The sequence below is a fragment of the Triticum aestivum genome, chromosome 3A (genome assembly GCF_018294505.1).
Source record: "Triticum aestivum cultivar Chinese Spring chromosome 3A, IWGSC CS RefSeq v2.1, whole genome shotgun sequence".
NCBI classification, from domain to species: Eukaryota; Viridiplantae; Streptophyta; class Magnoliopsida; order Poales; family Poaceae; genus Triticum; species Triticum aestivum.
In genome coordinates, this window is record NC_057800.1 from 546,253,824 (window position 1) to 546,325,912 (window position 72,089).

Sequence of the window (72,089 nt, forward strand, 5' to 3'; positions counted from 1 at the left end):
TTTCTGAAAGAAAAAAATTCTTACTTTAGATAGATACTTGTCTAATTTTCTTACTATTTTATTGCTTGTTATTATATAAGTGCGATGGTTTTGGTATCCGCCCCCGTCGGTCCTCGTCCTGTCTATGATTCGGATGTGGTATATATTATCTTTTTATAACTATTTGGTTCGTTTATTGTTTATGACAATTACGCCGACCAACGTGACATAGATTTTATTTATGTAGGAGGTAGTTGAACCGGAAATTCCAACCGACCCTATTGTCGAGAGGTTAAATTTAGTTGAAGAAGAAAACAATTACTTGAAGGAAAAAATAAAAAAATTGAGGAGGAGAAGATGATATTGGAGTTGCATGTTGCGGATGTCGTCGATGATCACAAGATCAAGATGGATGCAATGCGGTTGAAGATGAGAAAGATTAGAAAATATGCCATTCATACCGAGGCTTGGTATCATTATGCCGTTGGATCAATTGTTACCTTGGTTGCGATTATGATCGCATTTGTTTTCGCATTGAAATGTTTTACATAGTTTCAATGTATGGTTTAATTAATTAGATGCTCTGGAGAGCTATATGTTGTTAGATGAGAACTATGTATGTACTTTGGTTTTAATGTGATGATGAACTTCTATTAATTTGGTCACTTAATTATCTATTCATGATGTTCTGTAATGGTTTTTGACACACTTAATTATATATAATGCACGCAGATGAACCGGCAATGGATGTACGGTGACAGACACACCTCCGAGTACATTAAGGGCGTGCATGATTTTCTCGAAGTGGCTGAGGCAAACAAGCAGAATGGTTTTATGTGTTGTCCATGCCCTAAATGTGGGAATACAAAGTCTTACTCTGACCGGAAAATCCTTCACACCCACCTGCTTTACAATGGTTTCATGCCACACTATAATGTTTGGACGAGGCACGGAGAAATAGGGGTTATGATGGAAGACGGTGAAGAAGAAGAGGACGATGACAACTATGTGCCCCCTGAATACGGTGATGCTGCAACGGGGGAAGCTGCTGAAGATCAAGAGGAACCAGACGATGTGCCCAATGATGCTGCAACGGGGGAAGCTGCTGAAGATCAAGAGGAACCAGACGATGTGCCCGATGATGATGATCTCCGCCGGGTCATTGTCGATGCAAGGACGCAATGCGAAAGTCAAAAGGAGAAGCTGAAGTTCGATCGCATGTTAGAGGATCACAAAAAAGGGTTGTACCCCAATTGCGAAGATGGCAACACAAAGCTCGGTACCGTACTGGAATTGCTGCAGTGGAAGGCAGAGAATGCTGTGCCTGACAAAGGATTTGAGAAGCTACTGAAAATATTGAAGAAGAAGCTTCCAAAGGATAACGAATTGCCCGACAGTACATACGCAGCAAAGAAGGTCGTATGCCCTCTAGGATTGGAGGTGCAGAAGATACATGCATGCCCTAATGACTGCATCCTCTACCGCGGTGCGTACAAGGATCTGAACGCATGCCCGGTATGCGGTGCATTGCGGTATAAGATCAGACGAGATGACCCTGGTGATGTTGACGGCGAGCCCCCCAGGAAGAGGGTTCCTGCGAAGGTGATGTGGTATGCTCCTATAATACCACGGTTGAAACATCTGTTCAGAAACGAAGAGCATGCCAAGTTGATGCGATGGCACAGTGAGGACCGTAAGAAAGACGGGAAGTTGAGAGCACCCGCTGACGGGTCGCAGTGGAGAAAAATCGAGAGAAAGTACTGGCCTGAGTTTGCAAGTGACCCAAGGAACGTATGGTTTGGTTTAAGCGCGGATGGCATTAATCCTTTCGGGGAGCAGAGCAGCAATCACAGCACCTGGCCCGTGACTCTATGTATGTATAACCTTCCTCCTTGGATGTGCATGAAGCGGAAGTTCATTATGATGCCAGTTCTCATCCAAGGCCCTAAGCAACCCGGCAACGACATTGATGTGTTCCTAAGGCCATTAGTTGAAGAACTTTTACAGCTGTGGAATGGAAACGGTGTACGTACGTGGGATGAGCACAAACAGGAGGAATTTAACCTGCACGCGTTGCTGTTTGTAACCATCAACGATTGGCCCGCTCTCAGTAACCTTTCAGGACAGACAAACAAGGGATACCACGCATGCACGCACTGTTTAGATGAAACTGAAAGTATATACCTGGACAAATGCAGGAAGAATGTGTACCTGGGCCATCGTCGATTTCTTCCGACCAACCATCAATGTCGAAAGAAAGGCAAGCATTTCAAAGGCGAGGCAGATCACCGGAAGAAGCCCGCCATGCGTACCGGTGATCACGTACTTGCTATGGTCAATGATTTACACGTAATCTTTGGAAAGGGTCCCGGCGGACTAGCTGTTCCGAATGACGCTGAGGGACACGCACCCATGTGGAAGAAGAAATCTATATTTTGGGACCTACCCTACTGGAAAGACCTAGAGGTCCGCTCTTCAATCGACGTGATGCACGTGACGAAGAACCTTTGCGTGAACCTGCTAGGCTTCTTGGGCGTGTATGGGAAGACAAAAGATACACCTGAGGCACGGGAGGACCTGCAACGTTTGCACGAAAAAGACGGCATGCCTCCGAAGCAGTATGAAGGTCCTGCCAGCTACGCTCTTACGAAAGAAGAGAAAGAAATCTTCTTTGAATGCCTGCTCAGTATGAAGGTCACGACTGGCTTCTCGTCGAATATAAAGGGAATAATAAATATGCCAGAGAAAAAGTTCCAGAACCTAAAGTCTCATGACTGCCACGTGATTATGACGCAACTGCTTCCGGTTGCATTGAGGGGGCTTCTACCGGAAAACGTCCGATTAGCCATTGTGAAGCTATGTGCATTCCTCAATGCAATCTCTCAGAAGGTGATCGATCCAGAAATCGTACCAAGGCTAAGGAGTGATGTGGCGCAATGTCTTGTCAGTTTCGAGCTGGTGTTCCCACCATCCTTCTTCAATATCATGACGCACGTCCTAGTTCATCTAGTCGACGAGATTGTCATTCTGGGGCCCGTATTTCTACACAATATGTTCCCCTTTGAGAGGTTCATGGGAGTCCTAAAGAAATATGTCCGTAACCGCGCTAGGCCAGAAGGAAGCATCTCCATGGGCCATCAAACAGAGGATGTCATTGGGTTTTGTGTTGACTTCATTCCTGGCCTTAAGAAGATAGGTCTCCCTAAATCGCGGTATGAGGGGAGACTGACTGGAAAAGGCACGCTGGGAGGGGACTCAATAATATGCAGGGACGGATATTCTTGGTCTCAAGCACACTACACAGTTCTACAGAACTCTACCTTGGTGACCCCGTATGTCGATGAACACAAGAACAGTCTGCGCTCCAAACACCCGGAGCAGTGCGACGACTGGATTACATGTGAACACATCAGGACTTTCAGCAGTTGGTTGGAAACACGTCTCAGAGGTGACAACACTGTTTGTGATGAGCTGTACTTGTTGTCCAGGGGACCATCTTTGACTGTATTGACTTACAAAGGATACGAGATAAATGGGAATACATTTTACACGATCGCCCAAGATCAAAAGAGCACCAACCAAAACAGCGGTGTCCGCTTTGATGCAGCAACCGAGAGGGGAAAGGACACATATTATGGTTACATAGTGGACATATGGGAACTTGACTACGGACATGATTTTAAGGTCCCTTTGTTTAAATGCAAATGGGTCAATCTGTCAGGAGGCGGGGTACAGGTAGACCCACAGTACGGAATGACAACAGTGGATCTGAAAAATCTTGGGTACACTGACGAACCGTTCGTCCTAGCCAATGATGTGGCACATGTTATCTATGTGAAGGACATGTCTACCAAACCGAGAAAAAGAAAAGATAAGGAAGCGAATACATCATATGATGAGCCAAAGCGCCACATAGTTCTTTCAAGAAAAAGGGACATCGTGGGAGTGGAGGGCAAGACAGACATGTCTGAAGATTATGAAAAGTTTCAGAAATTCCTCCCTTCAAAGTCAAGGCTGACCCAAGCATCCTGATAAACGATGAAGATTATCCATGGTTACGGCGCAATAAGCAAATGACACAAGCGAAGAAAAAGTGAAGACTTTCTCCCGCGACTATTATGATGATACCATGCCAACTTTGTAACAGATGGGTATGATACCATTGTTCGTTTTGTACATGCACATGCTATGTGGGTGAAATTATGATACCATGCCAACTTTCAACTTTTTCAGAGTTCATTTGAAATGCTTTAATGTCTTATGGTTCGGCCCTCGTAATACCATTATTCAAATTTTAACTATTCAAATTTGAAAACTAATGGCACTAACAGAAAGTTTATAAGTTTTCTAAAACTAATGGCACTAACAGAAAGTTTATAAGTTTTCTAAAACTAATGGAACTAACAGAAAGTTAATAATTTTTTGACCTAAAAGCAAAAGGAAATAAAAAATAAAGCAAAAAACAAAAGAAAATAAATAATGCAAAAAACAAAACAAAAAACTGGAAAAAACTATTTTTATAGTAAAGTTAATCACAAACTTGTGATTCACACAAACTTCAAAGAATTCAAATTTTAACTACTCAAATTTGAAAACTAATGCCACTACCAAAAATTTTATAATTTTTCTAAAACTAATGGCAACAGAAAGTTTATAATTTTTCTGACCTAAAAGCAAAAAGAATTAAAAAAATAAAGCAAAAAATAAAAGAAAATAAATAATGCAAAAAAACAAAACAAAAAACTGGAAAAAAAACTATTTTTATAGTAAAGTTAATCACAAACTTGTGATTCACACAAATATCAAAGAATTCAAATTTTAACTATTCAAATTTGAAAACTAATGGCACTAACAGAAAGTTTATAATTTTTGTGACCTAAAAGAAAAATAATTAAAAATAAACTTTAACAAAATAAATAAAAATAGCAACAATAAGTATTTTGTTGTAAGTAGAAACAAAATAAAATAAATAAAGCAACAAAGAAAACAAAAAAAGTCCACCTACTGGGGCCCCACGGCCTGAATACAACTAGAAACCCTACCATGGGCCAGGATTCAGGCCCGCAGGTGGCCCAGTAGGCCCACAGGCACACAGCGTATGGTTAGGCCCGAAAGCCTACAATTGAGAGGAGCTCGAGAGGGTGGGCGCAGCAGCGCTTATAAACCACTCTCGAGCTCTCTCAGCTAGCGAGGTGGTACTAAACTTTTGACGCGGGGCAGCACAAGGCCTTTGGTCCCGGTTGGTACCACCAACCGGGACTAAAGGGGGCATTGGTCCCGGTTCGTGGCACCAACCGGGACCAATGCGCCTCGCCCCTGGCCCATGACCATTAGTCCCGGTTTGTGCCACAAACCGGGACTAAAGGGTTGGTCCTCGTTGCGGTCAGAGTTTAGTCCCACCTCGCCAACCGAAGGGCGCTCACACCGGTTTATAAGCCCTTCCCTCTCTGCCTTGTTGAGCTCCTCTCAAAGTGAAAATAGATGCCCTTATACAGGAAATTTGACCTAAATTCAGAGTGAATTTCTCTGAAATTCATAGAAATTTACTATGAATTTAGGTTGAATTTTCTCTATAAGCGCATCTATGCTCATTTTTTTAGTAAAGTTAATCACAAACTTGTGATTCACACAAATTTCAAATAATTCAAATTTTAACTATTCAAATTTTAAAACTAATGGCATTAACAGAAAGTTTATAATTTTTCTAAAACTAATGGCACTAACAGAAAGTTTATAATTTTCTGACCTAAAAGCAAAAAGAATTAAGAAATAAAGCAAAAAATAAAAGAAAATAAATAATGCACAAAACAAAACAAAAAATGGGAAAAAAACTATTTTTATAGTAAAGTTAATCACAAACTTGTGATTCACACAAATTTCAAAGAATTCAAATTTTAACTATTCAAATTTGAAAACTAATGGCACTAACAGAAAGTTTATAATTTTTCTGACCTAAAAGCAAAAAGAATTAAAAATAAACTTTAATAAAATAAATAAAAATAGCAACAATAAGTATTTTGTTGTAAGTAGAAACAAAATAAAATAAATAAAGCAACAAAGAAAACAAAAAACAAATTTGAAAACTAATGGCACTAACAGAAAGTTTATAATTTTTGTGACCTAAAAGAAAAATAATTAAAAATAAACTTTAATAAAATAAATAAAAATAGCAACAATAAGTATTTTGTTGTAAGTAGAAACAAAATAAAATAAATAAAGCAACAAAGAAAACAAAAAAACAAATTTGAAAACTAATGGCACTAACAGAAAGTTTATAATTTTTGTGACCTAAAAGAAAAATAATTAAAAATAAACTTTAATAAAATAAATAAAAATAGCAACAATAAGTATTTTGTTGTAAGTAGAAACAAAATAAAATAAATAAAGAAACAAATAAAACAAAAAAAGTGCCACCTACTGGGCCCCCACGACCTGAATACGACTAGAAACCCCACCATGGGCCAGGATTCAGGCCCGCTGGAGGCCCAGTAGGCCCACAGGCACACAGCATACGGTTAGGCCCGAAAGCCTACAATTGAGAGGAGCTCGAGAGGGTGGGCGCAGCAGCGCTTATAAACCACTCTTGAGCTTTCTCAGCTAGCGAGGTGGTACTAAACTTTTGACGCGGGGCAGCACAAGGCCTTTGGTCCCGGTTGGTGCCACCAACCGGGACTAAAGGGGGGCATTGGTCACGATTCATGGGGACCAAAGGCCTCTGCTTCCCGCCCTTTGGGCTGCTGAAAAGAGACCTTTCGTCCCGGTTGGTGGCACCAACCGGGACTAAATGGGGCATTGGTACCGGTTGGTGCCACGAACCGGTACCAATGCCCTTGGTATATAAGAAAACACTTTGTGTTTTTCACACTCATCTCTGCATCAGTTGCCCCGCCCCGACGCCTCCCGCTGCCCAGACGCCGTCCACGCGCCGCCCAGGCGCCCCCGTCGTCGGCCCTGCCCCGTCGCCGCCAGGCTGCCCCGACACCGCCCGCCGCCCCCGCCGACGCCGTCGTCATCGCCCGCGCCCGTCGTCGCCGTCGCTGAGGGGAAGCACCACGCCGGCTCCCGTGACCCGTTCATCCCCGAGGCCGTTCATCCGCCGCCGCACCGATTCTGGCCGGCGACCTCGACCCCTCCCCGCGCTGTGAGCCCCTGCCTCCTCCCCTTTCCTTCTCATTGCCGTCCCCGTACGCCATCCGTAAGCGCACGCCACCGCTAACCATCATCGTTGTCGCCGTATAATGCTCTCTGTATATGCTCACTTTATGTATGTATGTATGTATGTATGTATGTTCACTATATAATGCTCTGTATATGTTGTATAATGCTCGTTTTTGCATTTTTTGTTACTAAGGAAAAGGTCTATTTTTGGTGATATGTATGTTCATATGCTCATTAATATTTAAGAAAATGTTCATATGCTCATTTAAGAAAATGTTCATATGTAACATTTAAGAAAAAAAGTAAATGTATGTATGTTCATATGCAAAGAATTATTTTTGGATGAAATGAGATGAGATGTGTTTTGTGTTGGAGAAGAAAAGAGGAAGAAGGAAGAAGGAATAAGAAGGAAAAGAGGGTCGAGGGGGGTCGATATATCCCCTCCCCGATAACATTTTTTTTCATGTATATATGCAAAAGTTACATTTCTAGAAAAGTTTTATATATCTAGCTAGGGAAGGAAGAAGAAGAAAAAGAATGAGAGGGAAAAGGGAAATAAGAAGAGGAAGAAAGGAGAAGAAGAGGAGAGGAAGAAGAGGAGAAATAAATAAGAAGAAGAAAAAAGAAGAAAAAGAAGAGGAGAAGAAGAGAAAATAGAATATTCTATTTTCTCTTCTTCTTCTCCTCTTTTTTTTCTTCTTTTTTTCTTCAATCTTCTCCTCTATTAATATATTCTTCTCCTCTTTTTATTTCTTCTTCGTCTTCTTATTTTTTATCGGATATGTCGTTGTCGATATACCCCGTGTCCCGATAACTTCAACACGAGGGGGGGTCGACCTACCCCCTCCCCGATAACATTATTTTCCCATGTATGTATGCAAAAGTTACATTTTTAGAAAAGTTTTATATATCTAGCTAGGAAAGGAAGAAGAAGAAAAAGAATGAGAGGAAAAAGGAAAATAAGAAGAGGAAGAAAGGAGAAGAAGGGGAGAGGAAGAAGAGGAGAAATAAATAAGAAGAAGAAAAAAGAAGAAAAAGAAGAGGAGAAGAAGAAAGGAATAGAGGAGAAGAAGAGAAAATAGAATATTCTATTTTCTCTTCTTCTCCTCTATTCCTTTCTTCTTCTCCTCTTTTTTTCTTCTTTTTTTCTTCAATCTTCTCCTCTATTAATATCTTCTTCTCCTCTTTTTATTTCTTCTTCATCTTCTTATTTTTTTATTGGATATGTCATTGTCGATATAGCCCGTGTCCCGATAACTTCAACACGAGGGGGGATTCGACCTACCCCCTCCCCAATAGCATTATTTTCCCATGTATGTATGTCGTCATTGTCGATATAACCCCCTCCCGGATAACTTCGAATGTGATAACTCATACCACGGGATCACCCCCCGGCCCTCTCGCTCGACCAAAACTCTCGAGGACACCCAAACCCTAGAAAAAAACGATGTCAGTCTCCTACCCCCTCCTGTCGTGCCCCTACCCTTGAAGCATTGTCGAGGCCACCCCAAACCCGAAATAAGCTAGGTCTACGTTTGCCACTAATATATCCACCTGCTATCATGTTTGTGTAATAATTGCCATGTTGTAATATTTGTAGAAACAATGGAGCACGGACGAGATGAGGAAGCAGAAGAGGTGTTGGGGGACATAATCTTAGCCGGAGGTGATGTCTTGTCTTATCTTAACGACAATGATGGTCTGGAAGAACAGGGTGAAGAAGAAGAAGGCTACAGTGATCGAAGAATGGAGGAGGAAAGACATGATTATGATGGCTCCGGTGACCCAATGCTGGTGCAAGAAGGAGCCCGTGGTGACGGCTTCGGTGACCGAACAGAGTCCGGTCATGTAAATATATTAGTTAAGTCTATGATGACTAGCTAAATGATGCATTCATTGTTTTGGTATGTACACATATTAATTAACTCTTGTCTTTCTTCTTTTTTCTAGCCCTCCAAATCGAGCACAACTACGGTAAAGAGACGAGGCCTGAAGAAAAAGTTGCGCTCGGGTGAAAGGTTTGAGATCACAGCAATCGCGCGTGATGGCATGCTGATTGAACCCATCCGAACAAAGGAATCATTTGCTGCTCAGTGCGGGGTTCTTGTTCGGGACAAGATCCCGATCAGCATCCACCAATGGTATAAGCCTAAGAACGAAGACCCTGAGGTGTCTTATGTCAATGATATGCAGAAAGATGATCTTTGGACTGAGCTGAAGGCAAATTTCACCCTGCCGCCAGAGGAGGATCCGGAGAAGCTAGTTAAAGAGCAATTAATCAAGTCTCATGCTCTTAAGAAGATGGCAGACCTATTCAGGAGGTGGAAGAATGAGCTGAAAATGTTTGTCGACAAAGAAGAGACACCAGAATTCATCGACAAATATGAGAAGATCAGAGATCACTGGCCCGCATTTGTGGCCCACAAGACATCGGAAAAGAGTAAGAAGATATCGACGACAAACAAGAAAAATGCTGCGAAGAAGAAGCTTCATCATCGCACGGGGTCAGGTGGCTACCTCAAAGCCCGGCCTAAGTGGGCCAAGGCTGAGAATGGTCTGCTTGATAAAGGGATCGAACCAGATACAATGAACTGGCCAGACCGTTGCCGGACTTGGTTCTTCGAGGCTGGCGGAACCTTGGACCCTGTATCAGGGAAGTGCATTTGGACGGACGAGCAAATGAGCATACCAGTCAAGAGGCTTAAGCACTATATCGATCCAGCGCAGCAAGGTACGTTCGTTCCAGACAAAGAGAACGACGAGCTCACAATGGCCCTCGGGAATCCTGAGCACCCTGGACGGACACGAGGCACGCCAGGCTCTGTTCCGTGGAAGGCTGGTTTTCCGGACGCAGGCGGTTACAAATGCCAGGAGAGGAGGGAAAAAGTGGAGCATGCCCAAATTCAGACACTCCACGAAAGGGTTCAAGCGCTAGAGGAACGAGAAGTAGCTCGCAGCAAGCGACCTGCCGAAACTACCCCCGAAGCTACCCTGCCATCTCAGGGGAGAAGCAACATGGCTTCCACCAAGCTGCTTCAGCCGGAGCATGTCTTGATGGCTCCTGCTAGCTATCCCGTGTATGCTATCACGGAGTCTCAACATTGCCACCTTATGACGCAATGGCAGAACTTCAAAGTCAAGGCGGGTGTCGGCTCTGTTCGACCTCTTGAACCCGGCACAACTTTTCACTGTCGTCCGATTCTAGAAGGATATTCCAGGGTGACGGTGGACAAAATAACGGAGGGATTTGAGGACCTCCAGCTTGACTACCCTACCGGTGAAGGGGAGACTCGGCTGGGTTCTTGTCTATTGACTCCATGCCTATGGCAGAAGGAGCTCATCAACCTTCTGAACTGGACGCATCCGCCTCCTCCTCCTCCTCCGGCGAGTCAGGGCACTCCGCCTCCTCCTCCGCCTCCTCCTCTGGTGAGTGATCAGGGCACTCAACCTCCTTCTCCGGCGCGTGGTGGCACTCCGCCTCCTTCTCCGCCTACGCCGGCGCGCCCGAGCAGCCAGCCTCCTCCTTCTCCGCCTCGCCAGCAAGGGCAGAAGAGACCCGCCGCCGCTCCGGCTGCTCCGGTGCGTCATAGTCCTTCTCCTCCGCCTCGTAAGCAAGGAAAGAAGACAGCCGCAGCCGCTCCATCTGCTTTGCCAGCATCTAGCAGTACAGCCAGAGGCGGGAGGCAATACAGATCCGGTCCTTCTCTGAAGACTCCACAGAAGTTACCATATGAGAGGACCCTGGAGGATAACACGAAGATCGCGCGAGCCGAAGTGACGAACTTCTTTGAAGGGGTGAAAGCAAAGAAACATCCACCTCCAGAGGAGAAGGTAGATCCGGTGAAAGCGAAGCGCACTCTGGCTGCCCTGAAAAAACCAACAAAGTCTCCGTCGAAAGGCAACTATGAGCGCATTATTGCAAAGACATTTGTTGAAGCGGAGTGGTCGGGAAGTACTGTCGGTGATCAAAGGATAAAAGAACGACGAGCTGGGAAAAAAATTGCCCAGCTCGGCGAACAAGCGAACCAATCGTGCCCCCCGCTCAAGGTGTCTAGCGACATCATCGCTAATGATCCGAGGATGGTGCCAGGTTATAGCAATCTTGGAGATTACCTGCCCGACGATGTACATTATGATTTCTTGGAGGTGGAGGAACACAAATACGAGTACGGGAAGCCTCTCATCAAAGATGAAAGATCTCTAAAAATGATGATGCGAAGATTCCATGATTGGTACATGAAAACCTGTAGAGAGTCTGGGGGGAGGAATACTTTGACGCTGAGAGTTAGAGAGGAGCATGACCTCGTTGGAATTGAACTGTTGAATGTTCCATTTGAGGAGTTCTTCCAGTTTTTCAATCAAAAGGCCCTCAATAAAGCAACGGTCACTTGCTACTGTCTATAAGTAGTACTACTTCTGTCATTAAGTCTCTCTATATGGGCCATCTCTTTCATTGCATGTATTTATAATTATCCTCGCTATATTATGCAGATTGAAGATCGCCGAATTGAAGAAAATACAAATCGGTGATATTGGGCTCATTAACATAAATCTCATAGATGCAACTGAGGTTAAATATCGTGCCGAAGATACCGAGGCCAACTTGCTACGATCGTTGGTAATAAATAAAAACAAGATATAATACTCTTTCCTTACAACTTCAAGTGAGTGTTACTATCTTGTGCATATTCAGTTTCCCTTATTAGTCCAGGTTATAGTAATGTAATTGATGAGTTATGCATGCGTGCGCAGCTTCCACTATATTCTCCTAGAGATTAAGCTTGAGCAGGGACTAGTAACCGTCTTAGACTCGAGACGAAATGATCCCCAGGACTATGCGGACATGACTCAAATTCTCGTGAAGTAAGTTAAATCGATCGTTATCCACCATGTCAGCAACTTTGTTCATTTCCTGATATCAAGTAATTGTTTTCTTTGTCTGGCAGGGTTTGGAGAAAATTCACCAAAAAAGCTCCGGGACTGCCGAAGAAGCTGCAATTTAGACACCTGAAAGTAAGTACTATACTAACATGTGTTGGCGAACGCAGTAATTTCAAAAAAAAAATCCTACGCACACGCAAGATCATGGTGATGCATAGCAACGAGAGGGGAGAGTGTTGTCCATGTACCCTCATAGACCGAAAGAGGAAGCATTAGCACAATGCGGTTGATGTAGTCGTACGTCTTCACGATCCAACCGATCAAGTACCGAATGCATGACACCTCCGAGTTCAGCACACGTTCAGCCCGATGACGTCCCTCGAACTCCGATCTAGCCGAGTGTTGAGGGAGAGTTTTGTCAGCACGACGGCGTGGTGACGATGATGATGTTCTACCGATGCAGGGCTTCGCCTAAGCACCGCTATAGTATTATCGAGGTGGACTATGGTGGAGGGGGGCACCGCACACGGCTAAAAGATCAACTGATTAATTGTTGTGTCTCTAGGGTGCCTCCTGCCCCTGTATATAAAGGAGTAAGGGGGGTGCGGCTAGCCAGGAGAGAGGGCACGCCAGGAGGAGTCCTACTCCCACCGAGAGTAGGACTCCCCCCTTTCCTAGTTGGATTAGGACTTGGGAGGGGGAAAGAGGAGGGAGAGAGGAAGGAAGGGGGCTCCGCCCCCCTCTCCTTGTCCTATTCGTACTAGGGGGAGGGGGCGCGGCCCAGCCCTGGCTGCTTCTCCTCTTCTCCGTAAAGGCCCACTAAGGCCCATTAGCCTCCCGGGGGGTTCCGGTAACCTCCCGGTACTCCGGTAAAATCCTGATTTCACCCGGAACACTTCCGATATCCAAACATAGGCTTCCAATATATCAATCTTCATGTCTCGACTATTTCGAGACTCCTCATCATGTCCGTGATCATATCCGGGACTCCGAACAACCTTCGGTACATCAAAACATATAAACTCATAATATAACTGTCATCGAAACGTTAAGCGTGCGGACCCTACGGGTTCAAGAATTATGTAGACATGACCGAGACACGTCTCTGGTCAATAACCAATAGCGGAACCTGGATGCTCATATTGGTTCCCACATATTATATGAAGATCTTTATCGATCAGACCGCATAACAACATGCATTGTTCCCTTTGTCATCGGTATGTTACTTGCCCGAGATTCGATCGCCGGTATCTCAATACCTAGTTTCATTCTAGTTACCGACAAGTCTCTTTACTCGTTCTGTAATACATCATCCCGCAACTAACTCATTAGTTGCAATGCTTGCAAGGCTTATAGTGATGTGCATTACCGAGTGGGCCCAGAGATACCTCTCTAACAATCGGAATGACAAATCCTAATCTTGAAATACGCCAACCCAACAAGTACCTTCGGAGACACCTGTAGAGCACCTTTATAATCACCCAGTTACGTTGTGACGTTTGGTAGCACACAAAGTGTTCCTCCGGTAAACGGGAGTTGCATAATCTCATAGTCATAGGAACATGTATAAGTCATGAAGAAAGCAATAGCAACAAACTAAATGATCAAGTGCTAAGATAATGGAATGGGTCAAGTCAATCACATCATTCTCTTAATGATGTGATCCCGTTAATCAAATGACAACTCATGTCTATGGTTAGGAAACATAACCATCTTTGATCAACGAGCTAGTCAAGTAGAGGCATACTAGTGACACTCTGTTTGTCTATGTATTCACACATGTATTATGTTTCCGGTTAATACAATTCTAGCATGAATAATAAACATTTATCATGATATAAGGAAATAAATAATAACTTTATTATTGCCTCTAGGGCATATTTCCTTCAGTCTCCCACTTGCACCAGAGCCAATAGTCTAGTTCACGTCGCCATGTGATTTCATACCAATAGTTCACATCACCATGTGATTAACACCCATAGTTCACATCGATATGTGACCAACACCCAAAAGGTTTTACTAGAGACAATAATCTAGTTCACATCGCTATGTGATTAACACCCAAAGAGTACTAGGGTGTGATCATGTTTTGCTTGTGAGAGAAGTTTAGTCAACGGGTCTGCCACATTCAGATCCGTAAGTATTTTGCAAATTTCTATGTCAACAATGCTCTGCACGGAGCTACTCTAGCTAATTGCTCCCACTTTCAATATGTATCCAGATTGAGATTTAGAGTCATCTGGATCAGTGTCAAGATTTGCATCGACGTAACCCTTTACGACGAACATTTTTGTCACCTCCATACTCGAGAAACATATCCTTATTCCACTAAGGATAATTTTGACCGATGTCCAGCGATCTACTCCTAGATCACTATTGTACTCCCTTGCCAAAAAACAGTGTAGGGTATAGAATAGATCTGGTACACAGCATGGCATATTTTATAGAACCTATGGCCAAGGCATAGGGAATGACTTTCACTCTCTTTCTATCTTCTGCCGTGGTCGGGATTTGAGTCTTACTCAGTTTCACACCTTGTAACACAGGCAAGCACTCTTTCTTTGACTGTTCCATTTTGAACTACAAAATCTTGTCAAGGTATGTACTCATTGAAAAACTTATCAAGCGTCTTGATCTATCTCTATAGATCTTGATGCTCAATATGTAAGCAGCTTCACTGAGGTCTTTCTTTGAAAAACTCCTTTCAAACACTCCTTTATGCTTTGCAGAATAATTCTACATTATCTCCAATCAACAATATGTCATTCACATGTACTTATCAGAAATGTTGTAGTGCTCCCACTCACTTTCTTGTAAATACAGGCTTCACCGCAAGTCTGTATAAAACTATATGCTTTGATCAACTTATCAAAGTGTATATTCCAACTCCGAGATGCTTGCACCGATCCATAGATGGATCGCTGGAGCTTGCATATTTTGTTAGCACCTTTAGGATTGACAAAACTTTCTTGTTGCATCATATACAACTCTTCTTTAATAAATCCATTAAGGAATGTAGTTTTGTTTATCCATTTGCCAGATTTAATAAAATGTGGCAATTGCTAACATGATTCGGACAGACTTAAGCATAGATACGAGTGAGAAACTGTCATCGTAGTCAACACCTTGTACTTGTTGAAAACCTTTTGCGACAATTCTAGCTTTGTAGATAGTAACACTACTATTAGCGTCTGTCTTCCTCTTGAAGATCCATTTAATCACAATGGCTCGCCGATCTTTGGGCAAGTCAATCAAAGTCCATACTTTGTTCTTATATATGGATCTCATCTCAGATTTCATGGCCTCAAGCCATTTCGCGGAATCTGGGCTCATCATCACTTCCCCATAGTTCGTACGTTTGTCATGGTCAAGTAACATGACCTCCAGAACAGGATTACCGTACCACTCTGGTGCGGATCTCACTCTGGTTTACCTACGAGGTTCGATAGTAACTTAATCTGAAGTTACATGATCATCATCATTAGCCTCCCCACTAATTGGTGTAGTAGTCACAGGAACAGATTTCTATGATGAACTACTTTCCAATAAGGGAGCAGGTACAGTTACCTCATCAAGTTCTACTTTCCTCCCACTCACTTCTTTCGAGAGAAATTCCTTCTCTAGAAAGGATCCATTCTCAGCAATGAATATCTTGCCTTCCGATCTGTGATAGAAGGTGTACCCAACATTTTCTTTTGGGTATCCTATGAAGACGCACTTCTCCGATTTGGGTTTGAGCTTATCAGGTTGAAACTTTTTCACATAAGCATTGCAACCTCAAACTTTAAGAAACGACAGCTTAGGTTTCTCGCCAAACCATAGTTCATACGGTGTCATCTCAACGGATTTAAATGGTGCCCTATTTAACGTGAATGTAGCTGTCTCTAATGCATAACCCCAAAACGATAGTGGTAAATTGGTAAGAGACATCATAGTTGCACCATATCTAATAAAGTACGGTTACGACGTTCGGACACACCATTACACCGTGGTGTTCCAGGTGGCGTGAGTAGTGAAACTATTTCACATTGTTTTAACTGAAGGCCAAACTCATAACTGAAATATTTTACTTCTTCGATCATATCGTAGAAACTTTTATTTTTGTTACGATGATTCTCCACTTCACTCTGAAATTCTTTGAATTTTTCAAATGTTTCAGACTTGTGTTTCATTAAGTAGATATACTCATATCTGCTCAAATCATCTGTGAAGATCAGAAAATAATAATACCTTCCGCGAGCCTCAATATTCATCGGACCACATACATCAGTATGTATGATTTCCAACAAATCTGTTGCTCGCTCCATTGTTCCGGAGAACGAAGTCTTAGTCATCTTGCCCATGAGGCATGCTTCGCAAGCATCAACTGATTCATAATCAAGTGATTCCAAAAGCCCATCAGCATGGATTTTCTTCATGCGCTTTACACAAATCTGACCTAAACGGCAGTGCCACAAATAAGTTGCACTATCATTTTTAACTTTGCATCTTTTGGCTTCAATATTATGAAAATGTGTATCACCACGATCGAGATCCAACAAACCATTTTCATTGGGTGTATGACCATAGAAGGTTTTATTCATGTAAACAGAACAACGATTATTCTCTAACATACATGAATAACCGTATCGAAATAAACATGATCCAATCATATTCATGCTTAACGCAAACACTAAATAATATTTATTTTAGGTTTAACACTAATCCCGAAAGTATAGGGAGTGTGCGATGATGATCCTATCAATTTTGGAACCATTTCCAATACACATCGTCACTTCACCCTTAACTAGTCTTTGTTCATTCTGCAACTCCCGTTTCGAGTTACTCTTCTTAGCAACTGAATTAGTATCAAATACTGAGGGGTTGCTATAAACACTAGTAAAGTACACATAACATGTATATCAAATATACATATGTTCACTTTGCCATCCTTCTTATCCGCCAATTACTTGGGGTAGTTCCGCTTCCAGTGACCAGTCCCTTTGCAGTAGAAGCACTCAGTTTTAGTCTTAGGTCCAAACTTAGGTTTTTTCACTTGAGAAGCAACTTGTTTGCCATTCTTCTTGAAGTTCCCCTATCTTCCCTTTACTTGAAACTAGTGGTTTTGTTTACCATCAACACTTGATGCTTTTCTTGATTTCTACCTTCATCGATTTCAGCATCACGAAGAGCTTGGGAATCGTTTCCATTATCCCTTGCATATTGTAGTTCATCACGAAGTTCTACTAACTTGGTGATGGTGACTAGAGAATTCTGTCAATCACTATTTTATCTGGAAGATTAATTCCCACTTGATTCAAGCGATTGTAGTACCCAGACAATCTGAGCACATGCTCACTGCTTGAGCTATTCTCCTCCATCTTTTAGCTATAGAACTTGTTGGAGACTTCATATCTCTCAACTTGGGTATTTACTTGAAATATTAACTACAACTCCTGGAACATCTCATATGGTCCATGATGTTCAAAGCGTCTTTGAAGTCCCGATTCTAAGCCGTTTAAGCATGGTGCACTAAACTATCAAGTAGTCATCATATTGAGCTAGCCAAACGTTCATAACATCTGCATCTGCTCCTGCAATAGGTTTGTCACCTAGTGGTGCATCAAGGACATAATTCTTCTGTGCAGCAATGAGGATAAACCTCATATCACGGATCCAATACGCATCATTGCTACTAACATCTTTCAACTTAGTTTTCTCTAGGAACATATCAAAAATAAAACAGGGGAACTAAACGCGAGCTTTTGATCTACAACATAGATATGCTAATACTACCAGGACTAAGTTCATGATAAATTTAAGTTCAATTAATCATATTACTTAAGAACTCCCACTTAGATAGACATCCCTCTAATCCTCTAAGTGATCACGTGATCCATATCAACTAAACCATGTCCGATCATCACGTGAGATGGAGTAGTTTCAATGGTGAACATCACTATGTTGATCATATCTACTATATGATTCACGCTCGACCTTTCGGTCTCCGTGTTCCGAGGCCATATCTGTTATATGCTAGGCTCGTCAACTTTAACCTGAGTATTCCGCGTGTGCAACTGTTTTGCACCCGTTGTATTTGAATGTAGAGCCTATCACACCCGATCATCACGTGGTGTCTCAGCACGAAGAACTTTCACAATGGTGCATACTCAGGGAGAACACTTATACTTTGATAATTTAGTGAGGGATCATCTTATAATGCTATTGTCAATCAAAGCAATATAAGATGCATAAAAGATAAACATCACATGCAATCAATATAAGTGATATGATATGGCCATCATCATCATGTGCTTGTGATCTCCATCTCCGAAGCACCATCATGATCACCATCGTCACTGGCGCGACACCTTGATCTCCATCGTAGCATCGTTGTCATTTTGCCAATATTATGCTTCTACGACTATCGCTACTGCTTAGTGATAAAGTAAAGCATTATAGGGCGATTGCATTGCATACAATAAAGCGACAACCATATGGCTCCTGCCAGTTGCCGATAACTCGGTTACAAAACATGATCATCTCATACAATAAAATTTAGCATCGTGTCTTGACCATATCACATCACAACATGCCCTGTAAAAACAAGTTAGATGTCCTCTACTTTGTTGTTGCAAATTTTACGTGGTTGCTACGGGCTTAGCAAGAACCGTTCTTACCTACGCATCAAAACCACAACGATAGTTCGTCAAGTTGGTGTTTTTTTAATCTTCACAAGGACCGGGCGTAGCCACACTCGGTTCAACTAAAGTTGGAGAAACTTACACCCGCCAGCCACCTGTGTGCAAAGCACGTCGGTAGAACCAGTCTTGCGTAAGCGTACGCGTAATGTCGGTCCGGGCTGCTTCATCCAACAATACCGCCGAACCAAAGTATGACATGCTGGTAAGCAGTATGACTTATATCACCCACAACTCACTTGTGTTCTACTCATGCTTATGACATCTACGCATAAAACCTGGCTCAGATGCCACTGTTGGGGAACGTAGTAATTTCAAAAAAAATCCTACGCACACGCAAGATCATAGTGATGCATAGTAACGAGAGGGGAGAGTGTTGTCCACGTACCCTCGTAGACCGAAAGCGGAAGCGTTAGCACAACGCGGTTGATGTAGTCGTATGTCTCCACGATCCGACCGATCAAGTACCGAATGCACGGCACCTCCGAGTTCAGCACACGTTCAGCCCGATGACGTCCCTCGAACTCTGATCCAGCCGAGTGTTGAGGGAGACTTTCTTCAGCATGATGGCGTGGTGATGATGATGATGTTCTACCGACGCAGGGCTTCACCTAAGCACAGCTAGAGTATTATCGAGGTGGACTATGGTGGAGGGGGGCACCGCACACGGCTAAAAGATCAACTGATCAATTGTTGTGTCTCTAGAGTGCCCCCCTGCCCCTGTATATAAAGGAGCAAGGGGGTGCGGCCGGTCAAGAGAGAGGGCACGCCAGGAGGAGTCCTACTCCCACCGAGAGTAGGAGTCCCTCCCTTTCCTAGTTGGATTAGGACTTGGGAGGGGGAAAGAGGAGGGAGAGAGGAAGGAAGGGGGGGCGCCACCCCCCTCTCCTTGTCCTATTCGGACTAGGGGGAGGGGCGCGCGGCCCAGCCCTGGCTGCCTCTCCTCTTCTCCGTAAAGGCCCACTAAGGCCCATTTACCTCCCGGGGGGTTCACGTAACCTCCCGGTACTCCGGTAAAATCCTGATTTCACCCGGAACACTTCCGATATCCAAACATAGGCTTCCAATATATCAATCTTCATGTCTCGACTATTTCGAGACTCCTCGTCATGTCCGTGATCATATCCGGGACTCCAAACAACGTTCGGTACATCAAAACATATAATCTCATAATATAACTATAATCGAAACGTTAAGCGTGCGGACCCTACGGGTTCGAGAACTATGTAGACATGACCGAGACACGTCTTCGGTCAATAACCAATAGCGGAACCTAGATGCTCATATTGGTTCCCACATATTCTATGAAGATCTTTATCGGTCAGACCGCATAACAACATACGTTGTTCCCTTTGTCATCGGTATGTTACTTGCCCGAGATTCGATCGTCGGTATCTCAATACCTAGTTTTAATCTCATTACCGGCAAGTCTCTTTACTCGTTTCGTACTACATCATCCTGCAACTAACTCATTAGTTGCAATGCTTGCAAGGCTTATAGTGATGTGCATTACCGAGTGCGCCCAGAGATATCTCTCCGACAATCGGAGTGACAAATCCTAATCTCGAAATACGCCAACCCAACAAGTACCTTCGGAGACACCTATAGAGCACCTTTATAATCACCCAGTTATGTTGTGACATTTGGTAGCACACAAAGTGTTCCTCCGGTAAACGGGAGTTGCATAATCTCATAGTCATAGGAACATGTATAAGTCATGAAGAAAGCAATAGCAACAAACTAAACGATCAAGTGCTAAGCTAACGGAATGGGTCAAGTCAATCACATCATTCTCCTAATGATGTGATCCCGTTAATCAAATGACAACTCATGTCTATGGTTAGGAAACATAACCATCTTTGATCAACGAGCTAGTCAAGTAGAGGCATACTAGTGACACTCTATTTGTCTATGTATTTGCACATGTATTATGTTTCCGGTTAATACAATTCTAGCATGAATAATAAACATTTATCATGATATAAGGAAATAAATAATAGCTTTATTATTTCCTCTAGGGCATATTTCCTTCAACATGTTCCGCGCATCTCCTAGTGATTCAAGCGCTAGTTTCATCAATACCATTTGGCATGCTTGCTTATCAGTTTGATTGACCTCTATTTCTTGTAAAGTGGTTGTGGCAGGAACAAGGGAATGATTTCTGTGGATACTATGTTTGCGATGTTGGGTAACGTAGTAATATCAAAATTTTCCTACGCACACACAAGATCATGGTGATGCATAGCAACGAGAGGGGAGAGTGTTATCTATGTACCCTCGTAGACCAAAAGCGGAAGCGTTAGCACAACGCGGTTGATGTAGTTGTACGTCTTCACGGTCCGACCGACCAAGTACCGAATGTACGGCAACTCCGAGTTCAGCACACGTTCAGCCCGATGACGTCCCTCGAACTTTGATCCAGCCGAGTGTTGAGGGAGAGTTTCGTCAGCACGACGGTGTGGTGACGATGTTGATGTTCTACCGACACAGGGCTTCGCCTAAGCACCGCTATAGTAATATCGAGGTGGACTATGGTGGAGGGGGGCACCGCACACGGCTAAAGGATCAAACGATAAATTGTTGTGTCTATGGGGTGCCCCCTGCCCCTGTATATAAAGGAGCAAGGGGTGGTGCGGCTGGCCAGGGAGAGGGCGCGCCAGGAGGAGTCCTACTCCCATCGGGAGTAGGACTTCCCCCTTTCCTAGTTGGAATAGGATTCGGGAGAAGGAAAGAGAGAGGGGAAGAAGGAAAGAGGGGGCCGGCCCCCCTTACCCTAAACCAATTCGGTTTGGGCCTTGGGGGGCGCGCCCCACACTCCCCTTGCTTTCCTCTGTTTCCACTAAGGCCCATATAGGCCCATTAAGCTCCCGGGGGGTTCCAGTAACCTCCCGGTACTCCGGTAAAATCCCTATTTCACCCGGAACACTTCCGACATCCAAACATAGGCTTCCAATATATCAATTTCATGTCTCGACCATTTCGAGACTCCTCGTCATGTCCTTGATCACATCTGGGACTCCGAATAACCTTCGGAACATCAAAACATATAAACTCATAATATAACCGTCATCGTAACGTTAAGCGTGCGAACCCTACGGGTTCGGGAACTATGTAGACATGACCGAGACACGTCTCCGGTCAATAACCAATAGTGGAACCTGGATGCTCATATTGGCTCCCACATATTCTACGAAGATCTTTATCGGTCAAACCGCACAACAACGTATGTTGTTCCCTTTGTCATCGGTATGTTACTTGCCCGAGATTCGATCATCGGTATCTCAATACCTAGTTCAATCTCGTTACCGGCATGTCTCTTTACTCGTTCCGTAATACACTATCCCGCAACTAACTCATTAGTTGCAATGCTTGCAAGGCTTAAGTGATGTGCATTACCGAGAGGGCCCAGAGATACCTCTCCGACAATCGGAGTGACAAATCCTAATCTCGAAATACGCCAACCCAACAAGTACCTTCGGAGACACCTGTAGAGCACCTTTATAATCACCCAATTACGTTATGACATTTGGTAGCACACAAAGTGTTCCTCCGGTAAACGGGAGTTGCATAATCTCATAGTCATAGGAACATGTATAAGTCATGAAGAGAGCAATAGCAACATACTAAACGATCGGGTGCTAAGCTAACGGAATGGGTCATGTCAATCACATCATTCTCCTAATGATGTGACCTCGTTAATCAAATGACAACTCATGTCTATGGTCAGGAAACATAACCATCTTTGATCAGCGGGCTAGTCAAGTAGAGGCATACTAGTGACAATCTGTTTGTCTATGTATTCACACATGTATTATGTTTCCGGTTAATACAATTCTAGCATGAATAATAAACATTTATCATGATATAAGGAAATAAATAATAACTTTATTATTGCCTCTAGGGCATATTTCCTTCAAGTCTCCCACTTGCACTAGAGTCAATAATCTAGATTACATAGTAATGATTCTAACACCCATGGAGCCTTGGTGCTGATCATGTTTTGCTCGTGGAAGAGGCTTAGTCAACAAGTCTGCAACATTTAGATCCGTATGTATCTTGCAAATTTCTATGTCTACAATGCTCTGCATGAAGCTACTCTAGCTAATTGCTCCCATTTTGAATATGTATCCAGATTGAGACTTAGAGTCATCTAGATCGATGTAAAAAGCTTGCATCGACGTAACTCTTTACGACGAACTCTTTTATCACCTCCATAACCGAGAAATATTTCTTTAGTCCTCTAAGGATAATTTTGACCGTTGTCCAGTGATCTACTCCTAGATCACTATTGTACTCCCTTGCCAGAAAGATGCTAAGGTATACAATAGGACTGGTAAACAGCATAGCATACTTTATAGAACCTATGACTGAGGAATACGGAATGACTTATCATTCTCTTTCTATTTTCTGCTGTGGTCGGGTTTTGAGTCTTTACTCAACTTCACACCTTGCAACACAGGCAAGAACTCCTTCTTTGACTATTCCTTTTTGAACAACTTCGAAATCTTGTCAAGGTATGTACTCATTGAAAAACTTATCAAGCGTCTTGATCTATCTCTATAGATCTTGATGCTCAATATGTAAGCAGCTTCACTGAGGTCTTTCGTTGAAAAAATCCTTTCAAACACTCCTTTATGCTTTGTAGAATAATTCTACATTATCTCCGATCAACAATATGTCATTCACATATATTTATCAGAAATGCTATAGTGCTCCCACTCACTTTCTTGTAAATACAGGCTTCACCGCAAGTCTATATAAAACTATATGCTTTGATCAACTTATCAAAGCGTATATTCCAACTCCGAGATGCTTGCACCAGTCCATACATGGATCGTTGGAGCTTGCATATTTTGTTAGCACCTTTAGGATTGACAAAACTTTCTTGTTGCATCATATACAACTTTTCTTTAATAAATCCATTAAGGAATGTAGTTTTGTTTATCCATTTGCCAGATTTCATAAAATGTGGCAATTGCTAACATGATTCGGACAGACTTAATCATAGATACGAGTGAGAAACTCTCATCATAGTCAACACCTTGAACTTGTCGAAAACCTTTTTGCGACAATTCTAGCTTTGTAGATAGTAACACAACTATCAGCGTCTGTCTTCCTCTTGAAGATCCATTTTAATCTCAATGGCTCGCCGATCATTGGGCAAGTCAATCAAAGTCCATACTTTGTTCTCATACATGGATCTCATCTCAGATTTCATGGCCTTAAGCCATTTCGCGGAATCTGGGCTCATCATCGCTTCCTCATAGTTCGTAGGTTCATCATGGTCAAGTAACATGACCTCCAGAACAGGATTACCGTACCACTCTGGTGCGGATCTCACTCTGGTTTACCTATGAGGTTCGGAAGTAACTTGATCTGAAGTTACATGATCATCATCATTAGCTTCCTCACTAATTGGTGTAGTAGTCACAGGAACAGATTTCTATGATCAACTACTTTCCAATAAGGGAGCAGGTACAGTTACCTCATCAAGTTCTACTTTCCTCCCACTCACTTCTTTCGAGAGAAACTCCTTCTCTAGAAAGGATCCATTCTCAGCAATGAATATCTTGCCTTCGGATCTGTGATAGAAGGTGTGCCCAACATTTTCTTTTGGGTATCCTATGAAGACGCACTTCTCCGATTTGGGTTTGAGCTTATCAGGTTGAAACTTTTTCACATAAGCATTGCAACCTCAAACTTTAAGAAACGACAACTTAGGTTTCTTGCCAAACCATTGTTCATATGGTGTCATCTCAACGGATTTAGATGGTGCCCTATTTAACGTGAATGTAGCTGTCTCTAATGCATAACCCCAAAATGATAGCGGTAAATCAGTAAGAGATGTCATAGATCGCACCATATCTAATAAAGTACGGTTACGACGTTCAGACACACCATTACAGTGTGGTGTTCCAGGTGGCCTGAGTAGTGAAACTATTTCACATTGTTTTAACTGAAGGCCAAACTCGTAACTCAAATATTTTACTTCTGTGATCATATCGTAGAAACTTTTATTTTTGTTACGATGATTCTCCACTTCACTCTGAAATTCTTTGAACTTTTCAAATGTTTCAGACTTGTGTTTCATCAAGTAGATATACTCATATCTGCTCAAATTATCTATGAAGATCAGAAAATAATGATACCTGCCGCGAGCCTCAATATTCATCGGACCACATATATCAGTATGTATGATTTCCAACAAATCTTTTGCTCGCTCCATTGTTCCAGAGAACGGAGTCGTAGTCATCTTGCCCATGAGGCATGCTTCGCAAGCATCAACTGATTCATAATCAAGTGATTGCAAAAGCCCATCAGCATGGATTTTCTTCATGCGCTTTACACAAATATGACCTAAATGGCAGTGCCACAAATAAGTTGCACTATCATTATTAACTTTGCATCTTTTGGCTTCAATATTATGAAAATGTGTATCACCACGATCGAGATCCAACAAACCATTTTCATTGGGTGTATGACCATAGAAGGTTTTATTCATGTAAACAGAACAACAATTATTCTCTAACTTACATGAATAACAGTATTGCAATAAACATGATCCAACCATATTCATGCTCAACGCAAACACTAAATAACATTTATTTTAGGTTTAACACTAATCCCGAAAGTATAGGGAGTGTGCGATGATGATCATATCAATCTTGGAACCATTTCCAATACACATCGTCACTTCACCCTTAACTAGTCTATATTCATTCTGCAACTCCCGTTTTGAGTTACTATTCTTAGCAACTGAACTAGTATCAAATACTGAGGGGTTGCTATAAACACTAGTAAAGTACACATAACATGTATATCAAATATACCTATGTTCACTTTGCCATCCTTCTTATCCGCCAATTACTTGGGGTAGTTCCACTTCCAGTGACCAGTCCCTTTGCAGTAGAAGCACTCAGTTTCAGGCTTAGGTCCAGACTTGGGTTTTTTTCACTTGAGCAGCAACTTGCTTGTCGTTCTTCTTGAAGTTCCCCTTTCTTCCCTTTGTCCTTTTACTTTAAACTAGTGGTTTTGTTTACCATCAACACTTGATGCGTTTCTTGATTTCTACCTTCGTCGATTTCAGCATCACGAAGAGCTTGGGAATCGTTTCTGTTATCCCTTGCATATTATAGTTCATCATGAAGTTCAACTAACTTGGTGATGGTGACTAGAGAATTCTATCAATCATTATTTTATCGAGAAGATTAACTCCCACTTGATTCAAGCGATTGTAGTACCCAGACAATCTGAGCACATGCTCACTGCTTGAGCTATTCTCCTCCATCTTTTAGCTATAGAACTTGTTGGACACTTCATATCTCTCAACTCGGATATTTGCTTGAAATATTAACTTCAACTCCTGGAACATCTCATATGGTCCATGACGTTCAAAACGTCTTTGAAGTCCCGATTCTAAGCCGTAAAGCATGGTGCACTAAACTGTCAAGTAGTCATCATATCGAGCTCGCCAAACGTTCATAACGTCTGCATCTGCTCCTACAATCGGTCTGTCAACTAGTGGTGCATCAAGGACATAATTCTTCCATGCAGCAATGAGGATAATCCTCAGATCACGGATCCAATCCGCATCATTGCTACTAACATCTTTCAACTTAGTTTTCTGTAGGAACATATCAAAAATAAAACAGGGGAGCTAAACGCGAGCTATTGATCTACAACATAGATATGCTAATACTACCAGGACTAAGTTCATGATAAATTAAAGTTCAATTAATCATATTACTTAAGAACTCCCACTTAGATAGACATCCCTCTAATCCTCTAAGTGATCACGTGATCCAAATCAACTAAACCATAACCGATCATCACGTGAAATGGAGTAGCTTTCAATGGTGAACAACACTATGTTGATCATATCTACTATATGATTCACGCTCGACCTTTTGGTCTCAGTGTTTCGAGACCATATATGCATATGCTAGGCTCGTAAAGTTTAACCTGAGTATTCTGCGTGTGCAAAACTGGCTTGCACCCGTTGTAGATGGACGTAGAGCTTATCACACCCGATCATCACGTGGTGTCTGGGCATGACGAACTTTGGAAACGGTGCATACTCATGGAGAACATTTTTTATCTTGAAATTTAGTGAGAGATCATCTTATAATGCTATCATCAATCAAAGCAAGATAAGATGCATAAAATATAAACATCACATACAATCAATATAAGTGATATGATATGGCCATCATCATCTTGTGCTTGTGATCTCCATCTCCGAAGCACCGTCATGATCACCATCGTCACCGGCGCGACACCTTGATCTCCATCATATCATCGTTGTCGTCTCGCCAATCTTATGCTTCTACGACTATCGCTATCGCTTAGTGATAAAGTAAAGCATTACAGGGCGATTGCATTGCATACAATAAAGCGACAACCATATGGCTCCTGCCAGTTGTCGATAACTCGGTTACAAAACATGATCATCTCATACAATAAAATTTAGCAACATGTCTTGACCATATCACATCACAACATGCCCTGCAAAAACAAGTTAGACGTCCTCTACTTTGTTGTTGCAAGTTTTACGTGGCTGCTACAGGCTTAGCAAGAACCGTTCTTACCTACGCATCAAAACCACAACGATAGTTTGTCAAGTTGGTGTTGTTTTAACCTTCGCAAGGATCGGGCGTAGCCACACTCGGTTCAACTAAAGTTGGAGAAACTGACACCCGTCAGCCACTTGTGTGCAAAGCACGTCGGTAGAACCAGTCTCGCGTAAGCGTACGCGTAATGTCGCTCCAGGCCGCTTCATCCAACAATTTCGCCGAACCAAAGTATGACATGCTGGTAAGCAGTATGACTTATATCACCCACAACTCACTTGTGTTCTACTCGTGCATATGACATCTACGCATAAAACCAGGCTTGGATGCCACTGTTGGGTAACATAGTAATTTCAAAATTTTCCTACGCACACGCAAGATCATGGTGATGCATAGCAACAAGAGGGGAGAGTGTTGTCTACGTACCCTCGTAGACCGAAAGCGGAAGCATTAGCACAACGCGGTTGATGTAGTCATACGTCTTCACGATCTGACCGATCAAGTACCGAACGTACGGCACCTCCGAGTTCAGCAAACGTTCAGCCCGATGACATCCCTCGAACTCCGATCCAGCCAAGTGTTGAGGGAGAGTTTCGTCAGCACGATGGTGTGGTGACGATGTTGATGTTCTACCGACGCAGGGCTTCGCCTAAGCACCGCTAGAGTAATATCGAGGTGGACTATGGTGGAGGGGGGCACCGCACACGGCTAGAGGATCAAACGATCAATTGTTGTGTCTATGGGGTGCCTCCCTGCCCCCGTATATAAAGGAGAAATGGGGGTGCGGCTAGCCAGGGAGAGGGCGCGCCAGGAGGAGTCCTACTCCCACCGGGAGTAGGACTCCCCCCCCCCTTTCCTAGTTGGAATAGGATTCGGGAGAAGGAAAGAGAGAGGGGAAGAAGGAAAGAGGGGGACGGCCCCACTTGCCCTAAACCAATTCGGTTTGGGCCTTGGGGGGCACACCCCACACTCCCCTTGCTTTCCTCTATTTCCACTAAGGCCCATATAGGCCCATTAAGCTCCCGGGGGGTTCCGGAACCTCCGGGTACTCCGGTAAAATCCCGATTTCACCCGGAACACTTCCGACATCCAAACGTAGGCTTCCAATATATCAATCTTCATGTCTCGACTATTTCGAGACTCATCGTCATGTCCTTGATCACATCCGGGACTCTGAACAACCTTCGGTACATAAAAACATATAAACTCATAATATAACTGTCATCGTAACGTTAAGCGTGCGGACCCTACGGGTTCGAGAACTATGTAGAAATGACCGAGACACGTCTCTGGTCAATAACCAATAGTGGAACATGGATGCTCATATTGGCTCCCACATATTCTACGAAGATCTTTATCGGTCAAATCGCACAACAACATACGTTGTTCCCTTTGTCATTGGTATGTTACTTGCCCGAGATTCGATCGTAGGTATCTCAATACCTAGTTCAATCTCGTTACCGGCAAGTCTCTTTACTCGTTCCGTAATACACTATCCCGCAACTAACTCATTAGTTGCAATGCTTGCAAGGCTTAAGTGATGTGCATTACCGAGAGGGCCCAGAGATACCTCTCCGACAATCGGAGTGACAAACCCTAATCTCGAAATACGCCAACCCAACAAGTACCTTCGGAGACACCTGTAGAGCACCTTTATAATCACCTAGTTATGTTGGACGTTTGGTAGCACACAAAGTGTTCCTCCGGTAAACGGGAGTTGCATAATCTCATAGTCATAGGAACATGTATAAGTCATGAAGAAAGCAATAGCAACATACTAAACGATCGGGTGCTAAGCTAACGGAATGGGTCATGTCAATCACATCATTCTCCTAATGATGTGACCCCGTTAATCAAATGGCAACTCATGTCTATGGTCAGGAAACATAACCATCTTTGATCAACAGGCTAGTCAAGTAGAGGCATACTAGTGACAATCTGTTTGTCTATGTATTCACACATGTATTATGTTTTCGGTTAATACAATTCTAGCATGAATAATAAACATTTATCATGATATAAGGAAATAAATAATAACTTTATTATTGCCTCTAGGTCATATTTCCTTCATGCGAGTCCATCCGTCACACGACCTGTGAACGGGGGTACTCTGATGAACAATATGAAGTGCGTAAGCAATAATATTCACAATTTTATTTTATTACCATAATTTATGTTGAGTTTCATTTATTCATAGATATGTATTGACCCCCTTGTTCAAATTAGATGTTTCGGATGCGGGATGAACTCCTAGCACCAGATCGTATGCGAGCAATCCAAGAGGAATTGACGGCATTCTTCCTTGACCACGTGATCGCTGAAGACGGAGAATACTATGTGGACCCTGTGTTCATATATAATTAGGAGATTATATTGTAAGAGATAATTATTGTATATATGTAGCTGGTAGTGTCGGATAGATATACAAGAACTTGTTGTTCGACCAATCTCTCGGAGAAGGAGAGGTGATCGATATCACTTCTCTCTGTATGCATATGTTCATGACGATCTTCTGTTTACTTCATTTGCTTACTAGCTAGCGTGTCTAGTCCTCTCTATATATACGTATATATGCGTCGACCAAGCACGGACATAAGAGAGGACACTTGATGACACAGACTACCCATAGTGGAGAGTAACTTAGACTAGTAACATGCATGTTACTAGTCTATGTTACTACCTCTATAGCGAGTAGTAACATATGTGTAGTGGCATGCAACACTTCATTTATTAGGTTATAGACTCATCTTCTCTTGGTGACTACCCATAGTGGGGAGTAACTTAGACTAGTAACATGCATATGTTACTAGTCCATGTTAACTACCTCTATAATGGGGAGTAACATATGTGTGGTGTCATGCAACTCTTCATTTATTAGGTTGTAGACTCATCTTGTCTTGGTATGTGTGATGTTACTCATAGTATGAGTAACTAGTTATGTTATTACATGCCTCTCTTTCATCATTAATTACTTGTCAAGTCATCTATTTTGTCTAGATAAGTGTGAGGTCACCATCTATGTTACTCCCACTGTGGGTAGTCCTAGCTATGTTACTCAATTTGTCTCTCTCCTCATTAATTAGCTGCCACATCATCTTTTTTTCTTAGGTGTCATCTATGTTAAACTCTATGTTACTCCCAGTATGGGTAGTCTAAGAAAAAAAGATGATGTAACAGTTAATTAATGAGAGAGACAAATTGAGTAACAGAACTAGTTACTCACACTATGAGTAACATCACACATACCATAATAAGATGAGTCTACAACCTAATGAATAAAGTGTTGCATGACACTACACATATGTTACTCCCCATTATAATAAATGTAGGAGTAACATAAGGTCCAACTCATCAAATTTGCTTATGTGGCAAAGATTTAATGAGGAGAGAGAGATTATTTGAGTAACATAGCTAGTTACTCATAATAAGAGTAACATCACACATACCAAGACAGGATGAGTCTACAAGCTAATAAATAAAGTGTTGCATGGCACCACGCTTATGTTACTCCCCACTATAGAGGTACTCCCTCCGGTCCTTTTTACTTCACGTATGAGATTTGTGTCAAGTCAAACTTTGCAAAGTTTGACCAAATTTATATTAAAAAATACCAACATCTACAATACCAATATACATAATATGAAACTACATTTCACAATGAATTGAACAATATTGATTTGGCATCGTGAATGTTGGTACTTTCTTCCATAAATTTGGTCAAAGTAGAGATACTTTGACTTCAGACAAAACTTATATGCAGACTAAAAAGAATCGGATGGAGTAGTAACATAGAGTAGTAACATCTGCATGTTACTACTCTAAGTCACTCCCCACTGGACAAGTGAAAGGCAGACCCTCTCGTCCCCCGCGTCGCCTCCCCGAGCGAGGCGACCGGGGGCTCCTCCCTTTCCTCCTCCAGCGCTCCATCTCTCCCTTCCCTCCTCCCACCGCCACCAGCGAGCGCCGCCGGGCCTTGCCCGCGTGGTGCTAGCAGCGGCAGGTCTGTCCTTTCCCGCCCGCAGATCCCCCTGCTTGGGCCGTGGTGGCTGGCGGTGCTGCCTTTCGACCAACGGTGGTGTTGTGTGCCATGATGGCTCTCGACGCTACAGCACGGCCGTTGGTCGTGGGGCGGCACGGTGGCGTTGGGGGCTAGCGGCGCCCGCCCGGCCCAGATCTGGGCCTGTTTGGGCCCCATCTGGGTTGGGGCAGGCTGATGGCTCGACACTCAGCGGCGTCACTCCTTGGTAGTGGGGCAAGGCAGCGGCAGTTTGCGGGCAGTGATCACCTCGTTGGTCAGGAGTTGCAACGAGGTGACAGGGACTCCCCGGGCCCAAGTGGGCCCGGCCAGGCCGTCGGGGCCTGGCAAGTCCTCGTCGTCGCGTCCGATCGGCTCCACACATGCGGTGGATGTTGTCCCTTCCCCCGGTCGAGTGGTGGTCGCTCTTGTGGCCGTTGTCTCCTTTCCCTTTCCAGGCCTCTTGTTGGCAGCTTCAGAGAGATGGCGAGGATGGTTCGGTAACCGTTGTGGCACGGGCTGGTGGGCGGCTGAGTGGGTGGTCCACTACGAAGTGCCTGGTGTGATGGTGGTGGTTGTGGATCGGGAGAAATCCCTGGCGGCTTGCCCGACACCGACACGGTGACGCCTGCGGGCGCCGCCGGACCTTCCTGAAGGGTGTCGGGTATATCCCTTCCCCACTACCCCACGCGTATCGGGGGAAACCCTAGGACTTGTTCAGACAACAGCGACGGCATCATCGCATTCTTTCTTGAAGGTGTTGCTTGTGTGTGACGCTTCGGAATGTTGGGGACGCAGTGGTACTTCTCCGGTGGGTGCAGCGGTTGTCAGTCTTCTTCTCTTTGTCGATTTGCCGGTGTCGGCATTTGTTTCTTTTTTTCATTTTGAGCTTGTTTGTGATGCAGTCCCAGCGAGTTAGATGTATCAGATGGTTAATTTATATAATATAAAGTGGGGAAAAGTCTTTATCATCAGTTTCCCCAATGAGTAGTCTTTACTGATCTAAGTTACTAGTGGGTAGTTTGAGCTATCTACCCCTCAACGAGACCCGCATTGAATATGTGGCGGAGGTGTCGATGGACCCTTTTGAATGATCATCAATAATCTCTACCTTACCTAATAATAAAGTAAATTGGATTTTTTTCGTCCGTCATGGCATTTTTCAGAAAGGTCCCTTTATTTCAGAGAATTCAACCCGCAGTCCTGTTTTAAGTTGAAACGAATCGTTATTTTCGTATTTTACACAAAAATCTCTGTCTTTTCTTGAAACCAAACCACCGTACGGATTTAAGTCACACCCGAACTGTTATTTTACATTTTTTAAACCCCCTAATGTTTTAGGTAATTCATTCGCGGATCATATTTAAGTCAAACAAATGCTTTTTAAAATCATCCATATCTTTTAAACCGTAACTCCGATTTGAACATGTTATATATAAAATTTGATTAGAAAAACATGTAGAATATGAATATGAGATTATTTTTACCTGTTAAGTATTTTTAAATATTATTTTAGAATATATTTGATTCAAAGCAAATGATTTTTTAAATTATCTGTATCTTTTAAACCGTAACTTCGATTTTTAACATATTATATATAAAATTTTATTAGAAAACTGTGTGGAATCTAAATATGATGTTAATTTTACCTGTTAAATATTTTTAAAATATTGTTATGAAAGCAAACTTATAATTTATAGCGCAAGATCCGTTTTTTTATACCGGCGGCGATCCAGATTGCAAATAAACACCCCATTATAACCATATAGGGAAAAGAAAATATCGATAACTACACATGCATTCCTCTGAAAAATGTCGCAGGGGAAAACAATAAATTTCTCATTGCGAGAGTGAGAGAAAGCGAGCGAGAGAGAGAGGGAGGGAGAGGGAGGAGAGATGAAGAGAGAGACGCCTTAGGATTAACCATATTCAACACACGCTTTTTATTGTTTTGTGTGAACACCGAGGCCATCACTGGCGAGGGTGAGAAGGAGGATAAGCGGCAGCACAAATATGATGCCTCGCAAAAATAAAAGAGATGGACCTATTGTGGTCTTGAGTGATGGTTGTTGAGTTAAGAGTGTGTTATGTTTTCTCTCCCGTTGCAACGCACGGGCTCTATTGCTAGTACTAATAAACCAGTGGTTGCTTCTGGTTGTACGTCGCCGGCCTTTTTGCAAAAAAGCCCTTGTGATTTTGGATATTCAACTCGCAATCCTTGTGATAAATCAACCTGAACGGGTGCTGGGAGAGAAAAGAAGAAAAGAAAAAACATAGCCCAGCCACCCGCACGCCCCGGCTCAATCTCCACCTCCAGATCGTCCCCACCTCCTGCCACGCCCGGCCTGCCTCACTGCGGGCCGCCGGCCCACCCCAACGTCGCTGCGCGCCACTACCGCCATCCCTGCCGGCGCACCTGCCTAAGTCAGGACATCAACCAAAAGAGGATGAGATATATGGGTCATCTTTGGCCATGAGAAATAAAGGAGGATCCAAAATAAGCAGCATGTGTGATATGCCCAACTCGGGGAGCGCTCCTCTTCGGCGCCCCCTCAGCGCCCGCTAAGGTAGTTGGCGCTCGAAGGAGCGCGGTAGTGGGCCGGCCCAGTATTGATCGCACCAGATGCTCAAAAAACAAACGTACGAAATGTTGCAGCGGGTGAGACTCGAACTTGCACGCAACTGCTGACGGACTTGGCGCTTCTACCACTACACTAGGATGGTGTTGAGTTATATGCAAGTAAACAGTCCTATTTGACCATGTTTGAGCCCCAGAACAAAAATATTTCGAAAAGGGAGGAAAATTTGAACAAGAATTCACAAATTTTAAAAAAGTTCGTCGATTTTGACAAAAGGTCACGGTTTTCGAAGAAATTTTCACAAAAATATCATCAATTTTTCAAAAAAGTTCACCGGATTTTGAAAAGGTTCATCAATTTTGAGAAAAAATCACGAATTTCAAAAAAGTTCACCGAATTTTGAAAAAGTTCATCGATTTTGATTAAAAAAAGTTCACGGGTCTGAAAAAAGTTCACGGGTCTGAAAAAAGTTCACTGATTTTGATAAAAGAGTTCATGAATTTGGAAAAAGTTCACCCGATTTTGAGAAAAAGTTCACAGATTTAAAACAAGTTCATCGGTTTTGGTAAAAAAGTTCATCGATTTTGGAAAAATTTCACAAATTTTGAAAAAGTTCATTAATGTTGAAAAAAAGTTCACCAAAAATTGAAGAAAGTTCATTGATTTTGAAAAAAAGTTCACAGATTTAGGAAAAGTTCACGCATTTGAAATAATGTTCATCAATTTTGAAAAAAAGTTCACAAATCCGAAAAAAGTTCATCAGTTTTGAAAAAAGTTCTTGGATTTTGAAAAAAAATCATGAATTGAATAAAGGAAAAGGAAAAGAAAAAAGAAAAAGGGAAAAAGAAAAAAAATTGAAAAACTGAAAGAAAAAAGAAAAGAAAGTAGAAAAAGAAGAAAAGGGAACAGTCATCACGAAAGGGCTTCGTGGTCGGGTGGTTACTGGAGTTTGTCGAGACCAAGAGATCCCTAGTTCGATCATCACACACGCGGAGTAGGGGTGTGCGCCGGTTTGCGATTAACACAGTAACGGGCGCAGCAGGCGCCGAATAGGCGGCGAGCTCCAAGGCAGGGTGGCTGCTGTTGCTGTTTGACTCCCTGGAGAAAACATGTGAGAGAGATTAGAGAGGGAGGATGAAAAGGGAAATGCCGAGGAAGAGAGAGAGGAGGAGACGGACGGGTAGCTGGCTGTCCTGCTGGAGGAGGCTCGGGGCAGAGGAGCTACTCTCCCGGCGCGGTTGGAGGTGGCAGGGAGGCAGCACGGGGCGGCTGCTCTCAACCAGATGAAGAGAAAAAGGGGATTTTGCTTTGAGTATGAATGAGAAAGGGAGAAGAAACGGGATAAGAAAGTGTGGAGCCTTACAGATAAGAGATGGGACTGTGTTTCCTAAAAAAAAATAGAGTTGTGTATTCCCTTAAAGAAAAAGAGACAGACTGGGTAGTGCATATCTACAGGGACATAAAACCCAATAACGGTGGCGTCAATGGCGCCTCCTCGCGCATGCCACGTTAGCAGAGGCGCACTGTGCGACGCAGCCAATGACGAAAGAGGCAACGCTCAGTCCTTTCCTCCTCGTTGGCGCACGACCCGATTGGATCGTTTCCTTCCCAACGAAGGCAGGTCCGCAAATGTCACACGTGCACGTCTTCCTCTCCCCCACACGCCGTCGGCCGCAGCTGCCTCCTCCTCTTCTCGCTTGTCTCACTCCTCTCGCTCAAGAAGATCCGCGGGACACTGCTCTGCCTCTTCTCTCTGCCCGCGGTGCATCCCCTCTCCTCTCATCCTCCCAGCCAGGGTTGTCGCCGCCGCCCCCATCCATGAATCCGGACTCGCCGAGGTGGCTAGCAGGGGCCCTAAGGTCGATGGCGCCGAGGAGGTGCAGAGCGATTTTATCATGCTGGGTCGAGGGGCGGCCGAAGCGAGTTGGCCATGGATATGGCCGTCTACGGCGCCGTCGTCAGACAGAGAAGGGGAGGGAGGGTGAGATGAAGAGAGGAGGGAGACGGAGACGGAGAGCCCATGGAGGAACTCCACCAAGAGCAGATCTGGCCAACGGTGATAAGGCGGCGATGCCCCCCTCCACCTTCGTGCAGTCACCCAGGTACGCATCCATCTTCCTTCTCCCCTATGCATTTGTTGTTTCTTGCTAATTTATTGTACACTGCTCTGTCTCTCTGACCCTTTCAATTTGGCCTTGCCTTGTGCTTGCTTGTACCTATTCGACTCAAAAGGCTGAAGAGTTCAATGGCAATACATTTTACTCCAATATCAATACTTGTTCTGCAGCTAATTTTGGAGTTTTACTAATCAGGAGGTCCAGCAAATGTATTTTGCACAAAATTTATCTAGGAAGCATCTGATGAAGTATTAGTTTGAGAAGCAGGAGATGATGAGGTACGGCCTTTTCCAGTATATGTTTTCACTTATCTTTCCCAGTTATTCTTAGGCATCCTTTGAGGAGAGGTTCATTTTTATTTTTGAGGTTCGTGTTATTAATTTGTCTCATTTAAGTGGCATAGGGTGCATGGAAATTTCTATGAAACTAGCTGCAATTTATTAATGTCACTCAAAGAGGGCCAAGCAAAGGTTTGAGTGACAATGTGCAACCCCTTCCTGCTAATTTCAACTGTGTCATGAATTCTTGTGTTGCTGCTATTCTGAAGGGTGACATGTCATTATTGTTGATGATTTAGTGCATTCTAGTGGAACTCTTAGAAAATGCCAGGTTACAATTCTGTTACAATCGCTGATGGGTACAGTCTTGTGCCATCATTTCAAGTTGTCGGACCAAAAACTTAATGCCCTTCAGAATTCAAATTTTACCCGAGTCCACATTTGATAGTATTACCAGCAGGCTTAGTCATGTAAAGTTAAGACGTTCAATTTCATTCCTTCTCCAAACCTGGTAATAGAGTATGTGGCATGCGAATTTTCATGTTGTGGGTCAATTTGGTGTGACATATTTACTTCGTATCATTGTTCAGTGAAATGGAAGTAATACATTTCAAGTGTCAATTATGATGCTACATGTGACTTATAGTCGCATATACTGTGTTGTTCCTTTTTGCCCCATGAGTATTTATGTTCTGTTCATTCTGCAGAGAGTTTTGGCTGCTTATGTTGTCGCAAAAGTTACTGCTCATGTCACTCAAACTGTGTTCCCCAGTCAGCCGTATGAACAGTTCATGACCGTGAATTCTGGTAATTGGTGATTTCTCAATGTTCCCTAATTTTCAGCTAGGCAAACTTCACTTTGCTCATTCTTTCTCTTAATTCCAGCTGGGCCAGCTGAGCAGTTTGATTACTTCTGGTGGAGTACACACAAGACAATCTGCAGAATACATTCATGAAGATGATGACACCCTTCTAATCAAGCTTGGAGACGGCACCGTGAGCTGCGACACTCGCTTCATGCTTCGAACTGACAAGCGGGCCACCCATGAAGACGACCTGGTCATGTTTCGCCACCACGCCAACATCCAGGAAGGCGACATCTGCACCTTCCATTTCAAGCGCAAGGAAAGGTGTTGCCTCTCCCTCATCATCCATTGTCTCTAGATGTAACGCCTCAGTAGCACATATGTGTGTATATATGAACCATCTATCGTCTTTAGCTTATCTCTAACACTTAATAATCCTGCATTGTGGCCTGATGAAATTTGCTTTTCTTTTGGAGACCGCTTGTTTTCTGGAGCATCTTAGACTTTGATTTCAATTCAATGTTGTGCTCTATCATCCATCTTATAAGACAGTCACCTATCTGATAATATGAACCTATTACCTTGCTATGCTTGCTATGCCTCATGATTGAATACTTTTCTGCCAAGCTTGTATTAACTCTATTCATATTTTAACAACTGAGCTAATCTGACACGCATATATGCATGTTTACAACTGCGCCACCAAGGCAGGTGCGCAACGGACCGCATAGGAGGCGCACCCAGGGCGCGCCCCAGCCACTAGTGTGGTGCATAGGTAGCATAGATGACTGATGCACCCGTACACACATAAAAAACATATAGCCTGCACATCCAATCAAATATAAAATTGTCTCTAATCCCTGTTCATAGAAGTGCAATAAGCCACCAACGCTAGAATACAAACGTTTATATGCATTGACAATAGATTCTTTAGTTGATCTTAGATGGACATGTATCAGATCAAGAAAAGAATATGTTTATTGTACACTCATTAATCTGTCGATGGCTATTATTAACTTAAACTGCAAGCCAAAATGGATGCACAATTTTGGAAAGGGACTGCGAAAAAGAAATAAGACATTATTGCACAAAACAACAGTATATTCTGATGCTTATATGCATTGCAATTAAATAAATTTATGAGTACCTCACATGCTCTATTTATGATGCAAAGTCTAATCATTTTATTTTTGATCCACAACAAATTTCTACATTCTAGAAAACTCTCATGGATGCCAAGGAACAAAGAAGGAAAACAGACAAGAGAGCGATACACACGGATGACCAAAGAAGAAGAAAACATGAAAAACTGAAAAAGCATAAAGAAGCCTATCAACAAAACAAAAGAAATGAAGATTCACTCAAGTTGTAAAAAAAATATACCCAATGAAGAAAGAAGTATGCAAATATGGAGCCAACACAAAAAGGCAAAAAATGCACACGAGAAAGGCAGAAATATGCAAATATGCATTCAAAGCAATAGAAAGATAGAATAGAGCAAACTAAATCTAGCTATGGATTGAGCGCAACGGACTAAGCAAAAGATTCAATTGCGATGAAGAATCTTGCATATGTAAATGAAAAGAAGTATTGCTTGTACGATATTTTTATTACCAGTACTGTAATATAAAGATAGGGTGTTCATCCAATTTTATGGCTATGATTTATGTCTCATATTATAATCTAAAGAATTTTATTGTTAATTCATCCATCCTTTTTGTCATCATCAAACTTAACCTTTACCTGGCCAACCTAATTCATGGCAATTGGTGTTTGCTCCGTTGTTAAGCATGCTTCTGATAATTAAGCCGTGATACTGTTTTAATTTTTAAGTGATAAACAGACAATAAGTTTCATTTTCCTAGAAAATCCCCTATAGTTTTCGGTAATTAACCCGCAATACTATTTTAAGTGACCTGAAGAAAAAGTTTTAATTCTTACAGAGTTCCCTACAGTTTCTGAAAATCAACCCATAGTCTGTATCATATGTTTTTCAAAAATCTTCATATCTTTTCAATCACAATTTCAATTCTAACATGTAATATATGAAATTTGATTAAAAATGTGCAGAAACTGGATATGACGTTATTTTGCCCATTCAATAGTCAAAATGTTGTTTAGAGTGCAACCATCTATAATCACGCATGCACGCGACAACAAAACCTTGCAAGGAGAAAATAAAATAAATTAAGGGCGTGTGTGTCTTTTTACTCCCGTTGCAACGCACGGGCTCTTTTGCTAGTTTATTGTTAAAGGGTAGGTGCTAGAGTAATTTTTTGGTAACTCTATCAAAGAAAAATTATTGGGGGAGAGAAGAACTGCTGGAGATACTCTTGTTACTATTCTCATCAAAAGAATAACATCAGTTTCTCTCACAAAAGACGCAATAGATTATTACAGGATGCAGTGAGCAAACCAATTTCTAAATTTCTAGAAGCTAAGTTCCATACGACCAAAATTCAGCCCAATTTTTTGAGGAAAACATTCTGCTCAGTCTATCAAAACTGTAGAAAAGAATCAGTCTGCCATGTATCTTTTTGCTAACACTTCCGTCTTGTATTAGTTCCGAATCTCGCAAAACTCCCTGCAATCTTCTGCACTCCACACGGAATTGTCGACATCTGAGAGCAATGTGCGAACAGAGAGCAGTTAGCTAACACGTCACTACAAGAAAACGTAGCTTGGAAGCTGCAAATAAATACTCCCTCCGCCCCAAAGTAAGTGTCACTATAATATGCATAGGCTGAACTTCGATAGATGAAAGATGCTATAATATGCTACTATTAATACATAGATGAAAGATGTACTCCCTCTGTAAAGAAATATAAGAGTGTTTAGATTACTATTGTAGTGATCTAAACGCTCTTATATTTCTTTATGGAGAGAGTAACATGGAAACTTTGTACTTTTAACAGAGGCTGAACTGAGAAAATAACATGGAAACTTTGTACTTTTATTGGAGCAGTGACTAACCCTCTCTTACATGCGTCGTATCTGTGAAGGTCCCAAAGGTGCTTCAAAGAACACTAGTCTTTTTATATATGCTTATAACAAGATGTAGTCATTACCAAGAACTACACCCAAAACTGATCCGTGTATGGGGTACAAACAAGTTCAACATGTAACAGGCTAAAATGATTACTGAGAAGGAGCCATACCTGATTTGAAGTGGAAACAAAACACATCGATTTTTTCAGAGTAGCTTGGATTGAAGAATTTCAGATCTAGAAAGTTGAAAAGCGACACCTAGCATATTAGATGATTGAGATCTATAATAGGGGAGCAAAGAAAATTATTGGGGAGCAAAGAGTTCTTACAATATTGGTAAAAATGATTACCTGGAACACTGAAGGAGCACTGTTGCTGCATTCCGAATGCTCAGACAAAAATAAGAGTGTCACATTTCAGTATCTTTCAAATGAGAGATCCATCGTAATTCTCTTTGGGTAATGATGGTATAGGTCAATATTTGACTCTGGTGGAATATTTCTCAGTTGCCAGAAGAAACTACTTCAGCAAAAGAAACGCCTGATGGCCTGAAGATGTCGTTCTCTCTGACTACTCTGTTGAAGTCAAGCTTGAAGGAACGTGAACTATATGTCTTGTTAAGCAAACTTATCGGGATCCTCAGAGTTTGCTTTCGCCTGCCTTTCCCCTTTACAAATATCCTAAAGCTACCCTCATCTTCATTCTTCATGCTGCCTCCCAGCTTCGTTCCACCAATATCAAATATGCTATCTCCTGGCTTGTCAGGATTAAGTGCAGCATTAACAGCATCCTTTAACTCTTTGTCATGTTCCTCTCCCAAAAATTTATTGCTGATCAAATTACCACTGCATACCTCCACAGGGACCTCCATTTCCTCCCTTACTGCAACCATATTGCTGTCCAGCGAAGGTCCTATACTAACAACAGCTGCATCAGATAGAACATGTGTATCTGCTAAAGACTGAGAAATAGTGTCAGCAACATGTGGGCTGGGGGTGTAAGTGACTGGATGATTGTTTGACCATGCTGGTCCAGGCACAAACTCAGATGCAGCTGGGCTCATGTAAGGTTGCCATCCATAATGGTTAGGGCGAAAAATAGTGGTGTTCATGGGAAATGTGCTGCTTGGAACCATCTGCGGTTGACTATATGGTGGATAAAGAAATGGCACATGATGCAAGAGATTAGGAGACCGAGAAGCAGGAGGGTACAAATGATGTGGGGATGTGCACAGCGGAGGACCGTTTGGCACCATATTTGAATGTCCAGGATGCATGGAGACATTCATAGGCCAAGGGCCGACACCTGGAACAGCACCTGGTGGTGGGAGACCGACACTTACAGCAAGTGGGCTAAGGATAGCTGGAGGAGACGGATTGAATGGAGGTGCAGCAGCAGATAGCTTCTTATTAGACATCTCTCTTATATCAATATTACTTAGAAGCAAGTCAGGCTTTGACTTCTCACTTTCAACACCTCCAACGCCTCCCTGCATACTTGTTGTATGTGCTGAAACTGTAATAGGTTCACTATTAGTAGGTAGAGATTCTTCTAGAAATTGTATGCCAGACTTTCCACTATTTTCAGCTTCTGTGGGTACTGTTGAATCTGAGAACTCAGTGGCTGCACCAAAATTGTCACTACTTGTTGGTTCTTGATCTTTGTTATTACTGAGTAAGGTCATGTCTGTCTTAATATCTGCAGGGCCACCGCCAGAAGGTTTCTCAGTATTTGATGTTAATTTATCTGGTAAACTATCTTTCCCCGTGTCGTCAATCTCATGTTCCCTATGTGACTCTTCTCTTTGTTCTGAATGCTGCATTTCTGTTGGCACAACGCTTACCTCTTTGGAATTATTGGTACTTGAGGACACGGACCTCTGGTCCACTTGAACTGTATCTACCAAGGAATCCTTCATTTCTTGTGCGATAATTTGACCAAGTGATGGTTGCAGTACATCATCTTTAGGTTTTTGTATTTGAGTCTTGGCTATTGTACCTGGACGTGCCAATGCAACATCTTTGTATGATGGTGGGTTTCCGGTACTTTCAACCCAAGGTCCATGTGGCTCACTTCCTTTCAGATCTGCCGAACGATTGTGTACATGTGAATAAGCTATTTGGGATTCTTCTTTACCACCCATCTGCTCTGTGAGCCTAGAAGTATCTTGCACTTCTGAGGATGCTGTCCCTGGCTTAATCCGGTAGGTCATAGCCTTGTATATCTTACGACCAAACCTGGCACTTGATGTCTGGACTTTCATATGCTGCTGAGGATCTGCGTATGCTGCAGGTACAATAGTTTTCTTCTTTAAGAAGTAATAACGGTTATTTGAATAGGAATTCCTTGGCTTATATTGGGAAGCATCTGTCGGAGCATGATTGTCAGGGTCATACGTCCTTCTGATGGCAGGACGGTAATGCTTTATCTGTTTTCCTAAAACTGCAGCTGTTTTAGGTCTTTGAACAGGCTGCCAACCATCATCCTGTTCTTCATCAAAAACTTCCTCAGGTGAACTGATGTTCATCTCAGCTCTCTCTACCAGTTGTTCAGAAGGTGGTGAAGCCTCCACGGATAAAGGACTCTCTTTAACCTCAGTTTCAGGAATATCCATGATCTTAGCACTATCATCTTGCAATGGCCCCTTAATTCGTTTTTCCTCGTCTGTGATTGCAATAGCAGAATCTCTTGGAGATATATCAGGACTTTCTATGTTTGAATTCTCACTCGAATGTGATAAAACCTGACAGGACGAGTATACAATGAATAAATTCTGCCATGTACAGTAATGCTAAAATACTAAATGTCAAGTTACTTGAGTGATAACATGAATGCTTTCATGGAAGAAAAATGTAGTGTAACTTTTAGCATTGTGGAAAAAGGAAACCAGGTTCATTGAGTTCCAGATATACAGGAAGGGCCGGAATTGTGTAGGTAGAAATCATATTGGTAACACTACAGAATAAATGAGAGCCACCGGCACAGGTTCAATCCACGAAAGATACAAAATATTATTGCATGTTATCTACTTAGTCATTATGTAAACCGAAATATACTATTTTGCTGCCTGTTAACTTTGTTGTGAACAATTGTAAGTCTCCCTTTTTCTCTTCGAGAAACTGACCAATTGCACTATGAGTTAAATATTCATTTAATACTAGTATTACACTATGGTAACCATCTCGCAGCTCTTATTTCTCTCTGCCTTAGTTAAACTTGTTCCTTAATGAGAACATAATCATTATCTTGAAAACAATTTTAGCCGAAGTAAAAATTAGCAACTAACCTTTATGCTTGAGTACCTCCTCTTGCCTGATTCAGAATCTCTTCCTCTGTTTTCTTTGTTGGGATTGATGTAATCAAGAAGATCAGATACACTGCAAGGGCAAACAAATACAGTTACTATAGCATCTGTATAGTCCAAAACAGTGTACATTATCCAAATATCTATGATAACTGATACCAGATTATGTGCTGTGCACTAGCTAGCACAACACAATAGAAGTTTCTCTAGGATTAATTTTGCTTTCATTGGCAGAACTAAATCGCACCTTAGGTGTCCTTTACTAGCTATTGATGCATCGGGTTTTCGGGTTCCATTGCGGGCAGCTTCTTGTTGCTCAATTACTTTTGATTCAAAGTATTCAAGCCAGGCTGCAGCATCCTGTAACGTGGAAGGCAACAATATTAAGATTGTCCTTGCAAATAATTGAAAAGGGAATGGTTCTCTTCATATAGCTAAGGTAATAGTTCAAGTGGGAAAAGAATCGAGGTACTTCTGTTACTAACTAGATGCCATTTGGGCATTGACTGGCTCTCAAATGCACAATTAGTATTACAGAAGTACTTTGATGGAAAATCTACTAATATTATCTTCATATTTAAAATAAAATACATTAGTTTATATTAGTGCTCAAAGTTAATTCTTTTATACTAAATGTATTCTAAAATGACATCCATTGGTAACAGAGGGAGTAGGTTTTCAGCATTACAATAATATCATTTAGTAGAACTGTAGAAGTAAACCTGAGTCCGAAGATCATCTGGTCCAAGCTTTGCACGAAGAATTTGCAAGGTTGTCTGCTCATGCTGAACACTCAACGAATAAGCTTCCATCAATGAGAGAGCAATGGCGATAGCATGGTAGCTTGCAGCAGTCTACACAAAACAGAAGAATATGTCACTTGAATCTAACAGTTAATCATGGAAAATGATAAAACAAAACACTTATTTCTGGCTCTGAAATGCATCGAGGCACTTTTGTGTTTTCTTGAGTTGTGGAACATGCAAGCGACTACTTCTCCCATGCTCCCGTCATTCTCGGACGATGAGCCAGCACGGACACCCTCCGTCACTTCCTCAACTTAGTCCTCCGCACGCAACTTGGCGGGGCATCCAACACCGTTTACCCTGCCGCCGCGCTGGTCGCCAGGGGTGGGGCTGTGCATCCTAGGCCACTTGCGCAACAGCCGAGACCACCCCCTCCTCAACCGGTGCAGCAGTCGCCACCCCCGTCGCCGCACTAAGTGGCTAGGGACACGGGTGGTGCTGCTAAGCTTCATGCACTAGCCAATGCAACCAAAAGTCCGAACTGATGAAAAAGGCTAGGCAATCCACATATACACTTCAACAGGTGCGACCGGTGCTGGCCACCCGCAGGGCCAGAGAGGTCTTCCCCGGAAGCCTCCACGGCGAACCGGAGCATGAAGAGGACGCGGCTTCCATGACGTGAGGTGGTGCTATCCGCTCAGCCGACTGCGTCACTAGCGCTGGCACCTCCGGTAGTCTGGCTCCATCCAGCTCTTTGAGCTTGGACCGGGTGGTAGCGGTGCCCGTGCCGTCTCTTCGGGCCACTCACATGCTCATCTTTCATGTGGCTGTAACGGCTAACCCCATTGTTGCAGGCGGCGAGTGGGCCGACCCATGCCCATTCTTATTGGTCCGGAAAGGCACATCCTTGGCTATTGTCGGTACAGCTCGCATGCTTGACATGATCAAGGCCAAAGCCAAGCAATGGGTGTCGACGGGTGCGAGGGGTCTGGCAGCTTTGCTCCAAGTGTTGGCCGTGTATAGCGATTAGAGGGATCGTGCTGTAATTAAAGGGTGTTGCCCTTCTTAGGGCTTCTACAAACTCTTCTTTCTACCAATCCACTGCGACACAAAGCTTTTACCGAAAAAGGGTTTCCCCCCGCTTTGTATTCCAAAGCAACCAACACCATGCACATAGCATTGCTAGGGCAAGCAGCACATCAAGCCCAAAAGAAAAAGAAGAAACAAATGCCAACAACGGCAGCTCGACAAAGCACGGATGACCCGCCACCGTTGCGCCCTCCGGAAACAAACCACCACAGCCCGAGGCTCCGATCCGCCACGTACCAAGCAGCACCTCCAAGAAGGGATGCGACGCCAACGACGTGCCCGGACATGTCCTAGGGTTTCCCCCGGCACGCGGAGGGAAGTGGGGGATGGCTACCACCGACACCCTCCAGGAAGGAATGGTGGCACCCGCCGGTGTCACCGCATCGGAGCCGGACAGACCGGTACTGAGTGCACTAGGCCAACATATCGAAGGGTCCCTATCCAAACCTGTTTAGGAGAAGACGCAGTCAACCCAATAGATGTGTAATAGTTTCCTCCACCTTATCACAGAGAGGACATTTTGTGGGGTGAGGTAGGCCTCGGCGTAACCAACCGAATGCTTCCCATAGTAATCCTGATGTAGTTCCTTGGTTATGCAAGTATCCAGCTAACTTGAAGCTCCATGCATGTACCTGATACGTCTCAAATATATCTATTTTTCCAAGCACTTTTGCTATGATTTTGTCCTCTTAACTTCCCGACGTTCTTTATGCACTTTTGCCATGATTGTGTTACATCTATTACATATTTGATTTCATCCATGCGACGTCCATTATTCACTCCCATGCCTACGCTTTTCATACTTGTTGATCTCTTTACGTTACTCTTGTTCTTGGCAACTGCCGGGAATTGCTGCTTTTGTTACTATTTCCACAGCCACAACTACAATCACTGCATCGCTTTTTCTACTAATAGATTATGTCGAGCAAGTATTCTTTTTCAGGTGTGGTTGAATTGACAACTCAACTGCTAAGGATTATAAGTATTCTTTGGCTCCCCTTGTGTCAAATCAATAAACTTGGGTTGTAATACTTTCCTCAAAGATTGTCGCGATCCCCTACACTTGTGGGTCATTAATACCACACCAATGTTGCTCATCATGATTCTACAATTTTTTTGAGATTAGAACCACGGATGTGCACACCACAATGAATGCACATACCGTGTGGCAACATGAGGGGACAACCTTGTAAGCTCATATCTAGAATTGTGGAGGCCAGGAAAAATCTCCGGCTGCAAGGAGCGTGAGGAAGTGCTTTCCCATAAGGCGGATTTATGTGAGGGCCAAGGCAAGCAAGAAAGACTTGAAATCTAATGCGTGGAATCATACTCCCATATCGTTGACAGATTTTTTTGTCGTGTCCTAATAGCGGTACTAGAATGAGTACATGGATTTGTAGTCGCGGGAACGTCACGTCAAGCTACTGGTGCATCTAGAACAAAGAATGGGACACACGATATAGCGAGGTTCAAGCCCCCAAGGTGGGTGAAAGCGCAACTTCCTGCCTTACTATTTTTCTTATATGCGGGGATAATACAAGGGATCGATTACAATGTCAGGAGAGGGGGGGGGTACTCGGTGAATTGTGGTCTATGTTTTTAAGGCGACGCCTTACCGCCTTAGGGAGGGGGGCGCTTTGGCGCCTAGGCGGGAGCTTTGGACGCCTAGGCGCCCAAAGCGGTCGATTTTCCAAAGCAGAGGGGGAGCGCTTCGACGCCTAGGCGTCGCCTTAGGGACGCTTTAAAAACATAGATTGTGGTAACTCGACGAGATATGCCAGGTCTCGACGGGAAGCGTCGAAATCTCTACATGGTGTATAGGATCTAGGCTATGCGAAACCGGATCTTGGCCTTATATAGCACTGCCATGGCGGTCGCCATGTCAGTGCCATCAGACATGTAGGTGGTAGGAGTCCGGACTGGTATTGATATCAAAACATTCAGCCTTTCCTACGTATCCTATAGGGATTCCTTATATGTCGCATGGTAAGTTTCCTCCTTGGTCGATGATGCCTCTCTTGGGCTCTGTGGCCCATACCCTGGCCCAGAGGGGTCCAATGATGCAATCTTGACAGCCCCTAGCCTTGCATAATTTGACTTATCATCGACATATGTCTGTTGGACCTAACACAGCTCGTTCCTGATTGTTTTGACAATAGCTTGTTAAGTCATTGAAGGCATCCACTTAAGATTTTTTGATGTGTTGTCAAGTCAACAAGTATGATTTGTAAAGTGGCACGAAATGAACATCATTCACATTTAATAATTATTCTAAGTGTACATTTCACCCTAAAATAACAAAAGCATGCCATTTGCCATAAGTTTTTTTTTTTATGTTGAGAAAGACAATTACCTGGATATGATCAGGCCCAAGTAATCTCTGGTTGCATTTTAAAGCTTTGTGCAAGTACCTAAGAGCTACATGCACATTCCCCAAGCCTTCCTCCATCATGGCTACATTAATATATGTCGCAGCTGTGTTTGGATGAGATGGTCCGCATGTAAGATGTAGAAGATATAATGCACGCTTGACGTACCTAATTTGCACCAAAGGTTAATTTTTTGTAGACACTGTAGCAATGAATCTAAATCATTAGGGTCATACACTGCAAGGAGTATCAAGAGGATAGCAGGTATAGCACATTGTTTATTCAAACCTTAGATTTTTCCCATATTGCAATAGCTTTGATATCTATGAAATAACCTTCAAGACAAGCTCATGCACAGGTAAATAAACAGTTATTGAATCTTCAGTCTTTAAAGACATATGACCTTAAGGGAATTATGGTCCATCCTCGATAAGAGTTTTACATGACATCAATTAATAATTTAATGATTTGAGGCTAGAAGCAAATACCATACCATTTTTACCCTCTGCAACCTCACCCAAGAATAAGAAAGATAATACATATGCTTGTGGTTTAGCTACAATATCAGGGAAACATATCACTACCTAAGGATTCACTTAGCATTTATGAGTTTATAAGCGTTAGCATTAGGTTTGATGGTTATATGTTGATGGCATTCATGCAAGGGTCTAGTTATATTATTTCAACTGTTGTAATTAACAATAATGGAGTCAGAGCTGAGAGATAGCATCTCAGACACGAAACCACACTACAAAGAAATTGGAGACTCAGAAGACTAAGCAGCTAGTTCCTACTCACTTTTAGCATTATTATCATAAGACAAGATTAGTTTTTTAATCCAAACAATAAAGCATAGAGAGAGAGAACCAAATATGCACATTTGACATAATAAGTTTGCGAAAAAAACAGCTATGACCTGAGAAGATAGTAAATATATTCTTGGCAGCAATAGCAAGACTATTTAATATGGCAAAATTCATCAGCATGACATAGCACTTTGCTAGATAAAATACCCTAAGGGAGGTCTCCTACTCTTTTGGATATATGTAACTTTTCTTCAACTTACACCTGGAATGACTATTTTCTCAGCCCTTGTGAAACTGTAGATTTGCTGCATGAATAAAACAAGAGTATTTCATAAACTGAACTTACTTCAGAGCCAGTTCTGTATGCTGTAAACGATAGTAGAAAACAGCAAGGTCTCCGTAACTCTTCATCGTATCAGGATGATCAAGCCCAAGTTCCCTCTCATTGATATCTAGGGCCTTTTGCTGATATATTGTAGCCTGCAATTTTCAACTTCACTAGTTATTAATATGCAGAAAAACTTAAGATCTGCTGATGTTAACGTAACTCCTCCTAAAACTGGAAGAAAATCACACTTTTATCAGAATTTGTACTGTATTCTTCCCTATATGTTCCTTCGGTGTTATAGTTAGTGTAATCCAAAATTATAACACCTTTAAGTATCCTTCACTCAGTGTAACTGAAAACTTGCTTAGCAGAGAATGCTAAAAGTATATATTATTTCTGAGTTTACACAAATATCTACATGAAGAAAGTGCAATGGCACAAGTCTTTCTATCTCTGACGTTCAACAATTCCTCACTTAACTAAACAGTGCTATCACTTCAATTGTCTTCAAAATATGCATAGCAATTATTACAAACTATCTGCTGTGCACCTGAATTACCATTTACCTGATTAAAATCACCAGTGTGGTACAAAACAACAGCTAGAAGGCTATAAGCTCCAGCCGTCATTCGATGATAGGGACCACACACCATTATGAGCTTGGCAAGAGCCTACATTCATAGATAAAATAATTTATGAGTTCCCAAGATATGACAGATAAGGAATTGTAAAAAAAGAAATGCACAAGATTTTACAAGGTACCTTGGTTCCATAATTAACAGCATCTTCAAGTTTACCCTTGTCAAGAGCCGTTTTGGAGGATTCTAGAAGTTGCCTTCCATCTGCAGATGAGCATGCAACTTGCTGCATTTTAAAAAAAACACGTCAGTTGTGTTTATGTGCCACTCATTTATCTAACAAGTTCTCAAAACACTGATAGCCATATGTGATGATCAAGCCATGACAGCACAATGTGATTTTTGTACAGTATGATAAAAACAATTGAACTGAGGAAAATACTTTTACCTTATGTACGGGGACAAGGCTAATAATGTCCTGTTTGTAAAACGGGAAAGCAGAATCCATGACGAAATCTCGGGGTGCTAATTCAATGCCCACCTAAAAGCAACCTTTAAGCTCAATAAAATGCACCGAGTGTGAGAAATGTTAAAAAGATTCAAACATGTTTACCTTATGGCATAGTCCTCTCAGTATAGCGTATTTCCTCACATCAACATAATGTTGCTCTGTGAGGTCATACTGGTATCGCTTTTTCAAGAAAGCAACAAGCCATCTCCACACTAGGGGATGCACAGCAGGAGAACTTCCAGAAAATTCAGATTCGGGAACACCAAGAAGTAAGTTCAGCACTGCAGCTATTGTTAATGCTAATTGTCGCATGTCTGAAGTAGCTGCAATCACAGATCGGACAATGTGCTTGAATGCTCTCACTATCATTTCATGCACACAAAGGGACTGTACGTGTGAGAGCTTCTCTGAAAGTTTGACCTACATAGGGAATTCTTAGATTAGCACATATCAAGCACTAAAAAAGAAATGACATTTCATCATGTTCAAATGAAAAATTGTTGCAAACTTACAACTCGTCCTAGGGAGCGCATCTGTAGGCCCCTCGTATGCATGAAATCTGTCAAGGTCCTACCATCAACAGGTGAAAGTTCCAATGAACCAAAATCGGCAACCTAAATAATTTCTTGGTTAATTATTATGCCTCATGACTAAAAAGGATAAGCATGTGGGAACTTATTCATGTCCCATATAATGATGCGTACCAGCTTAGGAAGCGCAACTTCATCATAGAACTTCAGAGCCATCTCAATCAACTCAGATGGTGACTGTGGAGCACAAGAGATTAGTGTATGAACTTTATGCATGATTAGTAGCTACAAATGGCCACTTGGTAAGCAAGGGTGCTAAAACAATACGTAGTCTGTTTCATACAATTGATTTTATTATTTTGTAGAATTCAGAAGTGGATTTGACAAAATCAAGAAAGGTGAAAAGCCTTGCATATTTGATGTTGTTTGAAGCACCACGCGCTGATGTAAAAAACACTCGTCCACAGGCACTAGCACCGGTGAAATTTTAATTTAGAAGAACAAGCATTAGCACCCTGCTTAAGCGAGGCCTCGAGCAGGTGTAGGATGGGAAAGCACAAGACCCCTAGCCAGCTGCACTACAATTTATCAACCCCTAGTGCACCTGAGGTAGGCTCCACAACTTTGAGGTTCTGAGTCAGGTAAGAACACATTTCATGAACCCCTCCACAGCATACCTTGGTATCCACAATATTGGCAAACACAGTATCACATGAAATTTAATACTGACAGTTATATATATGATTGCCGAAGATTAATAATCACAAGGAAACTCTATTTTAAATAGGACATTTATTTATAAAACTAAATGCTGAAATGAGGAGGGTATGAGTTGGATATGCAAGACAGCAAAGGGCAGATGCGAAATCATCACTTGCTATGAAGATTAATGCATTTCTACCTTCTGGTGGAGTCCTGTTTCTGAATCTTTCAACCTTGTAAAGGCGGAATCAAGTAATACATCCTTCAGCAAGATTTCACTCTCGGAGGCGATGCAGTCTCCTTGAGGCGATTCAACAGATGATGGATTAACTTTCTGGTTTTCCCCAGAGCTTGTTGCATCAGTCAAACTTTTGTTCCCTGATGAGGATCCCTTGCCAGAAGCATCAACCGCATTCTTCGGGTGCTTAAGAGCTTTGAGAGGCTTCCCAAGCCCTTCAATCTTTGTCTCTTTCACAGCTTTGTCCACCATTTTCTTCTTTTCCTTCCCATCACCTTGTTTTTTGTCTTTGTCAGATTTTTGCAGATCTTGCAAGTGCTGAACCCAACACGCACCAAGTTCCCATCTCATAAATGATTGTTTACCAGTCTCCTCTTCCTCAAGATTTTGAAGACTTTCCTTCAACAAGTTCTCAGCATAAGTTTGTGCTGCAGTTAGTTCTTCCTGCCTGTGACTTCGTGTTGGTAACTTTTTTTCTCCAGTTGCATTGGCTTCATTTAGGAGCATCCTCAAACTAAAAACAATAAATATATATAATAAAGAAAGAATGGGATAAGCAGCATAAACTTTGTGGATAACTAGAAAAACAAGACAAAGCATTGCTACCAACCTGTTAATGTTCAATGCATGGGCACCCCCTTCAGGTTGATCCGTGATATCAGCAGGCTTAATAGAAGAAGCCACAATAGTTTTCTCGTAATTGTTAACCTTTGCTACAGCAACATACCCACAGTATCTAATATTCACGATGCCCAAACTGTCAACATCCTGCAAATTAGAGACAAAATTAGGAAAAGCCTCTCTTTTACCTGAATATGAGAAAGATCACCTTAATTTTGAACTTATACATGTGCAGCAGTGTTTTCATCGGCAGTTATTCCTTTCAAAAGGTTTCTCTCTCCAAGATGCTTAGAGTCCATTCCTGTGGCTCGGCTTCCATCTATCTTAGTGTCCAGCTTGCAGCTTGCATCTGAAGAATCTCTTGTGACAGTGATGCTAAAAGTTCCCACCGTCTCAGAATGCAAGACCTCATCTATCTTGATTGCTGTTGACACATCTGTACTCTCCATTACATGCCGGATGGCTGCAATAGTTCTAAACATGGCAACATCTACGAATAGACTGTGCAGTAGGAATGCTCTCCTGTCACGAATTTCCCTCTCCTCAGCAGTTTTGCAAGGCATGGATGTGAGATACAGGAACTCATCTGCCCATGGCAACATGTCACTTTTGCCATCCCTTCCCCAACCACCTCCATTGCCTCCCCAAGTTTCATCCTCAGCAGGAAGGGGAGGAAATGTTGATGGTGACTGGGCAGCAATCGGAGGAACAAGCCATGTATTTGCACGATAACCATAAGGAAAATTTCCGAACTGCAACATACAAGCAGTTATAATTAGGTCATGATGCAGCATTAGATAGGAAAACTGTTGTCTGATGGCGGATGGAATACAAAAACATGGTTCATATGAACCTGCGAGTAAATATGTAATAATCAAGCGCAACATACTAGAGGAGCCCCAAATGGAAGAAACTGAATATGAACATCAGCATAACTGTAGAAGGTAGATATTCCTAGAACCCAAATTGTTGTTTGATATTTAAAGTGCATTAAAATATATTCAACTCCTTTTCAGATCAATCATTATGCCCAAGCACACAATAATCCAAATGCAAAGTCACAGTCTTCTGAAAAGTTTCCATTGAAATTTAGAAAAAGATATGTACAATGAAACACCCAAAAAAGGGTAACAACACACCTTGTTCCGTTCCAAAAATGCCTTCATAAGATCCTCGTATGCCTAATATATATGCAAGCACCATAAAGGATTAAATTCATATAACAAGGTCATAGAAAAGAATTAGAGATACGGAAAATGAGACTGCAGTGGCTTACAGAAATAGTTAAATAGTGCTATAAAATTGTGGGTAATTAAGAACCCCAAGTAGTTTCTAGAATGGGAATTTGACACTGCCACTGTTGGCAAATGCCACTTTCCAAACCTACAACAATGCACTGGCATGCTCAACTATCAATTTTTAGTACGTAATTTCAATCCGAATAAGTGAAAAATCTGGTAGGCAGATTGTTATTTTTGGCAGTAGAAACTTGAAAGTGGAGGACACGGTGCTGCTGTCAAAATAGACTTTACCAATTCAAACCTTCTTGCGGCTGAGGTAAGTTAGGAATTTTATCCTGATTATTACTTATCTTCTCTCAATTTCATCGTCTCAATTACTACTGCATAAAAGCGTACACACTACACCACAAATGTTCACACACATATATACATTAAAAGTAGATTCAAAAATCTGCTGTTACTAACTACATTTCATCTCTAAAGTGTATATAAGTTCATTTGTCCAGAAGAGGCTACAGCTTTAAGTGGGATATCTAATAACAAGGTAAAATACAATACAGGATGCAAGATTATTAGATACTCCCTCCTCCCATAACATAAGACGTTTTTGTAAGCTAACATAGTTTGCAAAAACGTCTTACATTATGGAACGGAGGGAGTAACAATTTAGATTACCCTAATATAAAATTTACAACCAGAATGTGAGATAAACGAACATTATTGAATGCTCTGCTCAGATGCCTCAATAGGTCGACAAGATTGTGGCACAAAACACGCTGTTTCCCAAAACTAAAGAACCCCTTTCTCCGAGCTTCAACAATGAAAAATTTCCCATTACAAAGCTTTGCCTGAAAGTCAGCCAACAATTCTCCAATTAGGGCACATGTGATGTAATTAGCAGGCATCTTAGCGCAAAAATGCTGTCAAAGATATAACTATTACCCATGATTACCTCAAGGAAGAAGAGATGGTCATCAGACGGTTGCTCCTCCTGTCGAGGTTGAGTCACTCTCTTTATAACTGATCGAAAGAGTTAAAATAACTCAGCAAACGGAAGAATTTGCCTCGCTAGAGAAATGTTCAGCTCAACAAATTTCAAGCTAATATCTCACGCTTAGCATTCAAAATAATGAGGAAAGTGTTAAATTACATGAACTAACATCTCAAGGACAAACCATGGTGACGCAGACAGCAAAAATATATGTACAAATAGATCAAGGCAGAGGTTCCAAATCTAATGCTAGCAGTAGTACGGCACCTTAATGTTCTTTTGTTGCAAATAAGTTTAGGAAAACAATTAGTATCTGGCGGCCCATTCTAATCTCGCGCCGGCCGCATCGTGTGCTCACCCGCCATGTACCCGTGGGCCCCACGCACCACTCATGTGGTCCCTCAGCCTTATCTCTGCTTGAGTTTGCAGACACTAATTCCTCTTCCGTGAGGACCGGTACCTCATCATCCTCTCTCTGTCGTGGTGCTAGACAGTGACCACAAGGTGCGATGCCGACCACCGGGTACTGCGACGGCGGCAACCACTGCTGCGAACAGCGGTGGCCGCTGCTACGAGCGCGCGGACATGGTGTTGCTATGGTGACAGCCCCTGCTGCGAGCCAGGGCCGCACTACTGCATCGGCAACAACTGGTGCTGTGAGCGGCGACAGCCGCTGCTACGAGCACGCGAATGTGGTGCTATGACGGCAACATCACTGCTGCGAGTCGGACGGCCTATGCTGCGACGTCGACGGTAACCGCTGCGAGCCAGACATCCGATGCTGCGACCAGTGACGCCCGCTGCTACGAGTGCCGGCAAGGGCTGCTGCGAGGACAGCAGGGCTGCTGGGAGCGAGACGGCCCACGCTGCTGCTGGCTGTGCTGCATACAGGGAGTGCGACTCTGCGAGCCGTCAAAGACGAGGCTCTTGTGGGCGTGGGTGGGATATTTGAGCGAGGCGAGTGGGAGTAGGCTCCGTGCGCCCATGTAAGCATGAGATGTGCGCACCATCTCTTCCCCATGTGCGCCTGTGAGCGAGGGATGCGAACGCTGTTCTCCTCCTATGCGCTGTGTTGGGCGAGATCCAACGGCCATGGTGAAAAGCAATCTATGGCTTGGGAGGGGGCTGGGATCGGCCTGCCGGCACGTAGCATTGGGCATAAGTTTACAGTTCGAGTCAGAAGTCATGAAACGAGAGCGTGAAATAGAGAGATCAGTTACAGGGCTTTGGAAAGGCTGTGAGAGAGGTTTTACTTACAGTGGAGGGGCGGTGAGAGGTTAGCGAGGGAGAAGAACTCGTAGAACGCTCCGAGGCGGGGGCATGCACCGCTCATCTCTGCCTCCAGCTCTGCTGAGACCCCGTCCTCCTTGGCCGCCGCTGCATTAGCATCCTTTGGAGCTGACTCCTTGGGCAGGGGCGGCGGTGAGCCCATGCGGCGCCCACCTGAGGAGGCAGCTGCTGCAGGCTTGGAGCTGGAGTTGGAGGGCTCCTTGGTGGCATCGGCATCCTTGGGGGATGGAGGAGGAGGCGTCGGCGGCGGAGAGCCAAAGGAGGCGGTGCACGCAACAATGTCCAGCAGCCGCCGTACGTGCACCAATGCGCTATCCTCGTCATACTCCCCTGCATTGTGAATTTTTGGAGTTTAAGATGTAGGGTTACAGATGGTTTATCCCTGGACACTATAGAAGAGAATTTAATAGTAATAATACGATATATGGAAATCAAAGACAAAATGATGCAAATGAAGGTGCTGTCAGGTGTATAGGTGTGCAAAGGTACAATTTACAGAACACACGTCTAGAAACAATGGGTTTAACCAATCTAAGGGTATCTCTAATCCAACCGCAAAAGTCAACTTCAAAAAAACCGCTCTTAAAATCTACTAAGTACCAAAATATCATGCATTTTTGAATGCTGCATTCTAATCGAACTCAAATAACAAAATGCATTAAAATTGAAGTTGTATAACATATATTTACTACTTAGCCATCAACTATGTTACAAACATCCAAGTGTTTGCTGGCTCTCACAGCAAATATTATGGCAAACAACCCTAACAATAATAAAATTTACTCTCGCGCATGGCTAGTAGGGTATTGGGGAGGGCATTGTGTGGCAGCGGTGGAAGCCAAAATGTTTGAAGGGGGGGGGGGGGGGGGGGGGTTGTTTTTCGTGTCAGCTAAAAACCTTCTGGGAGTTATGCATGTTTTGGGAATGGATTAGATGAACCTAAGTAAAAAAGGGTTTGGGGGATTAGAAATTTATTTGGGTCGATTAAAGATGCCTTGAGAAAATAAATCCTTATTTTGCAGATATAAGATGTACCTTCTACCAGGGTGAGAGTATATGGCTTCAGTGTCACAACATCAACGCCATCCTTCAAGTGACCATCACGAGTCTACCGACAAATGAAATCATATAACAGGATTGAATTAAAATGATGCCCGCTGCGGTAATATAGTATGAAGAGAAAAAGGAAACGCTATAAATACCTCATGCGAGAGAGAGTAGTTTGTGATTGCACATGTGGCAGTGTTGACGCAGAGCAGCCTCCTCATATCAATGATCCTGTCCGTGGAAATCCCCTGCGCCAAGCAAGGAAGGAATACTTGTTGATGAAATCACGCATCAAGCAAAACAAACAGTGCAGAAAGAACTGTGGCAGCAAGAAGCTAAACCTTGAGAATGACATCGGACTGATCCGGTAGGTTGACGGTGATGTCAATGGCGACAGGGAGCACTGGTAATTCATCGAAGAAATTCGCAAATGATCAGCTCAAGAGAGCAACTATCTTCTCCGACTATTGCAAGCAAAAGCCAATCAAGGTGTCATGGCAACAATACCTTTCTCATCTTTCTTCTTCTTCTCGCCCTTGGCCTTCCCACGCTTGCTCTTGGGCGCCATGTGCGCGCCAAACGGCGAGCAAGATCAGCAGAATATTCCCACCTAGATCATACGGTCAAAAAGAAAATTAAACATCAGTTGGATTCACAACCAACATGTGGCACGCATTAGAAGGAACAGAATAGAAGAGAGTGATGGTGGTTGCAGGGGTAGGGCTAGAAAACTGAAGTTAGGACAAAAAAGGGAGCTATCATTGACATGTGTATATACACACTACTTAGATGTGAAAGAGACATAGTTACACCCCACAATCCAGGATTGACAAGAAAAAGATGTACCAATGGTGAGAATGAAGTGCAAGCAACAATGGTTGCGTTAACACCATAACGTCAATTCAAGTCAACATTTTTTTTACCTCCTGTGATTCCAAATGAGATAATTGTGTGTAATGATATATAGATGGTATAACTGACCAAAATCCAAAAAAAGAAAATCATCAAGCGGCCAGCTACGAAGGGATAAAGTATAAGGTATATTAGCAGAACCAATGGACTAAGTTACATCTAATCCATTTGAAGAAGAAAAATCACTTCGACATAAAATCTGCGCAAATGATGGACAGAAAGAAGATGACTACAGAAGGGCGAACAAGGCAGTAGGGGACTGAAATTCAAACCATGCCTGCAACGAGGGACATGGGAACAGACTCAAGAAGTCAAGAGGCTAATTTACCATGACACAGGCAGAAATGCTAAAATTTCTGGATTCCACATAACTAGTTCACAATAAGAGAAAGATGTTTTGGGAATTGGAAATATACACGACCATAGAAAGGATATCCAATTTCAAATGGGCACAATTTGAGAGCTTAACTGCGAAGCAGTGTTCGTTGTTCCATGCCCACACTGCACATCGAGGGAGGCACAAACAATGTTATGCGCATAAGCATATGAAAACACAGAAGCCACCAGGGATATCGATTAAGCGCACGCTAAAAAAAATTGCCAAGAAAAGGCCACACAGCTGTGAATTCACGCACACACACACACACACACACACACACACACACACACACACACACACACACACACACACAAAGACATATGAAACCAAATAATAAATAGCAGGTCCAAGAATTTACTGATGGCCTGGCGCTCAGCTGCTCTTGACAGTACACCGACAAGGATGTACCGATGGCCCGAGGAAGCAAAATGGAAGGTCAATTTCCCAAGCAATCAGCTAAGGTAAGGAGAGAGGCAGCTGGGATGAGGTAGGTGCACTGTCTACAAGCTAAGCATTACTGGGATGGAGGTGCAGGAGCAGAGGGGGTAGCAGTAGTGAGCAGAGGAGCCTAAGAGAGGGAGGGAAAGATGGATAACGAAAGGGGTTGGAGGCGGGGTTGATAAGGGTGGAACGGTGGAGATTTAAGATAGGGTCCTCATTGGCCCGGTCCGGTTCTCTTCTTTTTTCAAATGATGAGGCCCGGTTCTCTGGAAAATCGTCGTACAGTTTTGTTCGGGGGCTAGGCAATCGCCGCCGGACTCATCAGAGTTCATGTTCCGTGGTTCAGGACGTGGAGGATCAGGCGTACCGTGGCACAGAATAAGACATCGCGTTCAGGTGGGTCAGACCTTCTTTCTGGAAAACTTCTTCGCCGGCGGCCCAAATTCGCGGGAGAGGATGGCGGAGGACGGGATGGGGTTCCCCACCCGAAGGAGAACCCAGCCATATTCGTGCTCTCTCCGCCGCCCGCAACCAGCTCTGCCCGGCGAGCTCGTCTGCCGCATGCCAAGCTCGGCCTCGCTCCTCTCCGGCCTCGAGCTCGCCTTCAAACGCCACCCCCAAGCTCCTCTGGCCTCTTCCTATGCCCGTGCCCCCGTTCCGCGCCGCCACCGCTCGCCATCTCCAACCCCAAGCGATGCAGAGAAACGGGATCGAGAGAGGAGACCAGAGGGAATTGAGAGAGGAGAAGGAAGGGCATCACCTCGACGCCGTGCACGAGCTTTTCCTCTGGCCACCAGCGAGCCATCACCCTGCTGCCGAGGGCGAGGTCGAGGCCGACCGCATCCTCGACCCCGCCATGGCCACCAGCGAGGCGGCGGCCTGCGCATCCCGCGCGTGGGGCGCGGACAGCTCCTGGGCCTCGTCGACTTCCCGCCGTTTCCCCGACTCCTCCTTCCCTCCGGTCCCCCGACTCCCCCACCTCCTCGCCGCTGCTGTTTTCTCTCTCTCTCTCTCTCTCTCTCTCTCTCTCTGAGGCGATGCGTTGAGGGAGACGAGGGATGGATTTGGAACATTATGAGAACAGCCCATTCTCCCTCCCACTTTCTACCGGACCACACAAGGCTGCTTCATGATCATGGGCTTTCAGCCCGACGAGCTGTCATGACCCTGAGAGGAGACCAGAGCTCCCAAACTTCCCTCACGCTAGGGTTTTCTTCTCCCGGAGGCGATTCGCCGCCGTCGAGCCCTTCATCCTTCCCTCCTCCGATCCGCCTCTGTAGCGATTCAGGCCGACTCCGGGGTGATCTTTGGATCACTAGCGCCCGGCCTTGACCTGCTCTCAGAGGCGAGAAGGGAGTTAGCCCCCCTTCCCTCCCCTTATCAACACCCGATCTTGAGGTTTTTCATCTCAAGCAAGTGTTAGACGGATTGAAGACTACAAAGATAGCCGGATCAAGCTCTGCGTCAGAGGTAGGGAAAATGATGGCCAAGCTTGGGCTACGTGAGGAAGACCTCGGCGACGTCGTTTACGACGAGAAGGAAGCACCTCCAGAAGCTACCATGTGGATGGCTGTCGCTCGCGTACATATAGATAAGCCCTATGCCAGGCTTGGTTCTTCAGAAACATGCGAGCAACCTGGGATCTAGAGCATGATGTGAAATTCCGACCACTAGAGGACAGTCCCTATACCATGTAATTCTTCTACCTGGGAGACTGGGATCGCGTAATGTAGGATGGGCCGTGGAATTTCATAGGGGACGTTGTTGTCATTACACCCTATGACGGCCTGACGAAACCTTCATGATGCAACTCGATACTATAAACATCTAGAAATCCACTATGTCCCAAATAGATATGTGCACTTGGTTGAGCCTCTTGCAGGGGAAGTTGAAGAAGTGCTTTATGTTGAACCAATCACACATGATTTTGCCGGCGATTTTTACTGGGTTTGTGTCAAAGTTAATGTCTACAAGCCACTAAAGAATGCGGTGTCGATGATCAGAGATTCATGCCACCAGATCTACAAGGTGAAGTATGAGAGGCTCCCAAATTGGTGTGCAATATGCGGGCATCTTAGCCACGTGTACAAGGAACATGGGGACGGCTGTACTCTTGATAAGTCAATCACACTAATGCCTATCATGGCATGTATTGACCCTGAACTTATCAAAGTTATAACACCGGCTTAAGTCACGTGAGAGCCAGCTTTCAAAGAGCTAGGATAAACTATAAGAGGCTACAAGGCCTGCTTCACAGAAGCAAATCAGACTCGAGCCTCAAAAGTCGGTCTTTTATGTCGTGCCTCGGAAGCCGGCTTATTTTTTTCTATGGCGTATATTATTTATTTCCCTATATGTATATCTGTCAATCTATGCATTCTCTTTGCAGGTATTCAGTGTTATCAAAACCCGGGTCACAAATCCAGCCGGGTCACATATAATTGTTGGAAATATGCCCTAGAGGCAATAATAAAATGGTTATTATTATATTTCTTTGTTCATGATAATTGTCTATTGTTCATGCTATAATTGTGTTGTCCGGAAATCATAATACATGTGTGAATACATAGACCACAACACGTCCCTGGTGAGCCTCTAGTTGACTAGCTCGTTGATCAAAAGATAGTCATGGTTTCCTGACTATGGACATTGGATGTCATTGATAACGGGATCACATCATTAGGAGAATGATGTGATGGACAAGACCCAATCCTAAGCATAGCTCAAAGATCGTGTAGTTCGTTTGCTGTAGCTTTTCCGAATGTCAAGTATCATTTCCTTAGACCATGAGATTGTGCAACTCCCGGATACCGTAGGAGTGCCTTGGGTGTGCCAAACGTCACAACGTAACTGGGTGACTATAAAGGTACACTACAGGTATCTTCGAAAGTGTCTGTTGGGTTGGCACGAATCGAGACTGGGATTTGTCACTCCGTGTGACAGAGAGGTATCTCTGGGCCCACTCGGTAATGCATCATCATAATGAGCTCAATGTGACCAAGTGGTTGATCACGGGATCATGCATTACGGCACGAGTAAAGTGACTTGCCGGTAACGAGATTGAACGAGGTATTGGATACCGACGATCGAGTCTCGGACAAGTAACGTACCGATTGACAAAGGGAATTGTATACGGATTGATTGAATCCTCGACATCGTGGTTCATCCGATGAGATCATCATGGAGCATGTGGGAGCCAACATGGGTATCCAGATCCCGCTGTTGGTTATTGACCGGAGAGGCGTCTCGGTCATGTCTGCATGTCTCCCGAACCCGTAGGGTCTACACACTTAAGGTTCGGTGACACTAGGGTTGTAGAGATATTAGTATGCAGTAACCCGAAAGTTGTTTGGAGTCCCGGATGAGATCCCAAATGTCACGAGGAGTCCCAGAATGGTCCGGAGGTAAAGATTTATATATAGGAAGTCCAGTTTCGGCCATCGGGAAGGTTTTGGGGGTCGCCGGTTTTGTACCGGGACCACCGGAAGGGTCCCGGGGGTCCATCGGGTGGGGCCACCTATCCCGGAGGGCCCCATGGGCTGAAGTGGGAGGGGAACCAGCCCCTGGTGGGCTGGCGCGCCCCCCTGGGCCTCCCTGCGCCTAGGGTTGGGAAACCCTAGGGGTAGAGGCGCCCCCCACTTGGCTTGGGGGGGAAGCCACCTCTTGGCCGCCGCCCCCTTGGAGATTCATCTCCTAGGGCCGCCGCCCCCCCCAAGGCCCCTATATAAAGAGGGGGGAGGGAGGGCAGACGCACCCCTTGCTCTTGGCGCCTCCCTCTTCCTCCGTAACACCTCTCCTCCCCGCTTGCGCTTGGCGAAGCCCTGCCGGGATCCTGCTGCATCCACCACCACGCCGTCGTGCTGCTGGATCTTCATCAACCTCTCCTTCCCCCTTGCTGGATCAAGAAGGAGGAGACGTCTTCCCAACCGTACGTGTGTTGAACGCGGAGGTGTTGTCCGTTCGACACTTGGTCATCGGTGATTTGGATCACGACGAGTACGACTCCATCAACCCCGTTCTCTTGAATGCTTCCGCGCGCGATCTACAAGGGTATGTAGATGCACTCCTCTCTCCCTCGTTACTAGATGACTCCATATATTGATCTTGGTGATGCGTAGAAAATTTTAAAATTCTGCTACGTTCCCCAACAGTGGTATCAGAGCTAGGTCTATGCGTAGTTTCTATGCACGAGTAGAACACAAAGCAGTTGTGGGTGTGGATACTATCAATTTGCTTGCCGTTACTAGTCTTATGTCACGACTGGTTTTCCAATAAAAATGTTTATTGAGAAACCAATCTTTTGAGTCCAGTATGAGAAAAATCCTCCTTACCGGTAGACAAATTCTTGATACAATAAGCCAGTAGCCTAAAATATATTACAGGGTCGAGCTACGGTTGCTCAACCAAATTATTACAAGCACGCCAATAATTATACATAATGGCGGACATGACACAGTGGTGTGGAGGCATACTACTGACTCGAGGATAGGGTGGTGGTGGAAAAACACAGCGGGGAGTGAGATACATGACTCTAAAACTGGCATCTCATCGAGCGTCAAGGTGAGGCTTGATGAATTTATTTGGTAGCGGAAGCGGATATAATACAGTGACCAAATCCAGGCTCGGACGAGACTGACTGGGATTCCTCTAGGCGTCGGACTCGCTATCAAATTCTTCATCCATGAGATCGCCTTCGTCAGCATCTGGCCAAATCAACAAGCCAGGTGAGTACTTGAAAGTACTCGCAAGACAGTTCGGACGTAAGATATAACAAATGCATGCATGGGTGCGTCATGATTAATTTTAACAGTGGCACATTAATTCGTAAAAACAAGACAGGTGAAAAGGGGGTCGGCGGTAGTCCGCTCGAAAACCCAACAAAATAACTGTAAACCCAATCGGGTGTCTGAAGCGACACCTCGATAGGAAGATAAATAAATAACACACACCGCAGTCGGGCGTCTAGGCAACACCACATAAAGGGCTTTTAAAAGAAATGCCACAGTCGGGCGTCTGAGCGACGCCACATAAAGGGCTTTAAAAGAATTGCCACAGTCGGGCGTCTGAGCGACGTCACATAAAGGGCTTTAAAAGAAATGCCACAGTCGGGCGTCTGAGCGACGCCACATAAAGGGCTTTAAAAGAAATGTCACAGTCGGACGTCTGAGCGACATCGCAGAAAGGGCTTTCATTGAAAGTAAAATATAACAATGCCACAGTCGGACGTCTGAGCGACATCATAGAAAGGGCTTTTATTGAAAGTAAATAATAACAATGCCACAGTCGGACGTCTGAGCGACATCACAGAAAGGGCTTTTAATGAAAGTAAATAATACTCATAATCAATATTCAATTCATGAAGATAAACGGGTTAGTCCATCCACAGGATTAAACATTTAACCGGACTTAGCACTCATGTGATTCACCGGAGTCTCTGTCATCAAAACTGACATTTGTCAGGATAAGATAATACCGAACTTGGACATGGAATAGATGATTCAAAGGAATATATGACTCTGCAGAGTTTGTACGAAAATTTTTCCCACAGCCAACGGATTTCCGTAGTCACGAAGGACTAGTTCCATTTACAGTATTTCGGAAGAAAACACAGCTAACCAGTACACACCCATCCTACCTCTCGATGCTAGGAATCACCCTAGACATCATCCAAGAAAAACTTTTGAGACGGGGAGATCACAATCTCGAATAGCATGGGATCAAATTTATATACGCGCGCTCTAAGGGGTGCCCCCCTCTCGGTCCCAACCGGAAACACCCATGCCCCTGACCGGATGACTGGCTTTAATCCAGGGCCATGGAACCATCATCACGGCCTCTCCTTTTTGGTGTGTACCAGGAAAGTGGTTTACAACTTACTAAGCCATATTCCTTGCGGAAAACATGTGGTAGTACAAGGAAGGAAGAATGGAAGGAACTGGAATGATACGGTTTGACACTGAAGTCATATAGCCTGGCATAAGACTGGCATGCTACAACACTGCCATCTTACCCATCCTCATGCCAACACATGGCCGTGCATACTCACATCCATCCACTCATGGATTTTTGAAACTCACTTGCCTCATCATTGCATGTAACACGACATTCGTCGGTATGTTCATCAACACGCCATAAACTACTTAATGCAAACATGCCAAAACAATCATCATATCAAAAGTTCAAACATGCTTGCCTGGTTCAGAGTAGTCGGAGCCTAGCTTGGTGAAGTTCGCGGTCCCGTCACCTCCTTCGGTATCTATGGTATAAAGGAAATATACGCACTATCGTGAATACCGTGAGGTGCACAATATTATTCCAAAATTTTTTCAAATAAATATGATAAAAAACTAGACAAAAATTTGAAGAGGACAGAAAAAGAATCACTCAAAAATTCCTTTCTGTTAAAAAGTTATAAGGGTTTTAACCCAAGGACCCATCTGTAATGAAACAGAAAACTTCCAGGGGCTAACTTATAAAAACAGAAAACGATTCGATAAAGAATACGCCGGCCCAGAGGGGTGACGTACTTTGGCAGAAGACGTTTTCAGAAAATGTTTCGCTTAGAAAGGACACAGAGGCTGACAGGCGGGTCCCGCCCATCAGGTTTGAATATTCAAACGGGGCGGCAGAGCTCGACGGTGCCCGAGAGCCGCGGTGGTCGCCGGCGGCGATCCACGGCGAGGCAGGGAGATCGGAGGGTACCTCCGTGTTTAGGGCGCCATTCCGCGTCGGTTGGTGATGGTGGTGGTCGCCGGCGAGTACCACGTCGACGGTGAGTCTTGCTCCGGCGGACGGCGGTTCGGGTGGTCGAGGGCCTCGTCGGAGAGAGCTGCGAAGGCCAAATTGATGCTGGGGTTAGCTCACTGGGTGCGAGAGGAGGCTATAGACAAGATTAGGGCGCCGGGGACGGCCTCACCGGAGCGAATCGAGCTGGTGGCCGAGGCGGATCGGTGCGGCCGGAGTTGGGGGAGGAGACCTCCTCGAGGTCCTCCTGGTGGCTTGGCAGGGTCCTGGAGAGGTGTAGTGAAGGTGTGTGCTCGTGAGCGAGCTCGGGGTCCTTTTTATAGGCGATCCGAGGCGGTGACCGTGAACGGGGATCTCCGGCAAAGGTTACGGCGGCGCAGAGCTTGGTCGGGGAGGTTTAGGGAGTTGGGCATCATCGTGGAGGTCCACCGGTTCCATTTAGGTGCTAAACGAGCTTGGATTGGGTGCTTTGGGCGAGCTCGACGGAACGGGGCGGCACGGCCCCGTCGGCGGCAGGGAGCACGTTCCGTGCTTGCCGGGCCACGGCGACGGTGCCACGGGCGTGCGCTGGCATGGCAGGGACACGCGGAGAGCCAGGGGACGTTGGGCGGCGCCGGGTGGCGTGGCGAGCGGGCTCGGGCCCTCGCTGGCCGCCACGGGAGGCGCAGCCACAACAGAAGCTTCCAATGCCGGCGAGGCTCGTCGCCACCGACACCAGGAATTGGCCAAGCGTGCGTGCGGTGCTCTGGCCAGGGAGGAGAGGCCGTGCGCAACGCGCCAGGGGGCACTGGTGATGGATGACAAGTCACTAATGAAAAACGACATCGACTGAATTCTGAAAGTCTGGATTTTTCTGAAAGTCTACGGAAACAGTGCCGACCAGGTGTTCGACGAAATGATTTTGGCATCTAGGGATTTTTCCTTGAGCTGAAACTTGGTGGGGTGGCCTCTCATTGCACCAGGAGGCTGCCTTAATTTTGGTGGAATTTTTGGAGAAGTGTAGATATGAATTTCACCAAATTTGGCAAATCTGGTCCAAACTTGCAGTGAGTGAAATTTGACATTTTTGAAAAGAAGAAGAGTGGATCAAGATGGTTCTAGGTTGTGGGTACTAAAGACAATCCAGGGAAGTTGGTTTGGGATAAAAACTCAAAGGCAATGTGGTACTTGTTTTGAAAATCACTTAAGCTCAAAATAATTGGTAGAAATGATTTGAGAGATAAAATGATTGAAATAAAATCCAAAACTTGTTTGGACTTGTTGAGACAGAGAATTTAGATTGCTCAAAGGTGGAGGGAGGGATTTTGAGAAGATTTACTATAGGAGACATGGTAAAACCATGGGTGGTTTCAAGATAAGAAAAACCTAAAAATTCATAGAGTTCTTTTTATAAGAAAAAGAATAATCTCCAAAATATACTTTGAGAAGGGAACCATTAGAGAAAGAGTTTTAAATGATCAAACACCATAATTTGAAGAAGATACAACAATAAAAATCCTTGCCAAAGAAGTTTTTAAGAGGAAGGTTTTCTGGAAAAATTTTGAATGGCCTCTTTTCAAAAACCAACAAAGTTTTTGCTGAAAAACCAAATAAAAATTTTGGAGTGTCACAACACCTACCCCCTTAGGAAAAATCTCGTCCCCGAGATTTCAGCTGATCCTTAAATAAGCGTGGATGCTCTGTTCGAAGGAAATCCTCCCTTTCCAAGGTTGCTTCACTTTCGGTGTGATTGCTCCACTGAACTCTGAAAAAGTTGATGGTTTTCTGTCGGGTCCTCCTTTCAGACTCCTCTAATATTTTTACTGGGCATTCTCGATAGGTGAGATCTGGTTGTACGTCAATGTTCTCATGGGATACTTGCTTCTCTAGTTTGCTTACGCACTTCCTTAATTGAGAGACGTGGAACACGTCGTGGATGTCGGACAATTCTTCGGGTAAGTCTAGCTGGTAGGCTACAGTGCCTCTTCGTGCCACTATGCAGAATGGTCCAATGAATCTTGGTGCTAACTTCCCCTTAATCTTAAACCGTTGCAGTCCCCTCATAGGTGATACTCTTAGGTACACAAATTCACCGGGTGCAAAATTGACCCCACGATGTTTCTGATCGTAATAACTCTTCTGTCGGCTTTGAGTGGTCTTGAGTCGGTCCCTGATTAGCTTGACCTTTTCCTCGGCTTCTTTGAGCATGTCTGGGCCGAAGATACGGCTGTCTCCGGTCTCTGACCAATTTAGCGGGGTACGACATCTCCGTCCGTATAGGGCTTCAAATGGTGCCATTTGCAGGCTGGCCTGGTAACTGTTGTTGTATGCGAACTCGACATTTGGCAGGCTTTCTTCCCAACTAGTTCCATAGGTGAGGACACATGCTCTCAGCATGTCTTCTAAAATTTGGTTTACGCGTTCAGTCTGTCCATCAGTCTGGGGATGGTAGGCTGTACTGAAGGCCAGTTGAGTTCCCAGAGCCTGTTGTAAATGATCCCAGAATCTCGAGACAAACTGAGTGCCTCTGTCGGATATTATAGTCTTCGGGACTCCATGCAGACAAACTATACGAGAGTGATAAATCCTGGCAAGTCTCTGAGTGGTGTGGGTCGTCTTTACTGGAATAAAGTGTGCCACCTTGGTTAACCTGTCGGTGATGACCCATATGGCATCATTCCCATGTCGTGGCCGAGGTAGTCCGACAATGAAATCCATCCCTATTTCATCCCATTTCCACTCAGGTATTTTGTCTGGTTGCAGTAGTCTGGCTGGTCTTTGATGCTCAACTTTTATGTGTTGACAAGAATCGCAACATGCAACGTATGTGGCTATGTCCCTCTTCATACCGTGCCACCAAAATCTTTCCTGAATATCCTTATACATTTTGGTTCCTCCAGGGTGGATCAAATATGGGGCGGTGTGGGCTTTAGCTAGAATTTGTTGTTTGAGTTCCTCTATGTTTGGCACGCAGAGTCTGTCCCCGTACCATAATATTCCTCCATCGTCTATGACGAACTCCGAGGCCTTTCCCATACTCACCTTCCTTTTAATTCCTTCAATGCTGGGGTGACCAGGCTGAGCTTCTTTAATTCTCTCCACAAGGTCGGGCTGTATTTCCAAGTTTGATATGGAGCCTTCCGCGATCATTAACAAGTTGAGTTTGGCAAATTCTTGTTGGAATTCAGGTCTCAAGCTTTGCAGACTGTTTTCGTCGGAGCTGGGGTTCCGACTAAGAGCATCGACCACTACATTTGCTTTTCCTGGATGATAGTGGATGCCAACATCATAATCCTTTACCAATTCCAACCAGTGTCGTTGCCGTAAGTTTAGTTCTGGCTGTGTGAAAATATATTTGAGACTTTTATGGTCCGTGTATATTTCACATCGATTTCCAAGTAAGAAATGCCTCCATTCCTTAAGTGCATGAATGACTGCTGCCATTTCTAAGTCATGAGTGGGATAATTTTCCTCATGCTTGCGAAGTTGCCTTGAAGCGTATGCGACAACCTTGCCTTCTTGCATCAACACGCACCCGAGGCCTTTTCGGGATGCGTCACAATATACTTCAAAATTCTTGTGTATGTCTGGCACAATTAATACCGGTGCTGTCGTTAATTTCCGTTTTAGCTCTTGGAAACTTTTCTCGCAGGCTTCTGTCCATTCAAACTTCTTGTCCTTCTTGAGTAACTGCGTCATTGGCTTGGCTAGGGTGGAGAATCCTTCAATAAATCTGCGGTAATATCCTGCCATTCCCAAGAAACTTCGTATGTCCGTTACGCTGGCTGGTGACTTCCAGCCAAGTATGGCCCTGACTTTCTCCGGGTCCACTGCGATACCGTCTTGGGTCAGTACGTGGCCTAGAAAGCCTACTTGTCTTAGCGAAAATTCACACTTGCTGAACTTGGCATACAATTGGTGTTTCCTGAGTTCTCCTAGCACAATCCTGAGATGTTCCGCGTGCTCTTCTGGTGTCTTGGAGTATATCAGAATATCGTCGATAAATACCACAACGAACTTGTCCATAAACTTCATAAATACTCTGTTCATGAGGTAAACAAAATATGCGGGGGCGTTCGTTAATCCAAAAGGCATAACTGTGAACTCATATAGTCCATATCTGGAGGTGAAGGCTGTTTTGGGGATATCTTCTGTTCGCACTTTTAATTGATGGTATCCTGACCTTAAGTCAATCTTTGAGAATACCTTGGCCTGAGCGAGTTGATCAAATAAATCATTTATCCGCGGCATCGGGTATTTGTTCTTGACTGTGACCATGTTAAGTGCTCGGTAGTCTATGCACAATCTCAGTGTTCCATCCTTCTTTTTGGCAAATAAAATTGGTGATCCCCAAGGTGAGGAGCTGGCTCGAATGTATCCCTTGTCCAGTAATTCCTTTATTTGTTTCTTCAACTCAATCAACTCGGATGGTGCCATTCTGTATGGTTTCTTGTATATGGGGGTGGTTCCTGGTGCTAGCTCAATGCTGAATTCTATCTCTCGGTCTGGTGGCATGCCTGGTAGTTCTTCGGAAAATACGTCTGGAAATTCACATACTACTGGAACCTTGTTTAGCTCAGAAACGTCCACCTTATTCAATCTCGGTTGCCGAGGTATTTTTCTTTCTTTGGCTGATACTCTTATTGTCTTCCCGTGGTGGTGTGTGAGAATTACGGTCCGGTTGAAACAGTCAATAAAACCTTTGTTGGTTGTTAACCAGTCCATCCCTAGGATGACATCCAGTCCTTTATTTTCCAATACAATAAGATTGGCGTGAAACTTCAATCCTTCAAACTCAATAACCACATCCTGACAGTAATTCTGAGTGACTTGCTGAATCCCAGGGGACTTGATGATCATGGATTTCTCCAAAGGAAGCATCGAAAAATTATTTTGCAAAGCAAAACTTTTCGAAATGAAAGAGTGAGAAGCTCCAGAATCAAACAAAACCATTGCAGGTATTGTGTTGACAGGAAACGTACCGAGTACGGTATCCAGAGCATTTTGTGCTTCTTCTTTGCTCACGTGGTTTAGATGACCCTTCCTGTGGTTGTTGTTGGGGTTGAAATTGTTGCGCTTGAGCGCTGAATTATTGTCACCGTTGTTTGGCTTCGGGGTCGAGTTCCTTGGCTTGGGGCACTGTTTGGCATAGTGCCCTTCTTCTCCACAAGCGTAGCAAGTAACGCCTGGGCGATATGTGAACTCCTTATCCCTTGCATGGAAATTCTTGGTTGGGCGTGAGACGTTTGTCGTAGGTTTGTGTGTCCCACCTTTCTGAAAATCTGTCTTGCTTCAGTGGTTGCGCGCAAGAGTAGTCTGGTCTCTTTTTCGCTTGCGGAAATCCTCCAAGCTACGTCTCTCATTTTCCAGAGTAATGGCTTTGTCCACTAGTGTCTTAAAATCTAGAAAAGTGTGCACGACCAGTTGGCATTTAAGCGCGGGCGCCAGACCGTCAAGGAATTTCTCCATCTTCTTGCTTTCAGTCATACGTTCTTCGTTGGCATAGCGAGACAATAGAGTAAATTGACCGTTGTATTCTGACACTGTCATGTTCCTTTGTTTGAGGTCATCGAACTCTTTCTTCTTGATTTTCATAATACTCTTAGGAATATGTGCACCACGGAAACCTTCCTTGAAATCATCCCAGGTTATATCACCTTCGTTGGGGTGCATGTGCAGATAATTCTCCCACCATGATGCAGCTGCTCCTGTGAGATAGTGCGGAGCATATAGTACTTTCTCGAGGTCTGAACATTTTGCAATAACTAATTTTCTCTCCATATCTCGAAGCCAATCCTCGGCTTCAAGAGGCTTGTCAGTATGAGAAAATGTTTGGGGACGTGTCTTCTGTAGCTCAGATAATTTGGAATGCTGTTGATATTGTCCATGGTGATTTCCCATGTTGATGACTTGGTTCATCATTTCTCGATGTTGTTGCTGACTCTGCTCATAAAGGCGACACATTTGTGAAAGTGCTGATTCACTGTCCTGTTGGCTTGACTGTCCCTGTGCGAACTTGTTGCTGGGTTGTGTATCATAATTTTCCTCTGGTGGAGTTGGCATGGAGCGAGTCCAAGGGCGAGACATTTTTCACTCTGGGGATATATTTTGTAAAACCCATAAGAAAAGCGAAAAGAGTCGCAAAAACAATTCCATAAATGCACAAAGCTGGCAAATAAATTAAATAACCAAGCTTTCTTAAGAAAAACAAATCGATTTGCGCATGGAGAAGGACTGCTCATTACATATCTTACACGCGGGCGGTAATTATACAATACATCACTCAGGATATGCGTACATATTCCTGACATGTTATTTATGGCTAGTGCACTCCTCCAGATCCTACATGATGCGCAAACAGGCTACTTCTCACAACCTATGTACATATAAACATATCGCACAAAGCGGTACATTGCATGGCGGCTAAGCGTACTCAGGCGGAGATGTTGACGACCTCCTTTGCCCTGCCGAGGGTGAGGCGTAGTGAGGCTGGGGACTCGACTTCCTCCTCGCTAATAGGCTCCATACGCGTAGTGTTGCGCCGAGTAGATGGAGCGGGTGCCAGGGGCGGAACAACACGAACAGGAGTGGGCGCGCAGGGTGGTGCAGTGTGCGCTGGAGTGGGCGCAATGACTTGGTTGAATTCTTCGGTAGAAGGCAGGCGACGAGTAGGTGCATAAGATGCTGAGGACGAGACAAAAGTCAGTGGCAGTGCGGTGGGCAGGAGCTCCCTCCTGTTGGCAGCACAGCCATGGACTGAGTCCATGCGGGCAGCTACGAAGTCGTCCACCAGGTTGTCGAAGGCTGCCTCCAGGGCCCGGAGATACTCAATAAGCATCTCAAAAGCCTCGTCTCGTTCTCCTCTGGGGCAGGAGAATGCGTAGTGACAGGTGTAAGGCACATGGCATGGAAGATAACGGTAACGACGAGTCTTCATCACGGGGAGGACATCCCTGAGACGAGCTATCGCCTCGCGGGCTGCCATCTGCATAGCATGCCTCTCCGTAGGCATGGCTCTTCCCAAGAACCGGAAGCGGCGTAACTCACCACACCCTCCCTTGAAATGCACCGCGGCCTGGTGCATGGTCAGACTGTCGTTGACTCGGCGCTGGCAGAGTGTGAAGACTGGGCGCATAGATGGCCCCATCGCGACCTGAACGATGAAGGAGAGAAGCTTGACGAACCCATCGGG

The 72,089-nt window shown here is 43.9% G+C and overlaps 1 protein-coding gene across 3 annotated transcripts; it reads right to left on the reverse strand.

The window, feature by feature from the left end:
• Window positions 1-39,382: 39,382 nt before the first annotated feature.
• Window positions 39,383-59,084, reverse strand: LOC123062134 (protein TSS). 3 transcript variants are annotated; one of them, XM_044485491.1, is made up of 26 exons: window positions 58,935-59,084; window positions 56,950-57,052; window positions 56,784-56,845; window positions 56,598-56,690; window positions 56,431-56,503; window positions 55,363-55,725; window positions 54,067-54,134; window positions 53,831-53,962; window positions 53,013-53,054; window positions 52,101-52,625; window positions 51,863-52,020; window positions 51,214-51,766; window positions 50,487-50,549; window positions 50,295-50,396; window positions 49,885-50,202; window positions 49,720-49,812; window positions 49,456-49,557; window positions 49,260-49,364; window positions 48,712-48,845; window positions 47,544-47,727; window positions 44,078-44,209; window positions 43,603-43,715; window positions 43,338-43,428; window positions 40,402-42,794; window positions 40,222-40,287; window positions 39,383-39,684 (listed from the first exon to the last, which is right to left on the reverse strand). In XM_044485491.1, the coding sequence occupies exons 2-24, from the start codon at window positions 57,008-57,010 to the stop codon at window positions 40,554-40,556; spliced, it is 5,808 nt and encodes a 1,935-aa protein (XP_044341426.1). In that variant the 5' UTR covers window positions 57,011-57,052; window positions 58,935-59,084; the 3' UTR covers window positions 39,383-39,684; window positions 40,222-40,287; window positions 40,402-40,553. The 3 variants fall into 3 exon arrangements, with proteins under 3 accessions (XP_044341426.1, XP_044341425.1, XP_044341427.1); XM_044485490.1 differs by lacking the exon at window positions 58,935-59,084 and adding an exon at window positions 58,092-58,356; XM_044485492.1 differs by lacking the exon at window positions 58,935-59,084 and adding an exon at window positions 58,092-58,356 and having other exon boundaries at window positions 40,222-40,309.
• Window positions 59,085-72,089: the final 13,005 nt, after the last annotated feature.

Bases quoted from the DNA above. Each gene is read 5' to 3' on its own strand.
- LOC123062134 (XM_044485491.1), bottom strand. From the start codon at position 57,010: ATGGCGCCCAAGAGCAAGCGTGGGAAGGCCAAGGGCGAGAAGAAGAAG. The intron at 56,846-56,949 runs GTATTGTTGCCA...ATGAATTACCAG, and splicing joins GAAGAAGAAAGATGAGAAAG to TGCTCCCTGTCGCCATTGAC. The intron at 42,795-43,337 runs GTTAGTTGCTAA...TCGTCCTGTCAG, and splicing joins GGAGGTACTCAAGCATAAAG to GTTTTATCACATTCGAGTGA.